The sequence below is a fragment of the Phaseolus vulgaris genome, chromosome 7 (assembly GCF_051622355.1).
Source record: "Phaseolus vulgaris cultivar YP4 chromosome 7, ASM5162235v1, whole genome shotgun sequence".
NCBI lineage: Eukaryota > Viridiplantae > Streptophyta > Magnoliopsida > Fabales > Fabaceae > Phaseolus > Phaseolus vulgaris.
In genome coordinates, this window is record NC_143504.1 from 53,979,447 (window position 1) to 54,048,256 (window position 68,810).

The 68,810-nt window shown below is 30.8% G+C and overlaps 5 protein-coding genes and 1 long non-coding RNA gene across 13 annotated transcripts; 3 read left to right on the top strand and 3 right to left on the bottom strand.

Moving 5' to 3' along the window:
- Positions 1-295: 295 nt before the first annotated feature.
- LOC137830266 (uncharacterized) lies at positions 296-8,226 on the top strand. 2 transcript variants are annotated; one of them, XR_016514468.1, is made up of 3 exons: positions 299-599; positions 1,118-1,148; positions 7,874-8,226. It is a non-coding gene; the product is annotated as an uncharacterized LOC137830266 (long non-coding RNA). The 2 variants fall into 2 exon arrangements; XR_011084172.2 differs by lacking the exon at positions 1,118-1,148 and having other exon boundaries at positions 296-599.
- A 6,923-nt stretch (positions 8,227-15,149) lies between these two features.
- On the bottom strand, positions 15,150-17,478 carry LOC137830263 (putative serine/threonine-protein kinase). The gene is made up of 6 exons (XM_068637464.2): positions 17,181-17,478; positions 16,970-17,097; positions 16,604-16,820; positions 16,248-16,485; positions 15,999-16,146; positions 15,150-15,820 (listed from the first exon to the last, which is right to left on the bottom strand). Exons 1-6 carry the CDS (start codon positions 17,236-17,238, stop codon positions 15,494-15,496), a joined length of 1,116 nt encoding a protein of 371 aa, XP_068493565.2. The 5' UTR covers positions 17,239-17,478; the 3' UTR covers positions 15,150-15,493.
- Positions 17,479-25,245: 7,767 nt separating this feature from the next.
- Positions 25,246-29,867, top strand: LOG2 (RING/U-box superfamily protein). Of its 2 annotated transcripts, none has more exons than XM_068637465.2 (3): positions 25,246-26,117; positions 28,447-28,948; positions 29,501-29,867. In XM_068637465.2, the coding sequence occupies exons 1-3, from the start codon at positions 25,684-25,686 to the stop codon at positions 29,615-29,617; spliced, it is 1,053 nt and encodes a 350-aa protein (XP_068493566.1). In that variant the 5' UTR covers positions 25,246-25,683; the 3' UTR covers positions 29,618-29,867. The 2 variants fall into 2 exon arrangements, with proteins under 2 accessions (XP_068493566.1, XP_090160775.1); XM_090304649.1 differs by lacking the exon at positions 25,246-26,117 and adding an exon at positions 26,508-26,594.
- A 2,568-nt stretch (positions 29,868-32,435) lies between these two features.
- Positions 32,436-41,333, bottom strand: LOC137830267 (ALG6, ALG8 glycosyltransferase family). Of its 5 annotated transcripts, none has more exons than XM_068637472.2 (6): positions 41,159-41,333; positions 37,420-38,325; positions 36,635-36,841; positions 35,460-35,697; positions 33,759-33,893; positions 32,436-32,955 (listed from the first exon to the last, which is right to left on the bottom strand). In XM_068637472.2, exons 2-5 carry the CDS (start codon positions 38,170-38,172, stop codon positions 33,775-33,777), a joined length of 1,317 nt encoding a protein of 438 aa, XP_068493573.1. In that variant the 5' UTR covers positions 38,173-38,325; positions 41,159-41,333; the 3' UTR covers positions 32,436-32,955; positions 33,759-33,774. The 5 variants fall into 5 exon arrangements, with proteins under 5 accessions (XP_068493573.1, XP_068493572.1, XP_068493570.1 ...); XM_068637471.2 differs by having other exon boundaries at positions 33,759-33,861; positions 41,159-41,326; XM_068637469.1 differs by lacking the exon at positions 33,759-33,893.
- A 3,493-nt stretch (positions 41,334-44,826) lies between these two features.
- LOC137830269 (uncharacterized) lies at positions 44,827-46,685 on the bottom strand. The gene has a single exon (XM_068637474.2). It carries the CDS (start codon positions 46,396-46,398, stop codon positions 44,950-44,952), a length of 1,449 nt encoding a protein of 482 aa, XP_068493575.2. The 5' UTR covers positions 46,399-46,685; the 3' UTR covers positions 44,827-44,949.
- A 9,904-nt stretch (positions 46,686-56,589) lies between these two features.
- On the top strand, positions 56,590-62,456 carry LOC137830270 (uncharacterized). Of its 2 annotated transcripts, none has more exons than XM_068637475.1 (8): positions 56,590-56,949; positions 58,048-58,527; positions 59,126-59,315; positions 60,050-60,332; positions 60,704-60,776; positions 60,847-60,937; positions 61,032-61,111; positions 61,717-62,456. In XM_068637475.1, exons 1-8 carry the CDS (start codon positions 56,860-56,862, stop codon positions 61,960-61,962), a joined length of 1,533 nt encoding a protein of 510 aa, XP_068493576.1. In that variant the 5' UTR covers positions 56,590-56,859; the 3' UTR covers positions 61,963-62,456. The 2 variants fall into 2 exon arrangements, with proteins under 2 accessions (XP_068493576.1, XP_068493577.1); XM_068637476.1 differs by having other exon boundaries at positions 60,918-60,937.
- The last annotated feature ends 6,354 nt before the right edge of the window (positions 62,457-68,810 follow it).

Consider the following 68,810-nt stretch of genomic DNA (forward strand, 5'->3'; position numbering starts at 1 on the left):
TAACAGAAAGTATAAATGGAAAAGGACAAGGATAGGGAAAGATCTGGTTCTTTGAAGATGTTCCATCTTAGGAGTGATAAGAATCTAAGGTGATCCAAACACTTGGTGACAAATCTGTTGCAGAAGATGAAAAAGAAATTGCAGTTTTTATGTGGAATGGAAAAAGAAATTGCATACCCTAGAGTCATCATAGGTTCCAGCAAACAGGAAAAGGGTGTGGTTGTTATCCACCTTCATCTCCCTCTTACCCTCTTTATTAAAGTCCTTATATGTACCCTAATCTCTTCAAACTCATATCCTAACCTTAAGAGAGTTTAAAAAGGTTGGAAAAAGACATGGTCTTCCACCTAAAGTATTTTCAAAGCTACCTACACTTGATGCCAAATTCCCAACTTTAAAGCTGCTTGGTTGTTTTGCAAGTAGAAAACAGTAGCCTATGCAACTAAGAGGGACCCTTTTTGTCCTTTTGGTTGTGAACTTTAGATTTTGGAGCACACTTTCTTTCCTTTTATTGTATATATGCTCCTCACTTAATTCCTCCACCTAGCTTGGATCGCTTTCAGATCACATCCTGCACAATCTTCACTCAAGATCAACGGGTACCTTCTGCTTAATTGCATCTTACATTTCTTAGCATATCTGTGCATATACATATCATCATCATCATCATCATCGTCATCTTCCATCTTCTGCATGTTGCTCAAGGAAGTAACCTTTGTTGTGTTGTGTGCCTGGCTCCCTGTATGCCATTTGTTGACCCCATCACAATGGTCATGGCCTTACCAAATGGCGTATGAGGAGTCATGCATGCTGTATTGCTCCTCCAATGAATCCAAGCTAAATGGTTGGATTTGAATTGGAATTTGTCTTCTGCAAAACCAAGGTCATGTTTACTTGAGATTTCAATCTTTTTTGGTATCTGTTATTTGTTTACTTCTCACTTCTGAGAAGGGATGGGAAGCTGGATTGGTTGCCCATAGGTCTCTGGCTCAGATCTTGTTCATCATTTGCTGTGCAAATCAACAATAATTATGTTCCATTGAATTAGTTTGTTCAATTTAGGTTCCTGGTCCAAGATGGCATTGACTTGGTTTTATTCTATTGGTTGGTTTCTTAGGTACACCAGGCAAAGAAATTTAGGATTGCTGGTAAGAAATTGTTAAAATGCTTTTTAATCTATATTTATTAGTTATTTTCAAATTATACTTCATTTTCTATTTTCAAAAACTATATAGCAAACTACCAAAATATCAATGCTCTTTTTACTATCTTAGATTTTTTTTTTATAGCATCTTCAAGTCTTTCAATTAGTGACGAGTTAGAAAAAGGTGATTTTTTTTTATATTTACTGATAAAACCATATCAAAGGAAAATGAAATAGATTCTTAAAAGAGCAGAAATAAATATTTTGATTTTTGTTTTGATATTCCTTCGTTTCTTATATGTTTAGTGACTAATTTGACTTGGGCATGTTATAGGAAGAGGTGAGAATAAAAGAGAGTGAACTCATATTTTATTGCCTTGAAAATGTCAAATACAATAAGGTATTTATAACTGTAAAAAAATCATTGAACTTCTTAGAAGTGAATTCTCCTTATGGATGGGATCCAAAGCTATAATTTTAAAGTTATTATTTTTTCAACTAAGCCTTAAAGTTCTCAACAAAAACTTTTAACTTTTGATTGAGAAAATATACCTATGTTTTTCTACTGAAATCATCAATGAAAAAGTAAGAAATGCATATTTTTGCTAAATCAATGTGGATTGATTGGATCACATATATTGTTATGTAAGTTAAAGTGGTTTGGTTACTCTTGATGCAACTACTTTCATAAAACTTCTTCTTGCATGCTTTCCAAGAAGACATGTTTCACACAATTGATTAGGATTGTTGATTGGAGGCATCCATTTACCATCTCTATTTCTCCCAATCTTTTAAGGGCTCCAAAGTTTAAGTGTCCAAACTCTTCTTCTCACCTTAAAACACTTTACTTCAATAGTTTTTAGATTCAAGATAATTATGTTTCTTGACATAAGCACCTTAGCAATCAAATTTTAATTTTGATCTTCAAGCCACAAATATTTATCTTTCATGAGAATCTCATATCCTTTTTCAACTTATGACTTTCATCTTTGGTGGAAAAGATTAGAATTGTACATATTCCTTCAATTTGAACCTTCAATGAGTCTTTGAAATACATATTTTCTTTCACATTCTCATTAAGTTCCAAAAAATTTCTCCTTGTATCCACACATATGATTGTTAAAATCATTGTCTAAGTACCACAAATAACTTTAAACCCTAAACCCTAAACAATTGACATCCTTATTTTCACCTTTTAGTTTTAATAACAAAGTTGACTCTTCTTTTCATTAACAAGATTAACTTTTTCTTCCATGTCATTAAGACGACATTTCGAAGAAAAATGATCAAGTTTGTGCAATTGTAGCAATCTACTTTAAATTTCTCATACCTTCTTTCATTTTAAAAACAATTATGACCTCTTCCTATTGCTCTTTCATGGGCTCTTGATGATAAATAACTTCTTTTCTCATTGTTTGAATAGTCGTTTCTATGTATTTTTCCTTCTTGTCCATGACTATGTCCTCTTCCTTGTCCACGTCCTTATTCACTCCTAAATCATCCATTATTCTTTAAAGAAGCTTGAACTTTGAAGGTTTGCTCCAATGACTGTTCTTGTCTCTTCATTCTTTCTTCATTAAAGAAGCTTTCTTCATTCTTCCATCACACATACCACATAATTGAACGTTGGAGTCAAGAAACGAACAATCTTCTCTGCCATACGAACATCTTCTATTTTATCTTCATATTTCTTTGATTGATTAACAATTATCTTTACTCTTGAGAAATAATTCGAAATTGATTCAGATTGCTTCATCTTCATAGCTTCAAAGTCATTCATTAGTGATTGAAGTCTTATCTTATTCACTTCGTCGACGTCTTGGAAGGATTTTTCTAAGAACTCCCAAGCGACCTTTGACATCATAGTGTAGGCAACCTTCTCGAACAACGGTCATCCAAACATTGGTGGATGAGAGTAAAAGTTTGTTGATCCCTTTTTCTTATTTTTAACAAAGTTTCCATCTCATATTGAGATAAGTTTTCTTCATCTTGTGACTCTCCATACCCTTTTTCTACAATCTCTAAAACACATTAAAAGCCTAGCAACATTTTCGTGGAAAGACACCATTTTTCATAATTTTCTTTTGGTAAGACGAGAAAATTGAAAGATAGTAAACACATCATTTCTCATCACTCAACTCTCTAAATCAAACCAAGTTCTTAATATCACTTTGTTAGAGGAAGAGTTGAGAATAAAATAGAGTGAACTCAAGTTTCCTTACCTTGAAAATGTCAAATACAATGAGATATTTATAAGTGTTAATTAATGAAAAAAATTTAAAATCTACTTTAGAAGCTTCTCTAATTAAAACTTCACTATAAATTTCCTACACCCTTCTCTATTTAAAAAGCTTCCAAATTTGACTGATAAAAACTCAAAAGTTACTTTAGATATTTCTTTATTTAAAATTATAAATAAGAATGCAGTCCTCCTCCATGAAAGTAAGGGTCATTATTAGGTTGAAGTGGACGTAGTTACCAATCGTTTTCGTTGTTGTGTTGTCATTTTTGTTGTAACTGAGTGGTTAACGTCTTGGCCTCACTCCCATTTATTTATATTCACCACAAATCAATTCAAAATCGCCACCAGGCCTTTTATTATACACTGTTTCATTCATTCAAAAATAGTAACCATCATATCTACACCGTAAGAATGTTACAAGCTTTAGCCAACAACTACTTCTTTTTATATTCTTTCTTTTCTGTTGCTGCTGAGATATGTTCCACACCAGTGATTGATTGTCTTTTCCATGCTTTTCTCACCCCTTTGGACTCCTACATTAAAATAGAAAATAGAAGTTAGTTAAACTTAAAAAATTATTAAATACAAATTAATTTTTTTTTTAAAAATAATTAAGTGTTATTATATATTCTTCTTAGCTTGTATTCTTTAAGTGCAGTGATCCAAAATCAGTAGAGACAAAATAGTGATATATTTTCTACCATTTTCATGGACTCATAAAGATCTTCTATTCTTCTAAGCTCATTCTTTAGAGGAATTTCATTGTTCTGAGATGAATAGTTTCATGTCTGTTATGAACAAGTTCTCCAAGCATTGGAAACAAAACACTTTCGTCATTTCTAGAGACATACATCGGAAGTTGTCTTTTTCAAAAGCATCATTTCCATTTATTGCAATATTCTCATTGGTAGGATTATAAAGCTTATAGTTGCTAGAAATTGATCTATAGCTAATGTACATACTTTTCAATTTTGTCATTTAAATGTGATTTCGTCTCTGCAAAACATGATTTGTCATTCTTCCAAATATCGCATATGAGAAACACTAGGCCTTTTGTTTCTCTTTGGTTATTATTGCCTTTTAGCATGTTCTTACCATGTTGAGCATGGATGTACTCTTGTGTCCCATATTTTGTTCTACAAAATAAGTAACAACAACAAATGTCATTAGTTTCAGAATTTAGAATATTGAACTCTATTGGAATATTATACTATCATCCTATGAGACTCTTCAAAGTATTGATGGAAAGTTCACTTTGTTGTTCAACTTGGCTTTGAGCTTTTAAAAACTTTCTTCAAAGTATTGATGAAAAGTTCACTTTGTTGTTCAACTTAGACTTTGAACTTTTAAAAAATTTCATATTAATGAATGTTGTGAACACAAGTTTTGATCAATAAAAATAATATTTTGATGAGTCTCACAAACATTTTTTTTAATTGAGAATAGTTATTTATTATACAAAGGATTTTTTTAGTGGCAAGAAATATTTGTGAAATCCATATTAAAATATTCACCATAAGAAAATCATTAAATAATAACAAAATTTAGAGACAAAAATAATTAGTCACTATATTGACTAAATTAGATATTATTTTAAAAACTAAAAAATTATTATATCTAAAGTGGTTTTTATTATTAATAAAAATTTATAAAATGGTTTCTAAATTGATATTCAACCATTAGTTACCACTAATATTTTAGATTATAAATTAGTCTTTAAAAGATTAATAGAGACTAATTTAGAATATAAAGTGAAAAAGTAACTAAAACCTTGGTAGTTGATGGTTAAATACCAATTTAAAAACTATTTTATAAATTTTTATTAATAATATACTACATTAATAATTTTTTTAGTTTATAAAATAATCTCTAATTTAGTCAAATAATAACTAATTATCTTAGTCTCTAAATTTATTTTTTATTTAATAACTTTATATGTAGTGATTGTTTTTATCAATAATAAACTTATATAAGATTATCTCTTTAGATATGTTATTATTGAAACCTTCTTTGTCAAATTATGTGTGTTGTCTTTACTTAGTGTAAATGATTATAGAAATATTGGACCATATTTTTATTCTCGTATTTTTCTTTCTTTTTTCAAGACTAAGAGGCCATAATTTTCATGTTTCTACACTTAATTTTGTAAATAATTCATGACTTACACTCAAAATCTAATTCAAATCAACTATCAAATCAACTATCACACTACAAGAAAATCATTAAATAATAATTAATTTTATAATTTAAAAAATAAAAAATAATTAACTACTATATTAATTAAATTAGATATTATTTTATAAATTAAAAAATTATTCATATCTAAAATATTTTTTATTATTAATAAAATTTTATAAAATAATTTATAAATTGTTATCTAACATTAATTAACAACTAATCTAAATTAGTTACAATAATTACTAACATCTCAAATTTGTTCCTCTCCATAAATAAACTTGACATTTTTTTGCATTTATTTTTCAAATCACCTAACTTGGGCTTTGACTTCGCCATAACAAGCGCCTCATCTACTTTCTACTTCTATGTCTTTGTAGAAGCCAAGTACTCATTTTGAATAAAGTCTTGTTGGAAGGGTACAATAGCCATTATATATGGAAAAAAAAAGAAAAATGTTGTAAACATGATAAAATGACAAAGAAAACAACTCATATTGTCCAAAATAATACAGAAATAAGTATAATAGGATCTCGTGGGTGCTGAGTTTCCGATTATCATGAATCACAATGGCCATTTATAAAAAAAATAAATTATGTATTGAAGCGTGTCCCTATACTCACGATTAGACTGGGCTATTTCGAGCTCAAATTCGAGAGATAACATCGGTGTGGTCAATCACCGCATTCGAAATATTGTCCGTTTTTTAGGTTGGTCAAGCTCTTGCTTACTCTAACCTAGAGAACACTAAACTCTAACTCAATTTGATCATGAGAGGGTCAAGCCCTAACTAGAGAAAAAAAACATTGGTTAAAGGCTTGTGAAGGCTTGGCCCTCGCTAAGCCCATGCAAAAAATAAATAAAAAGTTGTACGTCATACTTAGAATCTCATTACCACATTCAGGATAACCTTCCTAATCCTATTATATCATTCATTTCTAGCCACAATGCAACGAGAAACATTCACCAACGCTAATGGAAACCTTCAACAGAGAACCTACAACCCAAAAATGAGATCGAAAATGAAAATGGAATAGCTACTCACCACCATTGTCGCAAGAAGAAAAAGTACAACTACCAACACTAATGGATCCAGCCACGACACAATGAGGAACCTTCACCAATGCCTATGGAAACCTTCAACAAAGAATCCACAACCCAAGAATGATATCGAAAATGAAAATGGGCAAGCTACTCACCACCACCACCACGAGAAGAAAAAGTCCACCCACTAGCACTAATGGATCCAACCACTTTGCAATGGGGAACCTTCACCAACGTCAATGTTAACCTTCAATAAAGATACAACAATCCAAGAATGAGATCGAAATGAAAATGAAGACAACATAGAGATTTTGCATTTTCAAAACGAAAGTCAAGTTACAAACCTTATTCTCCTTAATGTCAACTCAGATCTACAAAATTAACCTCACTCATGGTGAACCAATACGATTAATAAAAACAAACAAAACGAAAAAAAATAAAATCTTGCACCTTGATTAGGCACCAAACCTTCCAAGCTCTCCTTTCCACCTTTATCAGATTAGAAAGATACTACCGGGAGTTGGAAGCTCTCCTCTCTACCAGTTTGAAGATCTCCTCCCTACTAGTTGGAAGCTACGCACAGTGAAAAACACTAAAGAACCTCCAAAGAACATAGACGCACATTGAAGAGGGAAAATGAAAATGAAGAGCACTTATTGAAATGAGAGAGAGTGAGAGAATGAAATTGACTGAAAATGCAAACTGATTAGTGAGAAAAGGTAAAGCTAGCGTGTATAGGAAAAAAATTAAAGATCACATAATGTTGTAGGTGACACTACTTAAGTCACCTAGCGAGGACCAAACCCTTACTCACACCTACCTTTGAGACAACCAAGCCCACGATGTACCCTAGCAAAGTCTTACACACAGATCAAACCCTAACTTTCCCTCCTTCGAGATAGCAACGACCTGGCCCTAGTTTATGGCTTCCACGTCTTGAATGTTGTGAGGGTCATGCTCCAACTTTTCCTCTATTTAAGCTAGCATCCTCTCGGCCCTAGCTTCTCTATTCAACACTTAGCAATTTGCGTCCTTGTATAGTGTGCTTAACCAACTCTACATGATATTAGTATTTAGTGTCTAGTTAGAGTGGTTATAACTAACTCTATCAATATATGTTTTCTAGCCAACGCTATTTTTTGGACTCTAATATAATATATTATTGTAGTGTACCTCGTAAGGTTATGAGTCAAATAATAGGAGAACTTAATTAGTTGGAACAAGTCAGGACGAGCATGGTATCTGATATGTGTGACATGTGTGTGCAGTGAAGTTGCAGAAAGGATGGAAGCATACACGGGTTCTATAAGGATTAGTTACCAATTACCACATTAATGGATAAGAAGTTTGTTTGGTGCAAATTATAGTGTTGCGAGAGGGTCTCGCATTCTAGTTGTGGTGTTACAAGGCAACAGGACCAGTTATTAGATGATACATTTTGTCTTGGAGAATTGATGGGTGTTTAAGGTTTTGTTTTCTTATATTTATGGTGAATTGTAAGTTTAGAAACTTCTTTTTTTAGTTGTCTTGGTTGGTGGTTTTAAATAAGTTTTGAGAGTTTTTAATCTATCTTTTTATATTTAGATTAAAATATTTCTTAAATATTTATTTTTATTTATTATTCTTTGTTAATTAAAAGTATGAGAATTTAATTTATTATCACCATAAATAAAATGATTGTCATTGAGGTTAACTAGTAAAAAAAACCTCATATGAAGTTCTTATGAGTAGTACAATGAAAAATATACTAGATTATCACACTAAAAAGGCAAACATAATCTATTCTTAGACCATATACATTTTATTTATATAATTTTATATTAACACATCTCATGTAATTTTTCATTTCTATATTAGAAAATTAATATAGCTTCAAGTAAATTTTTCTTCGTCTATTAATTTTTCTAAATTAGAAACATATGTCAATTGAAATATTACATGAAAATTATATTATTTTTTAAATTAATATTATATATATGATTAACTGATTATATTTTTTATAATAACTATTTGTAATCCTTACTTTTTTTCCGTCACGTGTTTCTTATTTGGGTACGATTTAAAATTCGTATTATTAAAAGCAAAAGCCGTGAAGGGTGGTGTATGATTAATAACTTTGTCTTAGAAAAAGTGTTTGAGAGGGAAAATATAGAAAAGACAAACAAAAGTTAGTATAAATAATTACAAAAAAATACAAAGTACAATTGGAGAAAGAACATTTGAGAGGAATAAAGTGTACACTAGCTATAATACACTTGGTAAACCATTGACTTTTTTAAATTCATTGTTAGGAGTTGATTACAAAATCTATTTTAATAGTATTTAGGCCTTAAAGAAAATTAGTTTTAACTATGGTTTGAACAAAAAAAAACCAAAAAAAAGTAGTTTATAATGTTTTTTTATTTTTTTCTGTAAATGTTCATTAAAAATATGTTTATGACAAAAATATTTTTAATAAGAAAATTATTCAAACTTTCAGCTTTAGAATGAGAGAATAGTATGGTTTATATTTATTGTTTCAATGATTGAATAAAAGGTTGAGCAACTTGCATAAAATCCATGTTTAAATTAAACTCTGATATAAATATACTTTATTTCATATTCTATGATGTATTTTTATTTATTTATATATTAATAAAGAAATTCTTCATTTATAAAAAAAAAAATGAAAGAGAAAAACACGTTGGTCAAATTTGGCAGTGTTGAATTTGGACTGAAGCAAGCAGTGAACCCTATATTTTGTCAAAAATCGCTGTGGATTCACAAAGCTTGATTTAAATACAAATGTTTTTATAAAGTTCAATATCTAAAACTTATTAAGACTTCCAAAATTATTCTTATAAAATAGCAAAATGTTCATTAAACTCAAAAGAAATTAGATCCGCAGATTTAAATTATATTTTGAATAGTGCTAACTTGGTCTACGATAATTTTTTTAAATTATAATTTTTAAATAAATATATATTAATAATAGAACTTATTTATTTAATAAATAACACTTTATCAAACATGATATTATATTTATATTATTATTTATCTTTAAAAAAAATATTATAAAATATTTTAATTGTAGCTGTATATATCTCTAATTCTCCACTTATAATGTTAAAATATATTAACAAATCAAGTTAATCCAATTTTGGCTGGATTTACCTAGTCTTAATTATATAAGGATTAAAATAACAAACTTGACTAAATTAAAATTTCAGATTAAATAAAACCAAGAACAAATTCATCTCCATCTCATCAAAACTTATTCTATAGTGTCCTCTCTCTATATAAATATATAATATCTTTTTGTTTTAAAATTTATTTATTTTGTAAATATTTTAATTTAAAATAATAAATTAAATAAAGTATTACGATCATCAATACGATTATTTTTTACATGATAACTAAGTTCTTCTCGCATATATCCGACGACTCACTTACTCTTGTCATTTTTAGACTAAAAATAAAATTACAATAATGATGAAAGTTTAATTTATATATATAATTATATAGTTATAATGTAATTAGAGGTATAATTAAAAAAATGAGTTAACTGGTCGTTTAAAAAACTCCATATTTAACATGTAATGTAAAGTTGGGTAGTTGAATATAACTTTCAAAATGTTGTGAATTTTTCTTTTCATTAAATGTTACAAGTTTGACCTTATATTTGTGTACAACGACGATCTAAGAAATAATTCATTTAAAATCGAGAGAAAGTGAAAATGTTATGAGTTTGAACTAGTATGTTGGGTTGTGCAAAAATATGTATGTTATAGTTGTTGTTTATTTTATATCTATTTTCCAATGTTATTTATTTTTTTATAAATAGGAATTGAATATATATAATATAAATTAGATTTTAAATTTTAATAAATAATTAAAAGATCTAATATTTTAATTAATTGTAATTTTAAATATATATGGAATATAGTGTAGAAATAAAAAGGTAGTAGATTCAAAAATATAGAAATTTGAAGAAGTTTGGGTGTTTGAATATAAAATAAATAAATGAATTTTAGGTTTTAAATGGTTGAGGGACATTCTTTTTTTTCTGATATGCATTCAATTGAAAGAATAAAATATTCAAAATGTCTATTTAGGAAAATAATGTACAAATAAATTTGTAGATTACAATATTTATTTAGATTCTTTTTTATTTTAAATTATGAAGTGAAATTACCTGTATATATTAAGAAAAAATAATTATATATATATATATTAAAAAAATAAAAATAAAAATTGGAGGAATAGTTTATTGATATAAATAATATTTATTTGGATATTGTTGGATATATAAATTATTATTTATGAGTTAATCTGTTTATTATGTTGTATTTCTAGACCTGAATTTAATAAAAGTTACAAATCATTGGGTGAGTATTGATTTTATTATACTAGTTTTTAAACTCGAAATTTAAATATTATCATTGTCCTTTAATGAGTATTAAATTTTAAAATAAATTTATAAATAAAATAAAAATATTTTAATAATATAAAAAGAGATGGATGAATATGACATATTCACTTTTGTATTCAATTTAAAATTTAAAATGTCAAAAGTATTACTTATATTTCTATTCAATGAATACAATATTCTCTGACAGTATTAAAATGAGTTTATATAATATATACAATATAAATTAATCTAATTTATAGAGTTTTCGAATTAAATTAATTAACCTCTATAAAATTACTAAATATTTATGAAATTTCAATTGAGAATAGTTCAACATTTTGACTTGCAAAAGTCGTATGGTGGAGATCATTTGATAATTGTTAATTTTGATTGTTTTCTATGTTTTTATATGTATTTTAGTTTTTCCATAATTTAAAATTATAATTTATAAAGTGTACTATTTGGGGTTGAAATTTTCTTATACACGGATAAAGCTCATTAACACAATAGTAAAATAAATTATAGGAAAAATTGTGCTAATACATGCTGTCAAAAGATTAACCGATAAAATCCTATTAAAAGAGGTTCATGAGTGTGAAGACCCAACTCATCCCTATAAATAGGTTGACCCCACCCCATCTCAAAGTACACATTTATTAAACATTAATTACATTGAACTATCCAAGACCAAAAACTAAATTGAACGTTGGAGGTTCCTTTAGAGACACTCCTAACTAAAGACTAAGACCTCATAATAGATGACAATCACACTCAATAGAAGAAGGATACTTTTCCAACCCAAACAAAAACACATAGGTTCATTATTTCATGCACTAGTGCAAAACAGTGTTTTAATGGTGGTTAAAAATACTATATAAAGACGGTTCGGAACCGTCGTTATTTTGGGTGTCGTTGTAAATCAGTTGTTTATAACAATGGTTCTAGAGTTGTGTTTATAACAATGGTTCTAGAGTTGTCGTTATAAAACCACATTAAAGACACGTGTAAAAAACTATCGTTATTCTGTCAAATAAACAATGAATTGTTTTAAAAAATGTATTTTTAAATACGGTTCCCCAATGAAAACTTCATTATAAATGTTTTTTTAAATGTTTTATTATTATTATTACTATATATATATATACTCTGTATAAAATATCAAATTTTCAGAACAATAATACATGCAATATCATAATCTAAATATGAAAGTATACATACAATAAATTAGTACATATAGCATTCTACAAAAGAATTTATAAATATATGAAATTTTTTTATGTCATTCTAATAATTCATACATGGCTACCTTAAGGTGCATCAAAGTAAGTTTATTTGAATTTTCACTTCCCCTCCCACTCAACATGTTATATCCAGAATAAGCACTAAATAATAAAATTTCATGTTAGAACACATAACATTATGTAATGTATGAGTAATAAATTTGTGAATGTAATATAATCATAATGGTTTGATAAACATCTAATTTATACTAGGAACCATCATGCAAAAATTCAGAAATTTCTAACAAGTGAAAGTATGGGAACTAAAAGCTTAAAATATATGAAAAATACCTAAATAATACTTAAAAATAAAAAATAATAGTAAATGATGGATTTTTTGAATTTTGGTTGACCTCAACCCCCTCCAAAAATGGCAACAGCCTTCGTTGTCTCGTTTCGACAACTTTCATCTTTTACGCGTCTTCATCCGACTTCTCTATCATACCGTTTGAAATTTTTTCATGCTAATTTTTGACAACTTCAAATTTATCACTATTCTTTTCAATGTCAGATATCCTCCATCAAATATCCACTAAAGAAAAAAAATATTCTCTTCTAACTTTTAATCACAGTTAGAAGGGATGCATAGTAATATTTTCAATAAGTTGCGATAGTTGACAATTGTTTACTATTAATTTCAATGGGCATTCAATGCACTTGGAATCCTAAATCAATTTATATTTAATAAAAAAAAAACAATCTTAAAGTCAATACATACTTTACAAAGTTGAATTTGAGGTTTGGGTAATTCAAATAATATATTTGTCAAAAAGGATTATATAAATGTAATTGTCACGCCATCCATCATTCTTGCAATAATCATTAGGTTGTTAGCAAGCTAAAATGGTTCAAACTAATGACATTGTTGACTTTTACTAAGATTTTAATAACATATATTTTGATCTAAAAGTATATATACAGTTAAATAAAGTTATTCTAAGAATAGTTTTTTATGAAATTATTCTGTTAATATTTTTTTTAATATAAAATTATGTTAGTCTAACCCATTTAACATGTTGGTAAAAAAAATATAAATTGAACCTTTACATATATGTAATTTTATAATCAATTATTTGTTTTATTTTATTTTGAAGTCAAAATAAAATTAATTAATGAAATATTAAATGATTTTTAAATTATATAAAAAAAATTGTATACTTAATCTACTGAACGAGGCCTTTCAAACTAATTGTTAAAAGTAATGAAATAAATTGTTCAGAAAGTATTAAAAACAATAATTAATTCTTTATATATGTAATAGTATATGAACTTAACTCTTGAAATAAAATTAATCAAAGAGAAAAGAGATTATAAAAGCAGATATTGCATCTCACCAAAATTAGTCTTGTAATAACAAATATGATAAAAAGAATCTCATACGAACAAAAAGTAAATGAAAGTAAAAATCAGAATAAACCAAATTTAGAATTGATTTACTCAATAATTAAGAATGGACAAATAATACAAAATTCGGGCTACATACTCAAAAACACCTTCTAAAAGAATAAAATATTTTCTCTCTAATAAATAAAAAAATTTAAATAAAATTTTCATTTGAATTATGTATTATTACATGCGATGGGACTATTAATTTATAATAAAATTATAGTTGAATTATTCTAATTAACGGTATATTTTGAAAATCATGCTATTTCCGAGTCAAAAGATGTCACCAATACGACAAAACCAGAAGTTGAACTTTAAAATGAATTTAAAAGTTAATTATCTATTCGTTCTTTTTAAATTCTCAATTTTTAATATTTTTTATTTTTAAATTTTTTTAAATAGTAGAATTTTTCCAATTATATCCTTAATTTAGTTAATATGAAGATAGGAAAATTAATTTTAATAAAAAGAAATACAGTGATAAATAAATATACATTAAAATTAAAATTAAAAAAGTATAATAGATAACTTGTTTAAAATTATATTATAAATAAAAAATCAATAAATTTTGTATTCAATAAAAGATCTTAAACTATTATTGTAAAAAACAAAGAGAATATATGATATACTAAACTAGAAAAATCAATAAAGAAGATGAAAATGACTGCAAAAACATTGTGATCGTAAAAACATTGGCGGCTCCTTTTTGAAGAAATGCTTAATAAAGCACGGCATAGACAAAAAGTTGGGGGAAATATTTTTATTATAATTATTTCATTAATATATTTTTTTTGTACTAAACTTATTTGTTTCACTATTAGATATTATTTAGGCTAAACTCACTTTTGTTTCTTATAATTTTTTGAATGCAGAATTTTGATTCCTACAAAATTTTAAGTGTAGAATTGATGTTTTAGATCAATAATTATATTTACAAATAAGTAAAGTACTTCAAAGGAAGTAAAACTACGTAAACTTAAAATATACATTTAATTTGCATTATAATTTTTTTAATTCAATGACCATGCATGTATTATTAACGTAATTTTTTTACATTATCATTCGATCGACAATTATCAAATAATAATATAAAACTATTTTGCGTTCCTCTCAGTATGATTGACGTGGAATCTATTTGTTATGTTGTCAACAGTGATTTGTCTCTTATGCATGTAATTGATTGCCTTACGGAACGGATAATTTTATTGTTAGACTATTATAAAGTCAACTTCCATAATTATAGTTATCTTAATGACTGCTCAACAATTTTTCTTCTTGTTACCTTATGATGTAATCACATTTCCTATTGATTTTCATTTTTCAATAATTAATAAAAAATTATTAATCAATTTGACAATTTTATTTTTTAATAGTTTTTTTTACAATTTTATTTCTTGTTGAAAATTCTGTGTTAATTGGAAATAAAATAAAATAATACAAATAAATACAACCTTCGCTTGATAAATAATCTATTATTGAGAAGTTGAATTTGAATGATAAGAAGATTTGACTCTGATTTTCTCTTATAACTCTTTTTCATCGTTACATAATAAATTAATTAACATCAGCCAAAAGTTGATGAAAAAATTGTTGAGGATCGACACTCGTACTAGCCCAAGGCAGTGAGCACGCCCTATGAGACCAGCTTAGTCAGAAAAGAATTCTGTGGGGAAGCATTCAACAAAATAAAAACTAAAAGATAAAACAAATCAAGCTATGCAAATGCATCCAAAGAAGAAAGAAAAACTATGAACACTGGATCAATCCTTGTGATGCTCTTCAGAGTGACCAATTAGTTCTGATCCTACCCTTACGCATGCTCAATAATCTAACTAACGAGCAAGATTGAATGAACTCCAAATGGAGCTTGTGAAGGTTGCTCCAGCTGAACTTCTTTCGTGGGAAGAGTTTTGTTTTTTGATTCTGATCTTCCCGAGATCAGCAACGAACCCTGGTTTCGAAATGTGAACATCTTTCATATCAACGTTGTTGGTTAATTTCTCCACAACCTCTGACATTCGTGGCCGAAGTTTCACGGTTTCTTGCACACATAGTAGCCCCACCTTGAGGAACTTTATGGCTTCTTCATCCGGAAAATTTTTGTTCAACATGGGATCCACCAGTTTTAATAAATCGTTAGATTGATACGCTATCCACACCTGCAATTGCAAACATGTTCAACTTCAAAGTTCAAACACACATACATACACTTCTTCCATTTGACTAATCATAACAAACAAAAAAGCTACTTTAATTCTATTCCACCAAGTATGGCTGAATCTACTAAGCTTGAAAGCTGCAAGCAATTATGAGTTTGACTTCAGTTTCATTTCATACCTTCTCCACTATGAAACGTTCAAAGTCTTGATAGGCATCCACCACTGCTAGGCCACTCACAATTTGCAGAAGCAGCACTCCAAAGCTGTAAACATCTGATTTTCGTGAAACCTGTCCAGAATTGGCATATTCTGGAGCTAGATAACCCCTGTTGATTTATTAAAACAAAAACCCCTTTAGTCATGGAATAAAAAGGATTCAAATTAATGAACCAAGGTAGTTCCTTTTTCTTCTTAATGTCCAACTTACAGTGTCCCTGCAACCCGAGTGCTGATGTAAGAAGCTTCGTCTCTTAGCAATTTTGCCAAACCGAAATCTGAAACCTTTGGAGTGAAATTCCGATCAAGAAGAATATTTTTGGCTTTGATGTCTCTGTGTACGATATGAGGCTTAAGATCTTCGTGGAGAAAGTCAAGTCCCCGAGCAACCCCTATGGATACTTCCTTCCTTGTTTGCCAACTGAATCTCATTCTTCTCTCCTCCGAACCTTTCAATCAAAAGCCACAAAAATCAGAATCATTAACTTCTGCCTCCAATTGCAACCACTAAATAGGAAATTCAAAAAGAAACACATAACAGAAATTAATCATCCAAAAACTAATTACCTAAAAAAGCTTTGTAAAGGCTATTGTTCTCCATATAATCATAGACCAAATATCTATGGAAACCTTCCACACAACACCCTTTCAAGCTTACAAGATTTTGGTGCTTGATGTTTGCAAGTGTAGCCAATTCCGCCACAAATTCCCTCTCTCCTCGCATGGATTCCACCTCAACCGAAAGCACCTTCACCGCCACAAAAGAACCATCCAGAAGCCTCCCCTTTACAAGTCAACACCCAAATCAGTCCCTCAGAACATAACCCCTTGGTTAATTCTCGTTACAGCATGAAATCGCATTGCATCTCAATGCCCCAATTAAGTTAAAAACAAAGTCATTAAAAGAATGAGAACAAAGAATGTATAACTAACCTTATAGACAGAGCCAAAGCCACCTTCTCCAACCTTCTCCGAGGAATGGAAATTACGCGTGGCCAATTTCAATTGGTTGTAAGTGAACAAACGGAAGCTCCCATCGTTGATCTCTCCCTCTGGGTTGTCTGCAATGGAAGAAAAGATATCAGAGATAATTAACAAAAACCAAAGTGTTCAAATTAAGTGGTGTGTTAGTTGTGGTGTGTACCGTTATTCTTGTGTTCTTTGGTGGCTGAAGAAAAACAAGTAAAAAAAGGAATTTTCATGCTTGTCCTGGGATAAGTGTAACACTGCCTTGGATATCGGGGTTTGGGGCTATATATGAAGGTTTTGGAGAAGAAGAGCGTGTGGAGAAAATGAGAAAGACCATGTTTGGGAAAATAGATAATACTCGGTTAAACTAGGAATGCATTCTCTCACGGCATTTGACACTTTCTTCTTTTCTTTGTTTCTACATTTTCCTTTTTTTTTTTTCTCAAAGGTCTCGAGTGACGACGACCCATTCCTCTTGCAACTTGGATCTTTCTGAGATTAATGAGTTACACAACAAATCATTGATTATAATATGAACAATGGAATTAGGGAAATGTGTTTTTCTTATCTCTATTATCAACTCACTTAGCTTTTCAATCCATTTCCATGTAAAAACAACCCAAAAACATGGTAAATATATTGTGTTTTAAACGTGGTTAAATTTAGATGGTTTATAAATATATCAACTCACAAATTTAAAATTATAGATAGGTAAGTAATTCAACTTAAACGTTTGATAGCAGAGATATTAAGAAAGATAAGTATCATTTTTCAAATGAGAATAAAATAGAGATTAAGTCATTTTCAACGTAATAACTCCAATTTAGTGGGTACGTATAGAGCAGTTTATATTCAGGAAAAAAAGAGAATTTTTGACGTGAAAGAAATACATTAAAATAAATTGGGAGTGTAAAAAAGTTAACGTGCTTTTTTTTTTTTTAATTGTCCTTAGTTTCAGAAATTTGATTAAAAGGTACTAAACTACTAAGTCACAAGTCTAAAAAAGAGAACTAGTATCTTTCAAACGTGCGATAACTAATATAATAAAAAAGTATCACACTCTTCAAAATAAAGACTCTTTCGTTATTCTAATTTGAATTGAGGTTTTAGGTTTTCTTAATTTATCACAATTTGTAATATTAATTTTTAGATTAAACCTATAATTTAAGTTTTGGATATGCATTTTTTCATTTGGTTCCTACTACTATAAAATTTCTTAAACTGGTTATGGTTTTATCGTTTCTGTCATCGTTATCTCCGTCCGCGTTCTTAATTTGATTAATATGCATGACACAATTTTTAATGTGGTTTTCAAAGTGATACAAGAAAAGCTTTTGAAACTCTTCACTGAGAATATCTTATTTAAAGTTTTGTAGGGTTAGGGTTCAATAATATTTTTTTTTTTGTTGGATTCATACTTCTCTACTAGTGTGAATGATAGCATATTTGGATTTCTTTTCCTTGCAAAAGGACTTAAACAAGGTGATCATCTTTTTCCTTTTCTTTTTTGTTTTGCAAAAGAAAAATTGAGAAGAGGTATTTTAAAAATGGTTCACAATGGTAAAATTACTCCTATGACGATTAAAGGTAAATTATGCATACTCATATACTTTACGTAGATGTGATATTTTTTTCGAAGAGAATTAAATCTCCCTAAAAAGTATTTGTGATTTGTTCAAGTTATAAGGTGATGTTTTAGAAAAATGGTATTATGATTACTTAAGTTTTGGTTTGGTCCTTCATCCTTCTTTATATCCTTGCTTATTTTAAATTTTTTATTCCTTAATAAAATTATCATCAGGGAATATATGATTGTTAATGTATGAAGTGCTAACATAGTTGAGATGTGATGATCATAATTTTACTCACTTAAAAGCTTTAGGCATAGACTAAAATTATGAATAAATTTGATGTTTTAAATAAAATTCAACTAATTTGATTTATTTGTACCTTAATTATTTTTACTCATGATCTTGTATTTTTAGTCATAGTAGACGGTCGGACTAAACGACCTAGTGATTACATGAAGTAGACATGACTCGTTTGTCAAAACTCAACTAAAGAAATCCCCTCAATAATATCAAGTGTAATGAAGAAGAATGTATACAAAGAGTCTAGTATGAATATCTTAGACTTGACAGTTTGATATAAGCATTTGATAGAATGTCCGAAAGAAATGTCTATTGCAACGAGTCATCCATTTTAATTTTTTTAAAATTTTGAGTATAATTTTTTATTTTAAAGCAAGTAAAGTCACAATCCCTCACTAAAATATTTGTACTTAAAAGATATTTGTACTCCTATATGAAGAGAGTAAATATTGTTGTGATTTTCAAATTCAGAAACAATTTGATAATTTTACTAACGAATCCAAAGAAGACAATGTTGATGATGGCGTGGTGTGGATTGATTGAAGAAAAGTAAAAATTCTCTATGAAAGTGGATTGTGAATTGATGATGATACGTGTGGTTGTTAACTTCATTACACTTCTCTAATATTGAAAAAAAATATAAGAAGATTATTCATAATTTCACATCAATTTCACCACATACATAAAAACAAACACAATATATTAGTAGGATGTGATAATAGTTTTGTAACATATATTTTTTTACATAAAGTATTATTCTTAATTGTTATTAGTTGAAATTGTTTTCACCTAATGTTAATTAAAATGTAGGTGGGACCAGTTTTTTAACCAATATTAATTAATATTTTTAAAATTGATAAAATTATTTTCTAATATTAGTCAAGATTTTTTATCAACATTAGATTATTTTTTATCGATGTAAGTTGAGATTATTTTGTCTCTGTTAGGAATTATTTTCTTATTATTTATATTATTGAAATGACTTATCCTACAATGTAGGTTTAAACTATTTTTTAGGGAGAGGATATTTTTTTGTGTTTGTTTTAAGGGTTTTGAGGGTGGGAGAGTGGATGACGGAGAGTGTGGATGTATTTTTTTTATTCTTCACAAAATGAAGAGATTTGTGAGGATTATGTAGAATTATTGTATTTTACCAAAATATCGTTGTGCATGTATTTTATTACAATATACAAAATTAAATATTATATAAATTTATTTATTATTTATAATTTAAAAAATATTTAATTATACCATTAATAACAATATATAATTATAAATAATGAAAATAAAAAAATAAAATTATAATATCAACAAATATATATAGTAACAAACGAATATAATAATGAATATTATTTTCATAAATTTTAATGTATTTAATAAATTTATTTTAATGTATTTAATAAATTTATTTCAATTTAACACAAAAATATTTTCTATTATATTTTTTATTTTTTTTATTAAAAAATATAAATAATTATGGATATTACATATTAAAAACATTTAATTAATTCAAACCCAAAAAAAAATCATAATTCATTATTGAAAAAAATTTAATAACAAGGATAAATTTGTAAACTTACAATAAATCATTCTCTCAAATCCACTTTATCATGCATCAATCCAAACAACCTCACATATCCTCACACATCCTCTCTAATCCTCACAAATTCACTCTCTTCCCTCCTCACAAATCTTCTCCTCGATCCAGACAGAGTCTTAATGTTTTTAAAGGTTATTTCAGTTCAGCCGAGATGAGTGAAATTATATTTTGTGAATGTTTGCAAGATTTATTTTTTTAAAATTTGTAATGATTTTCTTTTCTTTCGACATTGTAACATAACCCATTTAATACAACAAACTATAGTCGATAGATATAATAATATATTCATAAATAAATAAAATAAAATAAGTCCATATGTTAAAAACATTTTAAACAGTACTAGCACAATAAGTAATAAACTAAAAATTAATTCATTTAATTTAATTAAAACAAATTGGATCAAACTGTCTTTAAATTAAAAATAATAATTTATTCTTACATTAAAATCAGGTAACTTTTTTTAATGTGTTGTAGTTAGAACTGAGAATGAAAGTTGGGTTGAGTTTAAGCCATCCTTTGTGGACATGATGGGAAAAATAACATAAAAAGAAGGTTAGAAGATGGTAAAAATTAGAACACGGTCGTTTAGACATGTGATATTAAAATATGTACGTTGAACTCCTTGTTCAAAGTGTGTACGAGGAAAAGAACTTGACACATTCTAATTAAGATTCTAACATCTATAATTAATGTGCGAAAATATTAATATCTTTCAAATTCCACTTAATTAAATTGTAATGTGTGTCTTTCCACATATTTTTCGTTTATATCAAATTTATATGCTATTTCCAATAATATTATCACTTAACATATTTAGTTTTGAGAACAAATTAAACATGTTGTGCTTCTTCTCTATAAATATTTAACATATTTCATAAAAATTTATTTAACTTATTTTACACCACCCAAAATAACATTTACTTAATTTAAACCATTATATTATTTTTTAATGCAAAAGTCAAAAATTAAAATTATATATTTTATTTTCAAAAAACTAAAATAAAAAAATTAATTCCAAATTATACACTAAAATTATTATTAAATAACAATTAATTTTAAAAACAATAAATAATTAATTATTATATTAATTAAGTTAAATATTAATAATTTTTTAGTTTATAAGATAATATTTAACTTAGTTAATATAATAATTAATTATTTTTTATTTTTAAATTATTTGTTGTTTAATAACTTTCTTGTAGTGGATTATAAAATTAAAATTTGTTCACTCTTCAATTTTTTTTTATTCTTTCTCTTAAATCAATAAAAAACTAATATTAATATTTTAAATTATTTATTTTAAATTTTTATTCTCAGATATAAATTTTATTTTCTTGTATTTTTATTTTTTATTCTTTTCCTTTTTCTGAATGAAAATAGAAAATCACCACCGATCGAATTCCAATAAATTTCCGATATTACGAAATTAGGGTAAAAAAATCAGTTAATATTGAAAAAAATTAATCTTAACATTTTTAATATTCCAAATAGTTAATATTGAAAATCAGTTAAAGAATAGAAAATCATTGTCGTTTGAATTCTAATGAATTTTCTACTTTGGGATGAAAAAACCAGTTAAAAATTCTGCTTTTCAGAAAATCGAATTCCCAACTGCTATAATAAATGAGTTCATTTAAAAAAATAACATTGCGATGAGTTCATTTTGGATTTAAAAAGAAAAATATTAATCAGGAGAAAAAAAGAGATTACATGAAGAAATGATTTGGTGGTTATGTGTATGGAGCACAACTACTTGTCTCTTATATTATTTAACTTATGCATCTTCTTCTTTCTACTGGAAGACACGTGTAGCCCACTCCCTCCAATCTTCTCCTCCCCACATTTTCACAATAAACAAACAAAAAGTAATGCAAAATTCAACAATGAAGGACATTACATTCTGATTTACACAATCTTTTACCATTAACTTAAACCACTTTAAAATATATTGTTCTTGTGTGTAGAAAGTGTTCTTCTCGTCCTTATAAGTAACTAATGATGTTGTTTGAGATTTCATTTTTGTTTTGTTTTGGTTGGTGTACATTATAGTTGTATTTGTATAAATAAAATGTGTGTAAGTAGTATATGAGATTAGTTGTAATAATTATTGTGTTGTTTGTCGCTAGGTCGCATTCTTGTTCTTCTATTCTTTAAGTCTTCAAGACTCATTTTTTTTAATTCTTCAGTATTTGGTCGGGAGTTAGTCTGCAAAAGGTACTCTGACAATCAAATAAGTACTTTGTGTTAAGAGTGTATAGTGAAACTGATAAAAAAAGTACCTTACTCCACTGTAAATAGCGTATTTATAACATTCAGTTATGGGTCATATGTCTGATGGGTCGAAATCTAACATGTATCAGTGTTAGCTGATTTCTAGGAAGTTACCCCGATTTCTCGGGACATTACCTAGATTTGATGGGATGTGACCTTGATTCGTAAGGAGTTTCTACAAGTGCCTTAATTGTTATTTATTACAACTGCACTTTAAATATACTTTCAATCGGTCGGTCATTGAAACCGAATTACGTGGCTCGTTCAACACCAAAGCCGAGTGATGTGGCTCGTTTGACACCAAAGTCGAGTGACGTGGCTCATTCGACACCGACCAGTACAATAGTGAACCTCCAATATTGAATTTAGATTAGGGTAAATTATTGGATTAGTCTCGGAATTAGGATAACATTTCATATTATAATCATATTAATCATACTATGTAAAGGGACATTCATTGAGTCTTTGAGAGTCATGTTGATCACATGACTTGAGAAATATCCAGTCAATTATCTTCACCAAGGGGTAATGTAGGTACAAATATAATTGAAATGATAAAGCAATGTAGTGTTGTTTTGTGTGTGCTGGTAAAATTAAAATAACTATAAATTTTTATGGATCTCAAATTTATAGGTACCTATATAACTATCGTACTGATCCGTTACCTACATTAAGAGCACAACTATACTAAATGACAAGTAAGTAAACATCCTATAAATAAGGATCACACCCCATCAAATCTGGGTAACACTCTGAGAAATGCTGATTCATTGAAGATATCCTCCAAACTTAACTCCCTATAAATCAGGGTCACACTCCAAGAAATCAACTAACACTGATTTTATACATATATATCACATATAGTCCATCAATTAGTTGACTCATTATTAAATGCTATAAATAAACCATCTACAATGGAGTAATGTACGCTTTTATCAATTTTATAATACACTTTTTTTATCCATAGTACTTACTTAATCGTCTAAAAATCTTTTATAAATTTATTCTCGATTAAACGTTAAAGAACTAAAAAAAGTAGAGTGAATATTAAAATATAAAAAAAGAATTGAAACCAATAATAATTATTTACGTAATCTCATATATAATTTAAAGTCACTTTTCCTATAGAATTACAAATATAAATCATGTATGTAAAAAACATCTAATAATTTATGAAAACATTCTATCAAAATTTGATTCTCATGCTACGATCTTAATTATAATAAATTTTTTTCATGGTAGAGACGCAGGATGTATGAGTTTTTGAGCTATCTACATCAAGTGAATCAAATAAAGGAGTTTGGTACTATATTCCAAATTATCATCAATATACTTATAACATTTTAAATAAAAACAAGTTCAACTTGCACCGACCCGTTTATATTTTTGTGCAAGTTTTAGAATTAAACATTAATATTTTTTTATCTGCTATATTATTAGTTTAAGTATTTTTATTGTTAATCAATTGAAAACTAAGTTAAACCAAGAGATTAACAAAAGCCCATACATACCTTTTTATTGTTAAAAAGAGTGTTAGAACAAATATAAATAACACATTCACACTACACTTTTTACAAGCACCAAATCTTGATGCTATCTCTGAGTTGAAAGAAGAGTTTTTGAAAGACTAAACTCTGAAATAAAGACACAGTTATTCTCTTTAGGCACTTTGTCTCTTCTGTGATAACAAAAATAGGCAATTTAACATTAAAAAAAACATAAAGCAAGTGAAACAAACACCTAATAATACAAACACATGTATTCTCTTCTTTCTTACGTAACTTAATGTAATGTTTCTGTTAGGTTTGTTGATTGGATCCAGTGGGATATCAAATGGTTCTACACCATTCAAACTTCCCTTTACTTATTTCCACTTTCTCGTGAACCCATTTCAAAACTTATTAAACCATTACTCACCAAGGCTTTGTTTTGAAATGAGAAAATGAGTAGTTTCAGAGATGAAAAATAATAGATTTGAGATTGTATTAAGAGAAAGAGAATGAATAAAATGTTTATGAAAGTAATTGACTATTTTTTATTAATTTTGTAAGATTATAATTTTATTTTTTATTAAAATTAATTTAAAATAAAATATGATTAATTATTTGTACGTGATTAAAATATTTTTCATCCTATACTTATAAATATTATTATAATTTTATAATTTTAATTATTATTATCATATAAATATTATTATTTTTATTGTTATTATTATTATATTATAGAATTATAATTGGTTATTTAATAATATAATCCATTATTTTAGGCCATAGAAGTACTGATAGATTAATGTGATATAAAAAAGAATATTTTTGTTATTATATAAAAAATTATATTTTTCTTATTTCATAAAAAAAATATAATTTTAGATAAAGAAAAAAATTAAATATTAGAACAAGGTTGTCCATATATATTTTTTGTTCTAAGTATGATTTCTATTAAAGCCAAAATAATGAATTCGTAAATCTATAAAAAGAATCAGAAAACTCTCACACCATAGCCTTCCATTATATTATTATATTAGAAAAATGAGAAAGCAAACAAAAGCAGAAAAAAAAAGTGGGTCACTTTAGCAACAAAACCTTCACATCCCATCCCTTCATCAATGGTGTTCCTCTTGCTCGGTGGAGCTTTACGCAATCCCATTACTCTCTCTTTCTTTTCATTTTCTTTTATTCTCTTTTTTTCCATTTCTTTCCTATTCTTTTTCATTGCATTCTCTAATCACTTTCCATTCATCACCGGTTTTCTCTGTCACTGTCTCCTACTACTCTTTGAACCACCGCAACTAAAATAACAACCCCACTTTTCTTCTCACCAAAGCTTCCAAGTTTTCATTTTTCTCGCCTTCTCAGAAAAATATCAGCACCCCAGATGATATAATACAAAAATTTCAAGAAATCTTTGCTGGGTGAATTTCGTAACTTTTTTTTTTCATGGGCAACATAGGAAGCAGCGGCTCCAACAGCCGTCGGAGACACGGCGGCAGCGGCAGCGGGAGGCGGATTCACCCGCCGCCTCCTCCTCATCCGCCGGTGATGCCTCTGCCGGAAGTCACGGCGAACCGGTTCGTGTACCCTCCTGCCGCCACGCCGTATCACAACTACCCTGGATACTACCCGCCGCCGACTACCATGCCGGCGCCTTTGCCGGCTCCTTACGACCACCACCACCGTCCGTCGGTGGACCCGATGTGGGGGAGGTGCCCGGCGGCTCCGGCAGCGCCGGCGCCGTATGTGGAGCACCAAAAGGCCGTTACTATAAAAAACGATGTCAACATCAAGAAGGAGACGCTAAGGATTGAGCCTGATGAAGAGAATCCTGGCCGTTTCCTCGTGACGTTTACGTTTGATGCCACCGTTTCTGGGAGGTAACACCGCTTTTCCTTGTATTTAATGTTTGTGCTGTAATGAGGTGATCGTGTCTGTGGTTATTTAATTGGTGTGTGGTGTCGTGTGAATGGTCATAATGTGTCAGATGCAAGGTTTTTGAGGTTGTTGCTGTGATTCTGTGCTTGTTTTTTTTTTCTTGATGGGGTGTTAATAAGCTTGTTGCTGTATGCTTGGTTTAATTGTTTTGCTCAATTTGCTTATTTGGATTCTGATAAGTAAAAGGAGCAAAACATGCTACCCTAGCTAGCTTGGAAAGGTGACAAAGGGGTGCATGATTTTAGGGGGTGACAAAGGGGTGCATGACTTTAGGGGGTGACAAAGGGGTGCATGACTATAGGGAGTGCAAAGCTGCAGATAAGTAATGTTGTGCAGATGAGAAGTATAGGTACAAGCAGATGTATATGCGATATAAGTCGATATTTTGGAGTTTATATGGCTCATTGGCTTTACCGTAGGTAGAATAGCTATATTTATTGTTCTGTGTCTATTTTGTGAATCACTGACAAGCATCTCTGTGTGTTTATATGGTTAAATTTCTTTAACAATCTGGTGAACCTGATTGAAAGAAAAGTCAATTGCTGCTAAAGACTTCCAGCTTGTCAGAGTGTCTTCATTTATCATTTCATAATCAACATGATTTTTCCCCCATTTGATATATTCTGGCTGTTGATCTGGTCACACACTAGATACTTGCCACCAAGTTTGCATTATTTGGGAATGTCTATTGAGATTTTCAAGAGTGCCTTTTTTATCCTATTCCTTTTTTAGAGGGGTAAATGACTTATTCTATTTTGTGTGGGGTGTTGTTATGTTTTAGCAATCGACAGTGAAGTTTCTCTGTACATATTAATGGTAAATGAGGTAGTTAGCTCAGTACACATCAGTCAGTTTGAAAGCTGATGTTATTTGTTACTGAACAGCGGCTTGTAGATCATTTTTAGTTTCCTGATGTGCTTGTGCTAATGGTTCTTATTACTTTCAAATCACCATTCCGGGAGTGCCTTTTACTTGTGTCAGTTTAACTGTAGTTTTATTTACAATAACTGATTGCTAAGAATGGAAGGAAACCATATTAGAGAAGAAAGTGGTAACTCTAATAGTTTGACTGTTTGAGGTTTTCTGTTGGTTTTATGCGGTGTGAAAGGACAAACTGAGGTTGCTATTTCAATTAAATTATTGGATGTTATGGTGCATTTTCATTTTTTTTATTTTGTTTTGTGGGGGATTGGTTACATTCCTAGTGAAATGACATTTAATTTTGTAGAATTAAATGTTAAGTAATTTTCTGTATCATCACTAGTTATTCTCCTTGAGTGCATGGCCCCCTCATATGAGAAAGTCAAGGTCTTTTTTAAGTAGAATTAATCTATTTTATCTACTTGGATTTAGATAACTAACCTTATATTTTTGGAAATAGAATATTTGAAATTGGACTCTGGTGCTATTTCCGTCTACTTCATGGTCAATGTTAGTAGCAATTAAAAAAAGGACAAATATTTCTACGGCAAGATACATGGATATAATGCCTACTTTTTTATTACCTAGATGGTTGGTTTCAATGCTTGTTTTACTTGTGCAATTTCAATTTTGGCAAAGCTGCATAACTAAATTAAATTTTTAGCACTTTTGAAGGCAATAAATTACTCAGTATTGTAAGTACTTGTTGCTTCCCCATTTTATGTATCATTTTGTAAGCAATACCAATACATGAAATGCGATTGACTCAGTGTCGTCAAGGTGGACCTAAGGCGGTGCAAGGCATTAGAAAGGGTTAATGCTTCCTTTGCACTTTAGGAGTGCCGTTTTAAATGTCATTAAAATAGTCTTTGAAATACTTATATGATGCTAAGCAGGGCAATATAGTCATAATGTTAAAAGGATAACTGGTTGTTAGACTTTTGGACCCTTAGCAGCAAACAGCTTAAGGTTTTGCATATCTGACAAGGTAATCTTTTACTTTTACTGAAATGTTAGGCTTAAGTAGCTTATTCATATGGATAAACAATGCAAAATGGTCAAATATTTTACTATTTTCTTTTTCAGATATTCATGTCTTTGTTTAGTAAGATGTGTGTTTTTTGGTGTTTCTTGCCTCTAAGGCATTAAAACCTAAGATGTCTCTCACCTTCAACTACCTTGGGTTGACTTAATGCACATCCAGTTTAATTATGCATACAATAGTTAGTGCTGTTTAAGATTAAAATTGTCATTTTGTGTGCCGGTTAAAGCTATGAATATGAATATTTGTGGGATAGTTCTTTTATTTGTTTGAACTAAATGTTTTGTTTCCTTTTACCTCCATAACAGCATCACAATACTTTTCTTTGCAAAAGAAGGCGAAGGTTGCATCCTAATCCCAATGAAGGAAGACGTTTTTCCATCCCTGACTGTAAATTTCCAGCAAGGTCTTGGGCAGAAGTTTAAACAGCCACCTGGAACTGGTATTGATTTTTCAATATTTGAGGAGTCCGAGTTATTGAATGTGGGGGACAATGATGTCTATCCCGTTGCAATTAAAGCAGATGCATCCTCTGTCAACCCTGATGAATCAAAATCAAATGAAACTCCATCATCTGGTAACACAAACTCTCAGATAACTCAAGCAGTGTTTGAGAAGGAGAAAGGAGAGTTTCAGGTGAAGGTTGTTAAGCAGATCTTATGGGTAAATGAAGTGAGGTATGAACTGCAGGAAATATATGGTATTGGAAATTCAGTGGAGAGTGACTTGGATGGGAATGACCCAGGAAAAGAGTGTGTTATATGTTTGTCAGAGCCTCGTGACACAACTGTCCTTCCATGTCGCCACATGGTATTTATCGTTTTACTTTTTTCTTAAAATTTATGTTTAATTGGTTGACTGAATGATCCTCTGATGATAACCATTGCCACTGTGAGTAGAAAGTGATAGAATATATATGCTGCTGGCTTTCATTGATGAGCAGATTCTTTTGTCATTATTTTTCATTTCTTGTGTATTCTGGTTCAACTTATTTTTGAACAACAATCGCTTAGTTTCTTCAGCTTCATGAAACAACTACTATAAAATAAATTATTAAAAACTTATGTACCTTGGTGTCCAAAGACTTCTTGCTATGCAAAGGTATGGAGAAGGGTATTGTAAGCAGTCTTATCCTTGCATATGCAAAGAGGTTGTTTCCAAATTCTTATCCATGCCCAATTGGTCACCAACATGCACCTTTACAGTTGCACCAAGGCACACCCTCATAAATGATTATTTCCTCAAAATAATTTATATTAACATGTTACTCTGTCACTAATAAGTTATCATTCTTAGCTAACACTGATTATTATCTTTGCTCCATTTTAAGTGTTGATTGGTTTTGGATTTGTTTCCTTGTAGTGTATGTGTAGCGGATGTGCAAAGGTTTTGAGGTTCCAAACAAATAGATGTCCAATCTGCAGACAACCAGTTGAGAGGCTTTTGGAGATCAAAGTGGGGCCTGAACCTGAGGAATGAAGATACAATGTTAGTGACACCAGCTTCCTGTACAGTCCAAATGTTATAGTTAATACTTTCACTTATTTTATCAGGTTTCCCTAATAATCCCAAAAGTATAGAAATTGGTATTTATGCATATGACATTATGTTTGACATCTGCAACAGGCTGGCATTGCACCTGACTTGTATTATTGTATAAGACAATGCCTCCACCATGTTGGTTTGGTTTTACTCCTAATTTTTAAGTGCTTTTATCTTCTAAACTTAATTAGATTCTCCTCTTCTCTTTGGATTACATCTTTCTTATTTTGGTCAAAATTGCTCATAACTTCATCCAACGTTAGGCCAGTTGCAAAACATTTCTTGTAGTTAACAATAACTCAGCAACTTGACACCCTAGCTTTATCAATTAGTGTGAATCTAATCTTTGTGCACGTAAAAAAAGCCCTTCTAAGGATAAGGGACCAATATGTATGAATGATGTGATGAGATGAAGCAGTTTGAGTTGCTACATTTTGAATACTGCTTTTATGCAATTGACCATTTGGCCAGTAGTTGAAGTTCATTACGGTTTCCACAAGAACACGAGGAAATATAGGTTTATGTTGCATTGCCCATGTATCAGGCCATGTTTTCAGGTTGGCACAATAATGGTATTTAACTTTCTCAACCACTTTTTTCTTTTCTGGTAGGATTTTTCTTGTTTCGGCCAAAGGTCTTATGAGCCACTTTTTAATCCATACCTTTGTCAGGGAAATGATTATTGAATAGCTCATATCCTCAAACCCATCATTCACCTCAATTACTTTTATTCTAAGTATTGGATAACACGTTGGACACTAATTTTTTAATGTCTCTAAGGATTTTTGAGGGTAAGTCTGCACATGTTTTCCTTAACAATTGGTTGAGCACTCGTTAAATTACTTCGCATGCGTTGCATGACCCAACAATAAGCATATGCACATCGTTTGTCAGATGAATAGTTTTAAATGTTTCTGTAACGTTTTTCTTACTGACCTTATTTGTTTAAAATAGAAAATGATACTCCTGTGTAATGTTTTCTTTATAGAAATATATCAAAGCAAATCAGCAAGAGAATATAACATTACTTTGTCACATGACATTACTGATTAGCTAAACACCAAAAGCCAAAACAGACACACAATTACAGATTACGAGGATGTTTACCACCTCAGATGAATCAAGTATGCAACGGTTCAATTAAAGTTCCATCGTTGAATCGGTTCCTTCATCTTGAAATTCGTAGTTATAAGTTTGATCCAGACAAATTTAACTTGTCATCAATACTTAAAACTTGTAAAAAGAAAAGAAAAACCAAGCAGCACACACTTTATTTGCAGAGGAGAATGATAAAGTAAGGTCATTTATAAAGCATTTTGGAACTTTAAACACTGTACATATGACTTCTGAGGCCATTTATGCGATTTGGTATCCACCATTGATGAACATAAACACCATTGCTTCTAAGACCCTTGTAAATAATAATATCCATGCACTGTTTCCTGCTGCTCATAATTTCATCTTTACCATCTTCACTCTCTGAACATCATTTTTTGCTATCTTTTCTTGATATTATTATTAGCAATAACAATAATTATAAATAACTTCAATTGATAATAAGACATAATTTAAGTATACAAATGTAGATAATTTCAATTGATTCCATATAAAAAATTGTTATATTGTTTAAAATATTTTTATTTTGATTTTTTCGAGACATGATTGTTACTTTCGTCCACAAACTTATCAATCAACTAATGTTTTCCTTCTATAATTTTATTTTTATCACAAACTTACCAATGAACTCATGTTTTTCTCCTATAATTCTTTCTAACTCTTAGTCAACTCATTTTTTCTCTCTTTAGAAAACCTATCGATCAACTCATTTTTTCTCTTATAATTCCTTCAACTCATTAGTCAACTCGTACTTTCTCTCTTCAAAACTTCTCCAGAAACGAGTTGATCAAAGAATTGCATTTATTTTTATTTTGTTGTCAACAGAATGACATGATTGTTACTTTTTTTTTTATCACAAATGTATCATTCAATTCATGTTTTTCTCTTATAATTTTGTTTTTATCACAAACTTATCAATCAACTCATGTTTTTCTCCTATAATTTCAACTCTTTCTTTCTCTTTTTAGAAAATTTATCAATCAACACTCATGTTTTTTCTCCTATAATTCCTTCTAACTCATTAGTCAACTTGTTCTTTCTCTCTTCAAAACTCCTAAAAAACAAATTGATCAGAGAATTGTATCTCTCTTCAAAAACTCCTAAAAACAAATTGATCAAAGAATTGTATCTCTCTTAAAAAATTCCTCCAGAAAAGAGTTGATCAAAGAATTATAGGAGATTAATAAAGAACATTATGCGATCTTATTAATATAAAAAATCAAACAGTAAAAATATTTAAATAAAATTAAAAAATATTGAGCATTCAACAAAACAAAAATATTTCAATAGAAATTCAATAAAAAAAAGGCACAAATTTATAATATACTTAAAACTTACTTAAATTTAATAAAAATAAAATTATTATTATTATTATAATTATTATTTTTTTAATGTTTATTTCGAGTTGTTACTTTTTGAATATTCGAAAAGAAGCAATTTCACACTCCTCAGACATGTCTCAATATTTATTCTTCGATCTTTCTCCGATTGTCTTTCTTTTTTAAATAAATACAATATATGAATAAGTTACTCTAAGACTGTAGAATACACATTCTACTAATTGGATCACTCTTCATGTGCCTATTGAGACGGCAGAGGCAAGATCAAATAGTAATTGTTTAACTATAGTGTAAAATACTGATGTCAAACAGTGCTTTTCATTAAAAAATTAAACCAAATGTTGACTCTTAAAATTCAGCGAATAAAATTCATAACAAAATTCAGTATCCACTGCAGACAGTCCTAAATTTAAAGAGATTTAACTATGGATATCAACTGCCAAATCCAAGAGTACATGATCCCAAAAGCACAGTATATGGAAATCAACATGAGTGGTGCAAATGCAAACTTATCACCCAAAATTAGAGGGTGTAAAATTTGGCCCCATATCTCCACAACTACAAGACCTATCAGATATATCCTCTCACTCCACCCAATAACAAAACCTTTCTTCACAGTTTCACCCGAACTACCTTCAGATCCAAATTCATCAGCCTTTTTCTTTGAATTAGTACTTGGCGTCCTCGCTGTTTCAGCCCCGGCATTAAATTGTGCTGAAAAGCCTAACCACATCAAAATGGAGTGTAGAAGCAGCAACAAAACTTTGATCGGATACTCTTGTGCCTCAAATAGTAGCGGAAAAATTGAATAGCAAGATACTGCACGTACAAGTAATGTGTGAAATTTCAAAGAAATTAAACACGAAAAGAACAACACTGATACAAAGAGATGCCACTTGCAAATTTTATTTCGTTGGAAAGCATTCAGTCATTGCAAGCAATGATTTTGGCAAACATATATTGCCACGTTAAAGAAGGAACTAGACAGTATAACTGTTTATATAAATTTGCTTTTATCTTTTATTCTGCTTGGTTCATGTTGTGCAAGATTGGAATGGTTGCATGTTTATACTTCATCTTAGATGTAGTTGGGTCACGAAAATACATATCTCAGCAGTATAAACAAATATTTAGCACAAGTAGAGAAAGAAACAGATAGAAAACGATTCTGAACTAATCTATATATTTGCAAACAAAGAACCCTGGGTTCTTATATAAGCAGATGAGAATGAGGGTTAACACAGCCTTGTAACACTAGAAACATCAAAACTATCATTACTAAACCAACCAAACTGACAGCAGTAACTAGCTAACCAATCGAGGCTGCTCAAATAATAGAAGGACAAGAATTACCAAATAAGAATATACAGAAACAAGGCCATGAGTTACCATATTTCATAGGATGTACAAAGATTTTTGTGACAGTTTGAAATTGAACATAACAAAGAATAGTTGCTATAGGCAACTTCATGGTGCATTACTAGCCCGACATGTCCACAAATGTGCATGTCTAGAAGTAGAGTAGAACTTAAGCAGACAAAAGTTCAAGTGGAGTCTCACTATCCAATGGTTCACAGAAAGTCAGGGTTCTGGTTCTGATCCAGTGTAAGAACTGAACCTACCCTAGTGGCTTGGCCTTTACGCACCCACTGTTGAATAAAGCTTGGGTGGGTCTCTGTAACAGTAGTAAGCTATCTGTCCAAGAGATGCAATGATAGTATGCACCTGATTGGGTAAGTAAGCTGCTTCCATAAGCACTTGAAAGAAGAGAAAATAAGAAAAAATAAAATAAAGTAAACTTTCTCCATAAGCTAAAATTAACTTATACATGAATTAAAAATTTGATTTTGAAGAAATTAATGAGACAGGTTTTACAAATTAGCTTTTTGAAGAAGTTATTTATTTCTCCCTATTTTCTTTTCTTAGAAGTATTATTGATAAGTTATCCAAATAGACCCTATAGTCTTCCGAGCTAAATAGAGAAACACTCTTTTGACTATTTCAATTTGAGATCTAGGATCAGTTGGAAGAGAATTAAACTGATTTAAAATGAAATTTTCCTATTATTTTCAACCTTCAAGTTTATACTGAAAGTTAAGTTAAGAAATTCCTGAAATCCTCCAAAGGTTTATATTCAACACTACCACCACTTTGTTAGGATAAGGATTGAGATTAGAAGGAAGGAAATAGAAGGGAATTTTAAGAGGAAATTTGCGTTATTTGGATTGATGAAATTAATGAAGGAATGACATAAGATTTAGGTTCAGTTGTTTGGCTAAATGGAAAAATTAAAACAAGAAATAAGTGGTAATAGTAAAAGACTTTTTATTTTATCATTTACTTTAACATGTCCTGTAACAATTTACGAATCTTATGACACAATCTCTGTTCACAGGCAAGAACCTCTTGACGAAGCATGCAGCCCCAGTGTGTTCCAGCAAGACCACCAGGCCAGTGGTCATTGCCAACTGTTGTGCAGTCTCTCCTATTTGGGTTTTTGTTTCTCCCTCGGCTGGTGCTTCAGCTTTGCACAATTTCATCCCATTATCAATTCACACCAACATGGAGAGGAAAGATGCTGCAGTGGGGGCCCAAAACATTTTGCATTCACCCCTCATGTTTCCCCATCCAAACACATCAAAGTTTGCATATCTCTCCGAACTCACTCCCATTCTCTCCCAATCAAACAATCCTATCCAGACCCTATACAGGTTTACAACCTGCAACAAATAACTGTTTCATACAAACATAGCTGTCTTCAGCAGGCAGATACCCGAGTTTTGGATGGTAATTTGTAGAGGTTTAGTGGTGATAGAGGTAGTAATAGAATCAATTCTCTAGCAACGAGTTAATATGACTATGTGATCTTATTCATTTGAATTTTAAAGGTTCTCAGTTTCATTTTTCTGATTTTAAAAATGTTTTTCTTTTTCTTTCTCCTTTGATTAATTGGAAGGGGGAACAAGATATTTGAATCTAGAATCTGACAAATCTATACATGCCTAGGGCACAGATAACAATAGATGGAGCATTATTCACAGAAACCTATGCCAATAGAATAGCAAACAGCAAGATTATTAGCAATTGGCCAACTAGTACGAAAAAAAATTAGTAAATATTGTCTTCAAGGGGGTACATGCATCACTTATGCTTTCCACTAGTTATATAAAACTTACATGTAATTCACACCACGCACACATTTTTCACAAAAAAAATTTCATTGTACTTATATTTCATTTCCAGTTTCTCCTATCATTTAAAAAAAGAAGAAAAATAAAAGCATTAGATGCAGGTGAACAAACAAATGAACATTAAAAGTATACCTATTGACAGCAAAAAGTAATGCCTTGCATCCTCCGGAGCCTGAGCTGCAACAACAGCGAGTGGTATTACAAAATGGAGAGATGCCTTCTCATGCACATGCCATCCAAAAAGAAAACCACAGGTATAAGCATAGGCTATCCATCTTATAATCATCTGTGGTTTTGGATTCTTCCAAGCCTTGAAAAGGCAAGGAGATAAGGCAAGAAGAACCATTATAAAGGTCACAGAAGGTGTGATCTGCATATTAATAAATAGAAATAATGAATGCTTTGATGGAATTTTTTTAATAAAGATGAAGCAAAGCAGTATAACTAAAAGTTGTTATATCATAGTCATAAATTTCAAATGACCAATAGCACCTGCAAAATTGTTACCAGGCTCAGATGCAGATTCAATTGAACAATAGCACCTGTGAAATTGAATTAACTAGACTAGAAGGTGTGAAATGTAAAGCTAATATTATCATTATATCATCAGTTATAAATTTTCACAAATATCACTTCCTGATGCCAAACAGGTGCTGATATTAGCTTATCAACTTGCGGTAACCAATTTTTTCCACTTGAACAATGTATTTAGATTCTATATTTTCATTCCTAAATAATGGATAAGGATCAACCAGTGAATCTATTATATATTTTCAACAAGATTCTTAGAAAGTGGATTTAGGTCTAACATAACCCTGAACATCTCGAGCATGGGAATAAAAATTTGTGAATCATTTGATAATGGGTGACACGATAAGCCCAACACACTTCATTAGGATAGGCTTTGATGACACCATCTTAGAAAGTGGATTTAGACCTAATCAATCAACCCTACAAAACTGGTTTACAAGATAAGGTTTGCAGTCACTCATATTATAATTTGTTATATCTCTAATAGATGTGAGATGTCCAACAAAGGTTCAAAAGTGAATTCTAATCTTTCAATGGCTAGGTCACAGTGCAAGATTACAGGTTTGAAGAAATGATAAGACATCATCCTCCCTCTCTTTGTACTAATGAAATGAACACAGCAAATAAGGCATTTCAATCATCTGTTTTGGTATAACCATATAAGCATGTGATTAGCTTAACCAGGGTCATAAAATCCCTATATGTTCTTTGTTGTTTGTCTTTTGGTTTAATAGCAAACAAGCTTATTGAGAGAATTAAAAACTCACAAGTCTTACCTTAGGTAGTACAGAAAATGGAGAGGAATCCCCAACTAGACCAGCAGTGAATGAAGCTGCTGGCATCTGGATATTAAACCCAAGTTTTCTTAATATGAAAGCAAGCCCTTTATCTGCCATAATATAGAATACCCAAAAATTTGGGGCCCAGTATGCATGGCAAAGCCCCCTGCCAAATGGAAACAATCGTCGAATGACTTGTTGTATCTACAATTTATAATTTGAAAAATCAATAAGAATACCAAAATGCAAAGGGTGCAAATGAAATATCTTCACTTTTAGACAGGAAAATGAAGTAATACAAGAATTTAACAAAAGGCAACTAAACTTGTTGCCACTCACTTGGGCATGCAAAGATGGACATTCGTAATTGGTTACATTATTCTATTCACGTAGTAATCTCATAATAGGTAGCATGAGTATATTATAAAAATGAAAAAAAAAGTTGTCTATACAACCTGATCAAAAGTCAGTAAACCTGAGTTAGAAGCTATGCAGCACACCACAACCTAAACATAAAAATCTCTCCTTCAAATATAATTTTCATTGCTATACCAAGCATCCAATTTTTGCTCCACTTATTAAGTTTAAAACAAAAAATAACAATTTATCATTCCACATTTCTGAAAATCAACAAACATAAAATTCCTAAACTTATTGAACAAATAGTAATCAATTTGAAATTAGTTAAACACAATGATTTATCAGAAGCAAGGGGAAAACAGCATGACATATGGTCCACATAATGACCATATATGAGTTCAATATATAAAAGTTATATTTACCTGGCCAAGGTGGAAAAATGGTCCAAAAGCAGATGCAAACACTGCTGTAACCACGCCTCCCATAATCAAAAGTCGACTGAAGCCTCTTATCATTCCACCCCAAACATAGTGTCTCAACAAATAAATAAAATAGACTGGTGCTGCCACTGCAAATAAATGTTTAAAGCACAGGAGAACAGCAAAAATACACCCACCTAACAAATCCCTTCCTTCCTCCAAATATGAAAGTGAGATCAACAAAATCCCAATGAGAAATCCATTGTACTGAAAATGCACATGGTCCACTATAAAAAGCATTGGTGACCAAATAATCAATGACCAGATCAACTTCTGCTTTTTTGAATCCAGATTTCGAGTAAGTCTGTAAACCCCATAAAGAAGAGACAAATCAGAAAGTATTACAGTAACTCTTTGGAAATAAACCACCTTGTTTGAGCTATAATTCAGGCCCTCTTGAAGGTGCACAATTTGGGGATCGATGAGGTGAGCAAAAATAGATAGAAAACGTTCATAATAGGCAAAGAATGGTGGGTAATCAAGAGTCCACGGACTTGTCTCATCAAAGTACCACTGGGAAAGAGGGAGGGAGTGGGTCAAAGCCAGCCAGTTGCGATGCACCTCAAAATCTGTACTACGGTAGGCTGGGAAAAGAAGAACTTTAATGCAGGTAGCTACAAGAAAGAACCACCAGAGAGTTGTTTTGGGGCTGTGAGAATGATGAACTTCTTTGAAGCTTATTTTCTCTTTTCCCATGCCAGAAATTGGGAGTGCTAAATGGTAAGAGGAATATAGACGTTGTATTTAATGCAGAAACCGAACAAGCCTTTTTTGACTACTCAAATAGAACTTGCTCAGTTTTTAACCCAACATGGAGACTGTTAATGGAAATTGTGCCCTTTAGAATTCCTGCACGAAAGTAAGCATAGTCACTGAGAAAGCTTATGGGAGTACCCCTGACACCAATATGATTGAAAGATGAACAAAGAGTATTTGCATAAAACTATTAGGAATCTTCAGTCAACTTTGTCATGGACATATCTATTAGTAACAGGTACAGACTGATTATTAGATTTTGAAGCATTTATAGAAGGTAAAACAATTGAAGCAGGCATGGAAACAAATATACAATCCATGACAAGTGTTTATTCTTTCACAAAATAAGAACTATTATTAGAGAGAATAAAAACAAAGAATTGGTAGGAAGCATAAGAAATCCTCCATACCAGAAAAACTAATTTAGAAACTGAAAGAACAACAAAACTCAAGACTCTAGAGTAACAAGGCTGTTACTTATAGTCATCTGCATATTGGAGATGAAGATGCCTCTATTAAAATCCATGAGCATACCACCAATAGGCACAAATAAAATAATCCTGTCAAAAGAATAGATGAAATGGGCAAATAGGTTTCCTAGGAAACCTCAAACCATATTCACCATAGAAGTGTAAAACTTTCAGTCGATGATTTTAGCTTCCTTATCCTTAACAAAATCATAAATTAAAGTTCATAGGAACAGTTAGAAAGTGGTACAACCCGCCCAAAGTTCCACAAAGACAAATAAACAAACTATTACATACATAAGTAACTGAATGAAAATGTAAAAGTAAATGGGTCATTATTTCTAAACTAGGTCTATGCATAAGACTACCCGTGGAAGATGTAGCATCAAACATTCGGACTCCAACTCTTTCAAAAGATTTTTAAGCTTCCTACCTATTGCTACTCAATAGAACAAACAACCAAGAAGTAGTGTCTCCATCCTTAAATCATATGAACTTTGGATAATTGTCTTCGACTAAATCCCTACATTTATTGTAACTCCAATTTTTCAATTCTTACTGATAGTAACTTTCTCTGGGACTCAAAAAAAAATCCCAACCCCCAATCTAGTACTTTCTGAATATTCTTATATTACAAAAAAAAGAAGCTTAATTCACATATTCTAATAACACACCTTTCTAGGATTTTTATAGAGGTGTCTTCATCTCCAATATGCAAGGTTGGGCTTTTGAAGAAAAATGTGGAAGGAACTGTCCACTAATGTTAGCAAACAGAATCGAAGTGGGTTCACTAATGTATCAAGTTATTAACTTCTCCCTTTGACTTATACTTAGTAACAATCAAATTCAACTGCCAGAAAAAAAGAATCAAATAGTGTATGACAGAAAACTCTAAACTAACTTAAATATATGTCCTCTGTATACATGAAAAGCAACGCCCTCAGAAACCAGTATGCTTTGTGTATACAGTGCCACGTATGTCTGCTTTTGCTTTCTGGTAAATGGGAAATGAATAGTTAAGTAGCCCCAACGCTTTGCTAAATTCCATTTATTTTATTAAGGCTTCCTGAGTGGACAGCTTCAATAATATAAATTCATTTAAAAAAAGAAAAAATCTGTGAAAAATAAATTCTTAGGACAAGTCTGCTATCTGATATATCAAATCAATAAAAATACAAGGAAGGCATGGACCTTCAGTAGAAAAACAACGGTTCAAAATCCCAACCACACCCGAAGTCCTTGGCTTTCATCTCATCACTGTGGCCTCTTGGTAGTTGCAGAGTGTGTTACTGATTGCTAGGCCTCTTGACCGTCTAGAAACCTTTATCTTTATTACCTACATTACATGTGGCATCATAGCCCTTTTGATATCCATCCTTTGTTTGATAAATTTTCAGTTCTTCATAGAAGTCAGTAACATTGACCAACCACATTACATTCCACAAACCATTTTACATAAATATCAAAGCTAGAAAAATAATTCACTCTCACCCATACACTCAATTGATAACTCTAAGCTAGCAGTAGAACCTCAAATTCTGGCTATTAATGTTTCATTCACTATTACCTATTGCCAATTTTCCAAGTGACAACAAATACTAATTTTACTCAATATGTTACTGGATTATCCCACCCAAAACTAATTGACCAACTTAGAATTACTAACTTATGTGCCTTCTATTAATATCCTATCTCCACTAATGTAATTACATAACAAACTAACTACCTATAACAACTTCTCGAACCATTTTAACTAACAAGGTCTATATGAAGCTGACTCACTGGGTCATTTTCAACAAACAGTGGGAAATGGATTCCACATTTGACTTCTATTTATGAATAAACTTATCCAATGCTGGTGCCATATACATGTATAGTTTCTTTGAAGTCAAATTCAATATTGACTTGAATGTCGCCCTCGTTGTTCCCTTCTCAAAATGCATGAATTGCCATCACTTTTTTCCAATTTATGTGTGCATATACACATACAACAAATCCCTTTTTGCCATATAGCTTCCTAGCCAGTGTTAGTTGGTCTGTAGTTACTTTTCAATCAATGAAGAAACAACAAATGACGCTCCCAACATCATCAAGAACTTTTTCATCTGATTTTGAAATTGCTTACAGTTTTACTGTTCATAATGAGAAAGAGGAGGTTTTAATAACTCAAAGGAAAGAGATATCAGCTCCAAACGAAAGTGACAAGGAGTCCCATTGATGTACTGGATGATGGGTACCAATTGAGAAAATATGGGAAAAAATAGTGAGAAACAAAACTATAATTGCAAATCCAACATAGTTTGGTGAAAATCCAACACACAGCCTCTAGATTATAGAGATGAAATGAAAATCAATGATATTAAAAATAAAATCAACGAAAACAAAAAGGAAACACACACTGAATCAACAAACCCTAGAATAGAAATAGAAACATCAAACCCTAGATTAGGGAGACAAACCCAAATGAACCACCGAGAGAGAAAATGAGCTTGATCCGAGAGAGAGAGCTTCTGAATTTTAGCGAGAGTGAGAACGAGTGCGATTTGAAGTGGTGAGGGAGCGAGAGTGTCCGTGAGAGAGGAACCGTACGCGCGTTTAAGAGTGTTTCAAATTCTTAATTTTTAATTGAATTTCAGATTTCACTAATTCAGTTCATTAAAATGTCTCAGAAAAATATGAAAATGTGAATTATTTTCTAAATTCTTATTTGTTAAATTACTTTCTAATTTTTCAATTTTATAATGTATCATTTTAATTTGTTTACAAGAATAATTATCCTTTTAAATTAAACTGTCATTAAAATGTTGAAAGAGCAACTCCTTGTTGGACTTTGGAGTCTTAGCAGCACATAGCTTTTAAGTTTTACAGAAATGTTATATTAAATAAGCTTATTCATATGGAGAAACAATACAAAATAGTCAATTATATCAATGCCTTTGTTTATTAGACGTGTGGTTTTTGGTGTTTCTTTCCTCTCACTTTCAAGTGCCTAGGGTTGACAAGTGTTATTATGCATTTAATTGTGTTAGGCTATTTAAGAGTTAGATTATAGAGTTGTACACAAAATAGTAAATGAGATTGAGAGACACTTGAGATTGTGATGATATTACATGAAAAAAAAACAGTCAAAATAAGGAATGGTGGAATTATGTGTTAAGAATTTAAAAATAAAACTTTTTTTAAAGCTTCATTTAATGAGCACGAACAAACAAAGTTTATACTTTTTTGACAAATTATCTATCAAGTATTTTTTACATTGTTACATTTGATGATGTAAAATCATACACAAGTTCAAATTTGACATATGAACTGACTAAAGACACTTTCTAAACAATTTTGTTTTCGTAAAACTCACATTCTTTAATTAGTTGCAAATAAATAACATATAATATAAAAAATAAGGAAAAAAGAGATTTAACAAAGTATTTTTATACTGGTTTATTTGATAATACAAACTACATTATGTTCTTGATAAACACAGGTATATTTTGGATCTCGGGTACTCTTGGCTAAAATAATTTGAGTATTCTTTGGACACCCAATCATTATTGATTAACAACCCTGAGTATTGTTACTAACACAACCGTTCTTGACTATGACTGAGTATTAGTTAAAATACAAACATTATTGACTAAAACTCAAATATTGTTTGAAATCCATTCATTTATTGCAACCCATTGAGTATTATTTGGAATACAATCACTCTTGAGTAACACGAATATTATTTGGACAACAACCACTCCTAATTAAGATTGAAAGGTTTACAAAGAAAATGATCTAAAAAATCACAAGGTTGTTCCCTAGACCAATACAAGAGTCATACAATCTTCTACTTTGCAAAAGAGCACAAATAATTTACTTCCTCACAATAAGGCTAAGGTTTGCTTAATAAATGCAAGAGCTTGTTTTTGTTCTTGTTGCAAGACTTTCTTTAATTTTCCTTCTTCACAAAGATCTTCTTTATATATATTTAAGATAAAAAGAAATTGTTGCAATTCATTATGACGGTCTTCTTTTGCTATTGCTTCTTCTTGCGGTCTTACCACACTTGAAGCTTTAAGACGCATTAAATATTATTTACTTTAGCATTAAATGTGTGTCTTCTCTGGAAACGACAAAACTTCACGAGTTTAGGCAGGTTGCTTCCTTTCTCCATTTGAGCAGAGTGAGAAAAGTGCAGGGCGTTGATTGTCTCTACAACAATGACATCCCGTCTTTCTTAACAAAATTATTTGCATGAAGCAGCTTTTAGGATTTTTTTTAAGAGATCTTAATGTTGATAAAATGTTGCACAATCATCTTAAAAACATGAAGAAGCGAGTATTTTTTACAAGCATAAAATAAATATTGATAAGTCTTTGATGTTTATCAAGAAATATTCAAAGTTTGGTTTGTCAAACGAATATAAATGTAAAATATTTTAACAACTCCTTTTATTTTTTTTCTCACAATTAATTACCATTATCTAACATGTTGTTGTACTTTATTTGTAATATTCATTTTTAAAATTATTATTATTTATCAATAAAAAATTATTAAAGTAATTTTAATAATATCAATTTATATACTAAATCTAACCACACAAACCAAATTAATATTTATTTATTTTAAATATTTTATTCTATTATTTATATTAATTTTGATTTACTATATTATTCAAAAACCCTACAAAATCATATTAAGAAATTATTAATAATTATCATTTATAACACTTTTAATAATACTAAAAACATTACATTAAATATTAATAAAAAAATAATCATAAAAGTTGATATTTTATTTTATTTATTAATTTATATTTTTAATTATTTATAAATTACTTATTTTTATTTTATATATTTTTTAATATTATTCATAAATCTAAAATATTTTAAATATTTTGAATATTTTAAAACTTTATACATGTTGTTAAAATTATAAAAATATATTAAATATAATGCGTAATACTAATATAATATATTAAGTAAATAAATATAGTTTCTTTTTATAATTTTTATTTATGTGTCATTCTATTAAATTAAATAAATATATTAGAAAACCTCTCGGAAATCAACGGGTTTTCTTTCTGACAAATGGTGTAATTTGATTTTATATTTCCTAAAATTGAGAAAAAAAAATTATAAAATTAGGCAAGCAATACTTATTATATATGTACAATTTTAATTTTGATATTAAAGTGAAAACGTATTTAACACGTATGACTTCAATTATATAAAATTGTATGACTTTGGTTTGATATAAAAGTTGAAATTGTAAGTATGACGTGGTTAATACAAATTTTTTTTCTAAACAATGAAGTGGTGTATTTGGTAAATAAACTTACGACCATGGGATTTGAGAAAGGGTGGTGATGGTCGATTTGGGTTGTTTCCACGAGGAACAAGAAAAATAGGTTTAGGTTGCCTTGCGTGTGCATCTCTACCCTTGTTTCAGCTTGGCTTATTAATGGCAAGTTTTCGTAACTTTCTCAACCACTTTCTTGTTTTCTGGTTTGGGCCAAAGGTTTCATGTTATATCAATACCTTGGTTAGGAAAATGATTATTCAATACCTTTTATCCACAAACCCATCATTCACCTCAATTACTTTTGTGCAAAGCATAGAGATTGACACCAATACTTTAAGGTTTAAGGATTTTGCAAGGCTAAGTACGCACATGCTTCCTTAAACTACTTCGCATGCGTTGCTTTTGTCCTCAACCCCAATAATTGATCTTCAAATACACAGAGCAATGAGAGGATCCACTGTTCTCAATTGGAAATTACTCTACCATGTACGACCCGACAACAAGCATATGCACACATTACATGTTAGATGAATAGTTTAAATCTTTATGGAACTTTTTTTCTTACTGATCTTATTTATTTCAAATAGAAAATGATACTTTTTTATAAAAATGTACTAAAGCAATGAAAGAGAATATAACATTACTTTGTTACATTACCGATCAGCTAAAGATCAAAAGCCTAACAGAAACACAATTACAAATTACGAGGATGTTTGCAACATGAATCACAAAATCATGTTTCGTGGTTGAAGTTGATTCCTTCATCTTGAAATTGGTAGTTGTAGTTTTGATACAGAAAAAAAATAACTTGTCATCAATCCTTACAACTTATAAAAGAAAATAAAGGAAAAGAAAAACCGAACACACTTACTTTATTTGAAGAGGAAAATGATGAAGTAAGGTCATTTATAAAGCATTTTGGAACTTTAAACACACAAAGCAGATACAATTTCTCACGACACAATCACTGTACATATGACTTCTGAGGCCCTTTACGCGATCTGGTATCCCACCATTGATGAACATAAACACCATTGCTTCTAAGACCCTTGTAAATATCCATGCACTGTTCCCTGCTGCTCATAATTTCATCTTTACCATCTTCACTTTCTGAGCATCCAAGAAACAACTCATCAACAAAGCATAAAGTTCCACTCTCAAATATGTCCGCAAGGAACTTCATTTCAACATCCCCGACATTCATCTTCAGAACCACAAAATCAGCATTCTGAACTGTTTCTTTAAACCACATAAGGAAATCAAACTCTTCCTCTCCCAAAAGCGGATCCATATCAACATTGTCTGCAACCCTCCCAGCCAACCCCGGATGATACACAAAGGTGACACGAGGCCGTTTCACATAGGACAACACAGAAACATTGTAATGAACAAAATACACACTGAAAGCCTTAAGATGAATGGGATAAGAAGGTGGGAACCAATCACTGACATCCACATCTGCATTAACCAACTCCCTCACCCCAATATCAATGTACACCATCCTCTTCCTACCAGAAACGTCCACCAAGTTTGGCAAATAGGAGACACTTCTCTCATACTTGACATCTTGTCTCGCTCTTTCCTCCACAAGAGGCTCCATCAACTCCACCAAAGGCTTGGTGAATGCAACGCTAGCACAATCTTCTGGAAGTACTCGATTATAAAAAAGGGAGGTGGAGTTTGTGTTCGTGTTCGAGTTTTCAGATGTTTTCTTGAAAATCACAAGGCTGAGTTCATTGACATAACCCACATGGACCACAGTGGAACATGTGATCAGTGAAAACACCGAGGATGAAGAAGAGGAATCAATAAGCAAGACCCCGATTCCACCAGGCTTAAGAATGCGCTCAACCTCAAGAACCAGCAATGCAGGGACAGAAACCTTGTCCACATCCTTGGAGAAGACGAAGTCAAAGGACGAGTCTTTGTACTCAAAGTGGGACACAAAATTCTTATTGTTGGGGGAGAAAAAAGCGTGGTTGTTGAGAGCGGCGACAGTGGAGAATCCGAACCGTTGCATTGTAGAGACGACAATGTTAGAGCCTTGTCCAATGCAGAGGGTTTTAGCGCCATAGTTCAAGAGTCGTTTAGCCTTTAGAATGGCAATGACAGTGGATGTTAAAGCGGTGTGGTTCTGGCATTTGATGGAGTCAAAGGAACCCCAGAAGGTGTTGAGGATGCGGCTCTGGAACAAGTAGGAACCAGCGTTCAAACTGGTGTTTTGGTTAACCGAATCCGAGTCATGGACGCAGTCAACGTAGGTCTTGGGAGTCAAAGATCCCAACTCGAGGGTGGGCAGGAAGCGAACGAGGGAAACAAGGGAAACAGCAGAAGCGAGAAACAGCGCGCGGAAGAAGACGTGGCGGGCTAAGGAGCCGGTGAGAGCGTGGAATTTTGAGGACTTTGAATCCATGGAATGTTGTTACAGATGAGAGTGAGAAGAGAGAGAGTTTGTGAAAGTGACAGTGACAACTATGGAAAACATGAAGACCCTCTTGTCTGGTTTTTGGCATGAGATAATTTCAGGACCCAGTTAAGTGTTAAGGAAGTTTTTGGTTGTTCTGAAGAAGATGTTGAAGGAAGGGTCAAAGGGACATATAGAATAGAATAACGTAGGACACAACACAGTGGCACTCACTTTGCGATGTGGGACCCTTGTATCTAGAGTTACGTGTCACCATATGGAACTAACTGCCTTATTCTCATGCCGAACATCATAAATAAAAATATCAATATAAAATGTAATCATGCAGCTTTTTTGTCCTTTAACTTGTGCTTTAAGACCACTGATAGCTTTTCTTTTAATGAAGGATTAACAGCTTGAAGATTCTAAGAGAGATTCAATGAAGGATTTGCTAATCTACTTAAAAAGAAATTAAAACATAAAGTATTGCAAATTTTATCGAAAACTTTATTATTGGATTAGAGAAGGATAAAAGAGGGTGCAATGTGGTTTTCAAACATATTTTTTCCAAACTCACAGATCTGACAGTGAACATTGAACTAATTTAATACATGGTTAAATATATATTTTTTTAAAAATTTTACATGAAATTTGTTTTCGTGTATTTAGTTTAAATTTTATAAAAAATTTACAATATGTATTGTTTATAAAAAATTATTTATAGAGATATACAAAATCTCAAATCTCTGAACCCATTTTCAACATGTTACATTGATAATGAGTCAAATAAAGGTTGAAAAATGGATCATCTACACACATGCTTCTCACCACCTCTTTGAATAAACCATGGAACACATGCTCTAGAAAGATTAGGAAATTTAACACTGAATTATAAGCATTCTAATGTGTTGAGATTAAGGGTAAATATATGAAATTGTAACCATTCCAATGGCCAGGACAAAATCCCAGAGTTAACCCAAATAATAATATAAATCTTCATGTTGATATATTATATTCCTTTGATCAAGTTGGGCCCTTCGTCAAGTACAAATATTATGACACTTTTTAATTGTTTTCTATGTTTAAGAAAAATATGAGTATGAATGTTTAAGTCAAATCTCAATAACTTAAACCAAATCTTAGGTTCCTTGTATTATTGTCTAATGTTTGTATATTTATTGATAAAATGAATTTAGCAAGCAAACCCTGTTTTTTTTTTTCTGTTTGTTTTATTTTTTGATTGTAACAAATGAACCCATTCTTCAATATGTATATAAGAATGATTTAGATACTTGTAAAGATGTTTCACTTATAGATGACTAAATTTTTAACACTTTATAACTTCGGATTTAATGATAATTTATTACTTTGATTTCGACTTTTTATTTTGTTGTAAATATATGGATGGGTAACTATTCGACCATTTGAAAGATTATATATATGAGAGAGAGATCAATTTATACTAATGTAAGTTTATTAAAAGTGGTAGTGTCAATAATTTTATATAAAGAATGAATTTTATCGATTTAATAATTAAATTCTAATTTTATATTACTATAATTATTTATATCAACTTAAAATTGAACAACAATAACAAAGTGATCAAATTATTTATATTTTAGTGTATTTTATAAAAAATATACCCTGTTAATTGATCTATATAAATTAAAGATAAAATAATTTTAGATTAGTATAAAATTTTGTATGTATAATTTTTGTGAAAATAAATTTAAATCTAATGATTAATTAAAAAAAATACTCAATTAAAAGATATTAAATTTAGTAAAAAGTATATATAAGATTTATTAACTTATGTCTATATTTTTTTTTTGGAAAGGGTAAGTAACAATATATAATGTATTTAAAACAATAAAAAAATTAAATATATCTTAATTACTTATTCCTTTTAAAAAAATTAATAGAAGTTAGCAACCAATGCATTTATTAACCGTATAATTAAGTTTTAAATGTTTTGTAAATTTGATTATTTGATTATTTTCAATTGTCTTTCTTTTACAAATTTTTTTTTATTAAGTGTTCAACTTTTTATTTATTTTTTGTCTAAGTATCTTATAATTTGATTTCTGTCGTCATCATTGTTACTTGCATTTTTTTTTGTCTCCAACTCAAAAATCAACTTGTTCATTTTTCTCTAATATCGTCCAACTTACCAGTCAACTGACTCCTCCTCTTTTTAAAACAAGCTAACCGAAGAGTTAGAGAAAATTGGAGAAGAAAAAATTGATCAATAAGTTAGAGACTAGAAGATAGAAATAACAACTACATCATTCCATTCACAACAAAATTAAATAATGGAATACTTAAAAAAAATTAATACTCGATAAAATATTTATTTTAATAAGATTTTATTAATTTATACTCATTTATATTAGTACAAATAACACATATTACACCGATTCTACCACCGATGTAAATCTCAACGATGTAATATGTCAATCACATATTACATTGGTTGTAAAAACCGATGTAAAATATCAAAATTTGAGTAAAATAATTAAAAAATATAGCATCTAAAAGGGGTATATTACACCAGTTGTAAGGTCCAACCGGTGTAATATGTGCAATGGTCTTCTATTCTGTCTTTCATGGCCCTGATCTTCTATTCCTTTAGGTTTGTGAAAGCTAACTAATGGTGGAGTCAAGATCTGCATAAGCAACACCTCCTCTGCCACCACCACCACCACCACCACCAATCTCACTCTCCCAGCGACATAATGAGGTTGGCGTTCAGGATCGAGGAGGAACCCTTGTGGACTATGTACTGCAACAAGAAGAAGAATGGGTACAACGTGCGGAGGGAGGTTTGTACGTGATGGAGCTTTTGAAGGAGGTGTCGATGGGCATCAACATTCTTCCATTGACATTTAAGGTGGAGGAGGATGGTGGTGGTGGCGAGGGAGGAGTGGTGGCAACAAAGGTGAGCAACAGTGTAAAATGGTGGTTGTTGATTTTGGCTTAATCTCAAGTCCCACATCGGTGGGTTCATTGTTTGGGAAGGAGGTTTGAGAGTTATAAATTAAACTCTCCTCCTTCTGTTATATATCCCAATTTGTAATATCTTCTCCCATAATAATAAAAGCGGGCTATTTCAGCTGTGCTCGGAGATTAGGCTAAATTGGCCGAACTTCGTTAACAATTTTCTGGTGTGTTTTTCCTCTTTATCTCTTTTATTATTCCGCTCTGTTTATTCAATATTATTTGTCGGGTAGCTCTGTTAGGGTTTTGTTTTAGTGGGAAAATTACCCGTTTTTCCCAACAAGTGGTATCAAGAGCTGAAGGTTCGCCCTTGGGTTGTTTGAAATTGTTTGTAATATTGAATACAATATTTTTGAGTTTGTGATGGCAAGAGGTCGTCAGCAAAGTCAGACAAAGGAGAGAAGAGGGAGGTCTAAGTCTAAAGGTCGAGCCGTTGCCAAAGATGAGTGTGCTTTCTGTCATGAGAAAGGACACTGGAAGAAAGACTGTCCAAAACTGCAGAAGAAAGGAAAGGCTCCACAAGATGCAAATGTTGTAGAATGCAAAAGTGATGTGGAATCAGATATCTCTTTAATTGTCTCGCTTTCAGCATCATCGTATCCAGATGAGTGGATATTGGATTCAGGTTGTACCTATCATATGTGTCTCATTCGGGATTGATTCTTTGAATTTCAAGAACTTGATGGCGGGGTTGTTTACATGGGTAATGATAATCCATGTAAGACAACTGGATAGGTTCAATCAAGCTGCGGAATCATGATGGATCCACCAGAATTTTGCGGGATGTACGGTATGTGCCAAAGTTGAAGAAGAATCTCATCTCTTTGGGGGCTTTAGAATCTAAAGGCCTAGTTGTGACGATGCGAGATGGAATTCTTAAAGCAACTTCAGGAGCACTGGTGATGTTGAAAGGCGTGAGGAAGAACAATTTGTATTACTACCAAGGTAATACAGTGGTGGGGAAGTAGCGGAAGCAACTTCTAGTTCTAAGAAGAATGCTGAGGCAACGAAGTTGTGGCATATGAGGTTGGGACATGCTGGAGAGAAATCCTTGCAAATTCTTACCAAGCAGGGATTGTTGAAAGGTACGAAGGCTTGCAAATTTGAATTTGTGAGCATTGTGTTCTGGGAAAACAACGAAGAGTGAAGTTTGACACTACAATTCACAATACCAAGGGTATTCTGGATTATGTGCATTCAGATGTGTGGGGACCTGCCAAGACTCCGTCAATCGGAGGTAGGCATTATTTTGTCACTTTTGTGGATGATTTTTCCAGGAGAGTTTGGGTGTTTACTATGAAGAACAAAAATGATGTGCTTGAAATTTTCCTTAAGTGGAAAGCTCAAGTTGAAAACCAGATAGGAAGGAAGATTAAGGTTCTCCGAACAGACAATGGAGGAGAATACAAGAGTGATCCGTTCCTGAAGGTATGTCAAGATTGTGGCATAGTTTGACACTTCACTGTTAGAAAAACACCACAACAGAATGAGGTGTCGGAGCGTATGAACAAGACACTTGTGGAGAAAGTTCGTTGTATGTTGTCTAATGCTGAGTTAGGCAGAGAGTTTTGGGTTGATGCTGTGACATACGCTCAACATCTCGTCAATCGTTTGCCATCATCTGCTATAGATGGCAAAACCTCGTTAGAGGTATGGTCTGGAAAACCTGCAACTGATTATGATTCTTTGCATGTTTTTGGTTCTATTGCATATTATCATGTGATTGAATCAAAGTTGGATCCATGGGAAAAGAAGGCTCTTTTCATGGGCTTTAGTCCTGGAGTGAAGGGATACCGTTTGTGGTGTCTAGAAGCAAAGAAGACGATTATCAGCAGGGATGTTACCTTTGATGAATCTTCCATGTTAAAGAAGGTAAATCCAGAAGGAGCTGATAGTACTCCACAACAGGTGGAGTGTGTCCGGAAGCAGGTGGAGTTTGAGCCGACAGTGGTGATCCTAACACGAAATACCACAAGTGACTCTCCTATGGCAGAAGAAGAGTCAGATGAGGAAGAGGTTCCTACCCAAGAATCTCAACAACAATCAGCGTCAATTGCAGTTAGAAGACAGAGACGAGATATTCAGAAGCCTGCTCGTTTCATGGATATGGTTGCCTATGCACTTCCAGTTGTTGATGACATTCCATCCACTTACCCAGAAGCCATTCTGAGTTCAGAGAGTGGTAATTGGGCAGGTGCGATGGAAGAGGAGATGCAGTCTTTGAAGAAGAACAAGACGTGGAAGCTGACACAATTACCAAAAGGTAAGAAGGCAATTGGGTGCAAATTGGTATTTGCAAAGAAAGAAGGATTTCTTAATAAAGAAGATGTTCGCTACAAGGCAAGGTTGGTTGCTAAAGGCTTTGCTCAGAGGGAGGGAATTGATTATAATGAGGTATTTTCTCCAGTTGCTAAACATTCCTCCATTCGAATTTTGTTGGCCTTGGTAGCACAGTTGAATTTGGAGCTTGCTCAACTGGATGTAAAGACCGCGTTCCTACACGGTGATTTGAAGGAGGAAATTTATATGACTCAACCAGAAGGATACAAGGTTGATGGTAAAGAAGATTGGGTTTGTAAACTTAGCAAATCGTTGTACGGACTGAAACAATCTCCGAGATAGTGGTAAAAAACGATTTGATAAGTTCATGAAGGATCAGAAGTACAAGAGAAGCAAATATGATCACTGTGTGTATTTGCGCAGACTTGAAGATGGTTCCTACATTTACTTACTCTTATATGTTGATGATATGCTGATTGCAGCAAAGAGCCAAGTTGAGATTGTCAGGTTAAAGGCTCAGTTGAGTAAAGAGTTCGAGATGAAGGATTTGGGGGAAGGCAAGAAGATTCTTGGCATGGGGATAAATAGGGACAGAGAAAGGGGAAAACTTTGGTTGTCATAGAAGCAGTATTTGCATAAGGTACTACAACGTTTTGGTATACACGAAGATACAAAATCTGTAAGTACCCCACTTGCTCCTCATTTGAAATTGAGTAGTCGTTTATCTCTGACGACTGATGAAGAACGAGAATACATGGCGAAAGTCCCATATGCAAATGCAGTTGGAAGCTTGATGTATGCAATGGTGTGTACAAGACCAGATATTTCACAGGTTGTGAGTGTTGTTAGCAGGTACATGCATGATCCGGGCAAGGTTCATTAGCAAGTTGTGAGATGGATTCTACGATACCTCCAAAATACCTTAGATGTTGGATTGGCATTTGAGCAAGATGAATCACTTGGTCAATGCATAGTTGGATATTGTGATTCTGATTATGCAGGTGATTTGGATAAGCGACGGTCTACAACTGGCTATTTGTTCACTTTAGCAAAAGCGCCAGTTAGTTGGAAGTCTACCTTGCAGTCTACGGTGGCTTTGTCTACGACAGAGGCAGAGTATATGGCGATTACAGAGGCTGCGAAGGAAGCAATTTGGCTTCATGGGTTGCTTAAAGACTTGGGAGTTGGTCAGAAACAACTTGAGTTATATTCTGACAGTCAGAGTGTTATTCATTTAGTAAAGAATCAAGTCTTTCATGTACGGACGAAGTACATTGATGTTCGCTATCACTTTGTGCGTGAGATTCTCGAAGAAGAGGAGATTGTTCTCCAAAAGATTCACACTACGGAGAATCCTGCAGATATGCTCACCAAGGTGGTTACAAGGACCAAGTTTGAACACTGTTTAGACTTGGTTAATATCTTGCACATTTGAAGTTGGCGCCCGGAGGCGCAAATTTGAAACACTGCAAAGTTTGTTTTTGTTATGTTTTGAGAAGATTTGTTTTAGGTGGGGCTTGAAATTAAGCCAATGTGGAGATTTGTTGATTTTGGCTTAATCCCAAGTCCCACATCGGTGGGTTCATTGTTTGGGAAGGAGGTTTGAGGGTTATAAATTAAACTCTCCTCCTTCACTGTTATATATCCCAATTTGTAATATCTTCTCTCATAATAATAAAAGCGGGCTATTTCAGCTGTGCTCGGAGATTAGGCTAAATTGGCCGAACTCCGTTAACAATTTTCTGGTGTGTTTTTCCTCTTTATCTCTTTTATTATTCCGCTCTGTTTATTCAATATTATTTGTCGGGTAGCTCTGTTAGGGTTCTGTTTTAGTGGAAAAATTACCCGTTTTTCCCAACAGTGTAAAATGGTGGCAACAACGACAGTGGAGGCAACAAGGCAAAAAGATATTTGTTTAAGTGTGATGTGAGTTGATTTTAAGATTTCACATTTTATGAGTTGCACTTTGATTATGGTTTTTTAATTTCTAAGCAGAATATGGTGAGAAACCCAAAGAATATTCCCACTGAACATGAACTTAACCAAGTGGTTAAGTAAGTGTGAAGGTTCACTTTTAGAAGGCAAAGAAAAAACACAATTATATGGTGATGATGATGAAGATGTGCATAATTAAAACATATAATGGAAAGCAACAAGATGGAAAAACCAAAAAGGAAAAGAAGAACACAAGAATATAAAAGGAATGGAAATGGTGGAAGGAAGGAAGAGAGGAATAGATAGAGAAAGCTTATGGATGATGATGATGGTCACGTCACTTGGAGTGGTGGGAGACTCCAAGATCAGTGGTGAAGAGCCGTCACGTGAAGTGCACAAACACCCAAGATAAGACCCACAAAAAGAAAGCACTCAAGACTCACTCAACACTCTCACAAAGTTTCTTTTCTATTCAAAATTCAATGTGTAAAATACATAAGACAATACACTCTATTTATAGGAGAGAGTGTATTGGAGAACAAGATAGAGAGGTATGGGTGTCATTTGTGAGAAGTCTTTTAGAAGGTAGGTCAAAGAAACCCTAAACCTAGAAGCACTTGTCATGAAAGGTAGGCTTGGTACAAGTCCAAATTACTAAGCACACCCTATTCAAATTACTAAGCACACCCTACTCAAATTACTAAGCACATCCTACTGTAGTTTATTCTTCTATTTGGACCCCCAAAGTGAACCCAAATTATTTACATAACTCCTTTATTGTGCAAAAACAAGAAGAAAAAACTTATGATATTCTGGTTTATATCCGGTTCTTCTTCTCCTGATGCTCTCTCGAGGTTTGGTGGGGCTTGACTTTGTATATTGAAATGACTGATCTTTTTGTGAAGTGTTTGATATGTCCTTAGTCATTCTGGTTGTTGTGGTTTGTATCAAAGTGCGAAGTGAGTAGTAAGAGCACGAGTGAAGAAAATAGGGTAAATAAACATATTACATCGGTTATGAGTAACAGTTGGTGTAATTATTTTGTTAAAACTTTTTTTTTTTATTTTGAAAAATCGGTGTAATATGTCTAGTGCCAAACTTAACTAATTTTAATTTTTTTACTCTCAAATACATATTACACGGGTTGGTCATCCAACCTATGTAATATGTCTAGCGCTATAATTAATAAATTTTATTTTTTTACTCTCAAAGACATATTACACCAATTGGTTTGATCAACTAATGTAATATGTCTAGCGTCAAAATTAAATTTTTTTGATTTTTTGTACTCTCAAATACATATTACACCGGTTGAATGGACCAACCAGTGTAATATGTCTAGTACCAAAATTAATATTTTTTTTTACTCTCAAAAGCATATTACAGCGACTGGTCCATCTAACCGATGTAATATGTCTAGTCAAAATTAAGTTTTTTTAAAACTTTGTTTTAACTTTGAAAAGAATATATTACATTAATTTTTCTTACAATCAATGTAATATATGTCAAAGGTTTTATTTTAAAATGACACCGTGTTTTATTTACACTGATTTAATTAACTAACTTAATATATCATTATAGAATACGTTAATTCTCAATTAACCGACTTAATATATCATTATAAAATACATTATTTACCTAGTGTTATCAAATTTTAAATGCCTTTACTAACTTATAGCCACTTGTTACTCACAGTAAGCAAGTTAGTATGTTATTTCTTAAGTATACTTTTAAAAAAAATGTAATTATAAACGTAAGTATATTTTAAAAAATTTGTTATATTTCTTTCAAAGTAAAGCAAGTCCAAGTTAACAAATTCATATATACGATACTTATTATATTATTTATATAAGACGCTTTGTGTGTGTATATATATACAAAAAAATTCCAAAGTTTAAAACAAACAAATTCTTCAAGTACAAAATTTACTTAATATATTTAGTAGTTTTTTTTATTAATTTTTAGAATATTTTAGAATGTCGAAGCACATTTGATCAAATTTTAAAATATTTTGTAAAGTCAATATTAATTAAAAGAAAATATATTTAATCTTTAAAAATTATAATATGAGATAGAAGTAGCAGAAGATTTTAAAAGTATTGTAATGATGTTGTTATTGCGGTAAGTCTACTTGCACTAATTAAAATGTCTCCACTTGAGTGAATATATGTGGTCGTTTTGTCTTCGACCACATAACACAATCACCACATTGACTTTTTTATATTTCCACTTTGCACACATATAATTTTAAAACTACATTCATATTTTATTATTATTCTTATTATTATTAGAATTTAATTTGGCTCCCCGTAACGGTTAAAGAAAACAAAAACACACTTTTAAAAAACTAAATAAACCTTATAGAATGTAATTAATAATAGTCTTAAATTATTAGGTAAATTATACAAATATGGAAAATATCATTTAAAAATTTGCATATTACTCACTTAGTAATAAAAAATATCTTAAAAAAGGGAATCGAAAAATTAACTTTTCAAAATATACAAAACTATGTTCTTCTCTCCTCTGAAAACAAGTTTGGAAGGTTAGAGTGTTGTTGGAACTTAGCTGGACATAATATTAAAATAAAATAAAATAAAATAAAAGACAGTGACCAATACATTAAAAAAAATGTTGAGGTAGGTTTGTCTGTTAATTTTAATGTATATATTCAATGTTAATTACCTAATAAGCGAAGTACTTTATTAATCTATTTTCTATTTGTTCCAACAACAACAAAATTATTTATTATTTGATTTCGAACTTCAAACAATTTAAATAAAATAAAAAAATAATAAAATCAATAAGAGTAATGTTTTAGCCGGCCATTGATATATTATTGATAATGAGTGATGATTGCTGTGCACCTTAAGATGAAAGATAAAAATAATAAAGTGTAAAAATAGAAAATAATTAATGTGATATAACATGATAAATAAGTAATAAATAAATAAGTATGATAAAATGATTGTTTTTTTGTATTATAATGTGTATGACATGTATTATGTATTAAATTTGGGAAAATATGAAACATGTCTGCTTCAAGCTTACACCACAACCTGTCTCCATGGTGCCTCCCTTCTCCACTCTTTACTATATTCTCTCTCAGCTTTTCTTCAGGCAATTTTCATCTTCCATGATCCAGGGAAGGTTTCATCTCTCTTTCCTGCAAAACCAACATTTGTTTGAATTTCAACTCTTCAGCTCAAACCTGTATTGTTTTTTTCTCTCTTTGGTTTGGTGGGTTCCCCACTGAACATGGCAACTGAAGCTGCAGACTCTTCCAACCACAACAATAACCAAGGCCATGGCACCACTGGAAATAGAGTTGATATCCCAATTCAAAAGGTCCTTCCTTCTTTTGTTGTCATGTCTCTATTCTTTTCTTGCTTTGTACTAACTTTTTATGTTTGTTTTCTTGAATTGAATTGAAGGTTGTGGTTGTGGGTTTTCTGTTTCTGTCTTAATTTACTTTCTTGCCTTTTGTTTATCTATCATTGGTCATAGGTAAAGGCTGTTCATGCATGGGTAATTGGTTTTGCAGTCTTTACATCTTCAGTTCTTGTTAGTAAGCCAACATACTTATGTGTTGTACATGTAAAGCTGAAATATGAATTTATAGAAGAGAGGGGCATTTGGGTTCTAGTAAAGGTTGAAAATTTCCCAAGCAGAAAATTTAGATTTTAGAGGTTTAAATAAGCTTTGAATTTGAATTTTTGAATACAGCAGACAAAGATACTGCAAGCTATGTTGCCCTTCGAAATTTTTGTTGACATGCTCAGATGTTCAAAGCTCTCCAATTTGTATTTTCCTGCTAAAAAATGAATTATTTCCTACAAATTGGGGGAAGATCTTAGACACTGAAAGTTGTATGATCCTCGAATTATCTTTCTATAAGACGTTTCTCTCCGAATTTATGTATAGTTTAGAAAAAGTGGTGATTTTCACCGCAGTATACTATTTGTCTAGAGTCAAGAGCTTCTATTGCTCATCCGCAGAGCATACCCAACACCTTCTAAATATTTTCAAATAGTATAGTGCTTATATGACAACTATGATTTGCTCATATTTTTAGATTTGTGAAAGCTGCTACATTTTTTCATGAATGCCAATTGTTTGATGAATTGTTTGGTTCCGTCTTACAAAGCCCTCTTGTGAAGTTAATCAAGTATTAAGAGTATTAGAATTCAGTTTACTTTGATTTCATTCTACTCTGTATCTCCCCTGTGCTGACAAATAATGCACCATATGCTTAAGCACTTCCTTCTAAGCAGGGGAAAATTTTGAACAATGTGATATTTTCTTTTAACTCAAGTGTCCTCCGACTAAAACTACATGTTTCTGATATATTTGTGTATCACTAAGGTTTATTACATTGCATCACAATGAGTAAATTTTTTCCTTTTCTACTCTTAAGAAACTTTTCTTCTGCTTCTTTATACATAGGGTCCAGCATCATCTGAAATAATTGAGGAATTCCCAAGAGATCAACATGGGACAAGGCAAAACTTTATCGTGGATATACCTGCAATATCTCAGGAGGAACTGAAAGAAGATTATGTGAGGATAAACATGCCTCTAACTCCACCTCCAAGAAGAGTGGTTTTTTCCCCTTGTCCAAGTCCTGTTTACCCAAGAAGCAAAGAATCCCCAGGTCCCTCCTCATCAAAAAATAGATCAAATATTAAAACCTTTCTTCCCAAACTCAGTTTTAAATTTCGCAACACAAGTTTGGAGATTGAAAAGGCTGCTTTCCTAGCACTTGGAGGATCAGCAACAGTGGCCCCAAAAAAGCCTTTTCTTTCAAGGACATTATCTCTTGTCACACCCAGAGGGAATAAAACATCATCCTTACCTGTAACCCCGATTGCTCATTCAAATCCCGGGTCTGTACATGGCGGGAACATGGCTTATGCAGAAACAGTTGTAGTACCTTGCAATTAACGCAACATGTTACATTGTTATTATTATATATAGTTAATTATCATATTGAAAATATAAATTAAATGGTTAAAATAATTGTGAAAATAACCGGTTCTTCCTTGGATATTTGTAGTGATGCTTTGTATTCATGAAACCAGGTTTTCTCAGTAACACGTACTTCTCTTTTAATTAACATTTTGAATGACGGTTTCGTTTTATTTTGCTTGTGCTAGAGTTGACTGAGCTGATTTGTTTTGATTCCTATCGTCATCTAGAAAAGAAGTCATGATTGACTAAGTATGGCATAAAAAATTTCAATATTAATATCGGTGTCACTTACATCAAATTAACATAAATCATATAATCCAATTGACTACGTGGCTTTCTTCAAAAGATGTATCTTTTAATTGCTGATTCATCAGTGCTACATATCCCCTTCTTCAAGTTACTCTGAAGTCTGCAACACTACAGCTTGATATGTTAAAGCTACAAAATAAAAATTCTGCACTATGTTCCAAATCATCATTAGACATTTTTTTATCTCTATGATGATTTAGTCCTCACTTACATGATTATATCTGATTTTTACCTCATTTTACAGGAGAATGAAATGAAATTACCAATTCATCGTTCCCGTTCAGTACCTATGCTTAACAAAGAAGGTAACTCACCAATGGTTAACAAAGAAGGTAACTCACCCGTACCTGGCATGTTTCGTATAGTTCTGACCACATTGCGATTGGATGATAAAATTGCCACAACACCTATGACATCTCCGATTCATGATACTGGTAATATTTCTTTTTTAAAGTTGCTTTATGAAAGATATGTTAACCTTAGAATCTTCAACAATTTGTTATATATCTTGATTAAACTAAACTATTCTAGACCCAGATGGAGACATTTTTGTTTGTTATATTCATTATGACTATCAACTGACAACTGCAAATGGCTGTAATGCTCAATTCCAAGTATTTCAAAGACGAGAAAGGCTAACAACATATTACTTACAAACTACTATATTATTGGTTAAATTTCATGTGGATCTCACCAGAAAGGGAGCAGGGCTATGTGTTCAGTGGGACTCACGAAATTCCCCCAGTGATACTGTATTGCTAGCATTGCTCTTTTATGATTTAGTATGTTTGTATCACTGATTAAAATGCAAAATATAATTTGCTTTCTGTATATGACACTGATAATATTTTGAGGTTGGTTATTCTACGAAATAGATTTACAAACTGAAATTATTTTGCTGACTCAACTGTTACGTGTTTCCTTTCTCATCCTACTCAATCTCCTGCTTCAGCTGTCTTAACCTTTCGAGTTACATGTATATATGTATATATTTATCCAATACATAGATACATACATATATATATATATATATATATATATATATATATTAACTGGTGGCTTTGACAATGTTGCTAATTTCCAAATGCAAAGATATCCGTTATTGGCTTGGACCTCTAGATTAAGTTCCTTCTGTGACAATTTTATTTATAAGAGTATTTTGTTTCAGTTCAAAATGAGGATGGTGGTGAAGATATTCCTGAAGAAGAAGCTGTTTGTAGAATTTGTATGGTTGAACTTGGAGAAGGTGCTGATACTTTTAAATTGGAGTGTAGCTGCAAAGGTGAGCTTTCATTGGCACACAAAGAATGTGCACTCAAATGGTTTACCATTAAAGGTAATAGAACATGTGAAGTGTGCAAACAAGAAGTTCAGAATCTACCCGTCACTCTTTTACGAGTTCAAAACGGTCAGGCCCATAACATACTGGGGGCAGAGGCTTCTCATTACAGGTAAGTTCAAACCACATTCCTGTGCTTGAATAGTTTTTTTTTAAGGGGAGGTAGAACTATTTAGATCATTTGATATAATTTTATGGCTCAGCACTCTTGGCCATGTTTCATTGATAAGCTTCAATGGTAGACTACTATAAAGAAAGGTGATTGTTACTTACACAAATAGACTATACATAAATTTGATCTAAGGAAAGCTTTCTAGTTTGCCTTGACTTCCATGAGACGCGTATAACTTGATATCAATTTTAATGGTATCATTATTCTTTTGGGATTTACAGGAAACTAACTTTTTTTAGCCCTTTCTCTGACTTCCTTTCAGTATGGTTTCCAACATGGTACAACAGAACCTAACGCAATTTTTTTTATAGGGTTTGGCAGGATGCTCCCGTTCTTGTTGTTATCAACATGCTGGCTTACTTTTGTTTTCTTGAGCAGCTTCTTGTAAGTTGAACTACCGTTATATAATATATTCCCTGTAGCCAATGTAAATCCTGTTGTTATCAATGAACAGGTGTCTAATATGGGATCCGGTTCTATTGCCATGTCTCTCCCATTTTCTTGTATATTGGGTCTTCTTGCAAGCATGACAGCTACAACAATGGGTAAAGCTTTTTCTACTTTTAGACAACTCTGTGTACTTGAACTCCTCCTTTGTTATTATATAATGTAGAACTAATTTCTTCAAAAAATTTGTAGTGAGGAGAAATCATGTTTGGGTTTATGCAACTGTTCAATTTTGTCTGGTGGTTCTTGCTGGGCATCTTTTCTTTTCATTGGTAAGAAATTCCTTCTGTAACCATAGTTACAGGACATTTTTGTGTTTTGTCATTTTTGGGAAATAACTGTTCACTTTGAGACCAAGTATTATAAGTCCTATTTTGAGTAGAATAAAGAGTTCGATATAGTTATTAAGCCCTAAGGCCGTCTCACCAAATAAAGTAGTCTTTCAGTTGAGTTTTCCTCAATCATGATGACAACCTGTGCTTTCATTAAGAGAAAAATTGAAAAAATAGTTGCCTATACGCTAAACTTTGAATTAGTGTATAATGTACAATATAGTTAAGTCATAAGTCTTTCTCAGTGCAGCTAAGTACTCTATTTAACCCCATTTTCAACTCCTCTTGCCTTGGACGTTCTCAAGGCCTATTTGCATTCAAATAAAAATCAGGTTATAAAAATGAATTGTAGTCAGCAAAATTTGTTAGAGGCATGTAGAGCCATGATCAGTGAGCTAAATGCTGATTAGTCAATTGAATTTAAAATTAGCATGGTTGAGGATTTCAACATGTTAGCCTTCAACTGTAATGATAGAGCACTAATTAAAATTTGCGCATTCAAAATATTTCTAATATCATGTATTTTCATACATTTGAGATGGCAGGTTCATATGCAAGCTGTTCTTGCTATCCTACTAGCTACACTAACTGGGTTTGGAGTTGTAATGTGTGGAACTTCTGTTCTAATGGAGATTTTAAAGTGGAGGAGGAGATCCCTTGCTCAATCAGATCAACAGCAAGTTTCCCAAGAGACAGTGCCACCGGATCAATCATCTAGAGTTGCTCATCAAACTCAAATTGGTTCTGAACAATCTGAAAGCAATTTGGGAGAGTCTCCTGAACAGAGTTGACAGAATATTGGCTTAAATATATTTTGGTCTCTAAAATATGACCTTTTTCTATTTTAGTCTCCATTTAAATTTTAATTATTTTTGGTCCCTACATTATTTACATTTAATACAAGCAATACGTTTTAGTCCCTTACAAGTTGCATCAAACATAAAAAGCACATGTTTTTTAAAATAAAAAATGAAAGTGTTTAAGTTTGGAACAAAAGAGGTTGTATTTTCAGGACCAAAAATATGTTTAAGCTATTCTCTGAAAGCTGACCGGGCATCATAAAGGTATCTGATTGTATATATGTGCATATTGTACAGACAAGTTTGGGCACACTTGACTCTTGTTTTCCTTTCTGATGCCATGATCATGTACCATGTATGGCATGATTGGCATCCATTGCTCCCTCTCATAAAAACACAACGATACTTGTACGAGAATTGCTTGATGCCAAGTTGAAGAAAGGTTGATTTTATGCTACAATAATGGTTGAAGTTTTACATTTCAACTTTTGGCCATATATACAGTATATGATTTACACTTTCCAGAGAACCAGAAAGTGGCAAAAATACTCTCATCTTTTACTGAATTCGAAGCCATTCTTTGCTGCAATGTGGTTGTAAATTTTACATTGACGACAACAACAAAAAGGCAAACCAAATGTAGGTAAATTTTCATTTTGGTTCTTAAAAGTGAGAAAACCAATTGTTGGTGTTGAGGGAATAAAACAGAGCAAGATATTTGTGAATAGAGAATATAAATTTTATTTAATTGCTATTTTTCAAATAAAAATACAATCTCTCTAAATAGTCTTACAATAGACTTCTCAAATTCTACTTTCTTTGTCATAAAACCTATACTATAATTTACATTTAAATCATAGTATAAATGACATTCAAAACTATAATTAAAAATAATAATTATTGGCTATTCAAATACTAAAATAAAACTGATGACGGCTTTGAGTTTAATGCTAATAGCAATGATATATCTTATTATATGAGATTATACCATGTTGTTACTAATACAATGTTAAGAACCAATTTGACACTAATTTGTGTTTGAACAAATTTAACATTGTCAAACTATGAAGTTTATAGACAAATTTGTGGTTAAGTTATAAAGTAAGACATATTTAGATATTTGAGAACTAAATCAAAACTTTTGTTTTTTCAAAAACTAAATTACACAGTATTTTCAGGAACTAACATGTTGATTTACCAAACCAGATTAGCAGATTCGTCATATTTAACATCTGTAGATTGTAAGGGATAGTGTCCTTTTCATGAACTGATAATACATTATTTTAATATGAGTTGATGATAGGCAATGTGTGAAATGGTTGAAAAGTAGGTGAGAATTAGGTGGCACATTATGAGGGAGTGCGCATGTTTTGTGGAAGTGGCACTTCTATTTCTTCCATCATTGGCTGCGTCCCCAAAGGCTTTATGGCTAAAATGGGATACACGACAATGGTTTTTTTTTTGTCAATGTAACCAATCATCTTTCAGAACACTCAAGAGTCAAATCAATGCTCAATTAGGGCCACCATATACACTCCACAACACCATTTTGGTTAATTGCTACTGTAGGACTTGTATCAATTCCTGTAACTAAAGAAATAACAAGTAGATATCTAAATATTCCCACCTTTTTTATTTTACTCTTTAAACATAGGTTAATATTATTATTTTTTTGAATTTTAAATTAAAGTGATGAATATCGTTTAACTCTTTCATGGACTATCAGTATGTTTTACCCTGAATTTAAAATATAATTATTGAAGGGCATGTAAGATAATCTTATTAATTAAAATAAGTTACTAAAAAAATACAACTTTTCTTATTATTTCTCAATTTTGAACTTTAACATGTGTAGAATACACATCTCTTAACAATCTCTTCCTTACTAAACTTAGTATAGAAGTAACGAATTTCTCCATATTTACATCTAGAATAAAAGTAGAAGAGAATTAAAAAAAAATGTACACATTCTTGAACAAAATTATATATCTTTACTTGCTAATCATTATTTTTCAATTTAATCAATACATTTTTTTCACAAATATAGTCAAATGTATGACTCTTCTTAGTACCATTCTTAACAAGTGAGCAATTCATTCTTAAGTCTATTTTGACGTAAAAACTTGTTAACAAATGTGATTTGACAATTATTTAATATATTTTCAAAATAAAAAGTTAAAATTTTTAGAATAATTAAAATTTAATGAATTAAAAAAATCAGGAATCCAAATTATGGATAATTAAAAAATTTAAAAACTAAAACTAAGAGAAATTAAGAACCAAAATTATAGATTTTATAAAATATAAGATTCAAAACTATAATTAAGCTTTATTATTATTACAATGACAAAAAGTACATTACTTATTTTTTTCAAAATATCAAGAGATGCTAAAGGGATCTCTTGATAAAAACATATCAACACAAATCCACAGGAATTGACGAGGGATCATAACTGAGTTTTCTATCAACAAAAATTAACATATGAATACCTAATATTTTTGGATAAAAAAAATTCAACAAAAATTAACATATGAATACCTAATATTTTTGGATAAAAAAATTCAACAATAATATATCAAACACACTAACTCAAAGTTAACGAAATAAGAATCCTGAAATTACAAACCCAAAATCAGAAAAATATAGAATACTCATTCTCTTATGAAGATCAATAGATGAGAGCATGACCTACTAAATGCGTTTGTTGAAGTTCGTGGTTGGTTAATATTTGGATTACAATTGAACCAAGCCCACTCAAGGAATAGATTTGGGAACACCTGATATAATTGGCCCAATGGAAAACAAGGTTATGACAATTGCTTTTTGTACCCTCATGATTTCTTCTTGTACTTTCATGGGAACTTGAAAAGGTCTAAAGTGTCTGTGCCTTACATTTCTGGACTTCTGGAATTTGGAAACATAATTTTCTGATCTGAAAATACATTAATACATTATGAATTAAAAAATTTAAAATATATTATGGATTATTGAATTGCATAATTCAACAATATATTTTATATTACATAATTTGGAGTGTATTTCCAGATTTTTGTACTGCATAATTTAAAATATATTTCAAGATTATGTAATACAAAATATTTTTTCATATCTAATCTAAAATACATTTTTAATTTTTAGATTTCATAATAGAAAATTGTATTATAATAATCTACTATAAACATATTTTAGATTTATATTATATAATTAAAAATATATTTTTAAATTTATAAATATATTCTAGATTATATAATCTATTTATATTTTCATTATAAAAGTTAATTTTTGAGTTTTGGATTCATAGTCCATATTATAAATTTTTAGATTATACAATCCTAAATATTTGCAACCCATAAAAAAATAGACTTTTCTCACACCCATAGAGGTTTAGGAATTGAGATATGAATGTGGTAAAAGAAATAGCCATAAGTTTTGTTTGTGAGAAAGTCCTCTTGAATAAAATGAGAGCATAAAGGCAATTGGGTCTGTTTTGATCTTAAACTTTTAGTTAGAGTATAGTTTGTATTTTGAAAAGCAAAGCATAGAGAGAATACAAAATGGTATGGTGTAGGTTGTAGAATATAAAGTGAATACACCTTAGACTCTATAAAACAAAGAAAAAAGAGGGCATGAAAGCATAAATGTTAGGAAAGAAAGTTGCTAAAAAGTTGAAAAAGAAAGAGATTGGTAGGGCCGAGGGAGGTCTAAAAAAGCTGGTAATGACAAATACCAATAAAAAGGGGAAATCTTGTTAGGGAACTGCCTTTTATTTAAGGTCATATTATCTCTCTTTTTTGTGTATTTTCAAGAATCCTTTTGCTGTGCCCTACCTACCTAAGGCCTACACTCACTATATATTAACACAACCAATTCTTCATTGGACAATCTTTCCCACTTCTTTTTAACTCAACTTAACCCTTTTTAATAAAATTAGCTCCAACAATTTTAAACTATATATCTCTAAAGTTATCTTTACTCTCCACTTTTATCAAGAACTGAATTCTGAATGGACTTTTGATAACACCGTTCACAATTAAAAATTTGACTTAAAAAAAAACAAATTTTAACTATTTTTTTTATGAGTTAAATATATTTTTCATCTTTATAATATAATAAAATTAATTTTTTTCTAATTCAAATTTTAGTTCGTTCATATATATACATAAAAATGATTTACAGTACCAAAATGATTGGAATGAATTATTTTACATATAGAATGATGGTTATTTTTTTTAAAATATTGTTAGTTTTTTTTTAAAATTTGTTATTATTTTATTTACAGAATGATTTTAGTATAAGTATTTTCAATGGATTGAAAACTCAAACTGAATCAATTCAACCTATAAAATACAAAATGACACATATGCTAATCATTTCTTTATATTACAAACATTTGAAAAATCTAAAATTTAAACATAAACAAAAAATATTTTCATTTTATAATACAATAACAAAAAATATATTTAAACTTTTTTACTTTGATATTTGTGTCAGATATTTACTAGAACTAGAATATGTCTATTCTAGTAAATAATGTTAACATAGGTTCTTTATAAAAAAAGATTGAAATGAATTTATTGTGAAAGAAAACAATTATTAAAGGAAAAACAAGAAAAAGTTTCACTAAATATAATCAATTAAATACCTTCATCAATTACTTTTAGAAAAACTAAGTTACATCAATCATGCATGCAATCTCTTACCAAAAAAAATCTGAGGACCAATATCCCTAAAGAAATTGTCTCAAAAAATAGAACCGAAAACATTTGTTTCCGAGGTTTTCTTTTTCTCTGTGGCTTCGTTGTGAGTGGAAATATCGTTCAGATGGCTATGATTTTGTGGTTCTTACGATCCACGTTGGCGTCCCAAACATCTTATCCTGTTTGGTTAGAGTTTCAAAGATTAAGGTAAAATTTAAAAAAGAAAAAAAACTATTTACTGTTACTTTTACGAAACGTGGACATAGCTACAGGAAAACACGAGTCCAAACCCAGAAAAACAATGGCTAGTCATAGACTATGTACGCTGCGTTTAAATGCAACTTGAGTTTTGGAAGGTTTGAGGTGTGCTTGAAAATTTTGAGGTTCATAAATGAATGTAAATACCAATAAATATGTCTTTAGAATTTGGGTTTTCTTTCTGTGGTAACTTGTAACTAGGGTGAAACTGGTCACAATCAAACTTGGGTGAATCTGTCTTTTTAATTATTAACTTTTAAAATAAAGTACAATTAAAAAATATTTAAAAATTAAAAATATTTATTGAACATCTTTGATGGAAAATAGTATCCCAATAATAATGTTTCTAAGAATATGAATCACATGTAATTTAATCCACGACATAAACGTTCCCTAAAAATTCATCTCACTTTCTTTTTTTTTTTCTGTCTTTCTTTCTTTCTTTTTCTTTGTTCCTTTTATTTATGCATACCTACCATAAATTCCTCCATGTCCCTTCCTTTGTGATAAAATCATAATATACTTCCACAGACAAAGTAAAAATGCACCCAACACACTACAACACATGCATTCTTAAACTTTATTAAAAAAGATTACATTTTATAAGTCTCTTATCTTATTCAATATTTTTTAATCGATAATAAAGGTGTGTATAGAATGTATTGCTAGCACTTTTCTTAATGAAAATAAGTTATCATTTAATTGTTTGAATATTTTTATAATGAAAAAACAAACCAATTGCGTACATCCAAATCAAAAGAAAATATAATAATTTAGCAAAATAAAACGCATCTCATTATATTCTATTTGGTTTCATCTTTTCTTTTCTCAATTATAAGGAATAATAAACTCTTCTTTTAGTATTGATTACTATTTTTTATTTAAATTTATGAAAAAAGACTTTATTAATGTGACAATCACTTATTCATTAATGTATTGATAATATATCTCATATGTATAATATCTTATTGATATAAATAAAATTCTCTTAAATTATAATAGCGTAACTAATATAACTAAGGTTAAATACGTTTTTATTTTTTTAATATATATTAAACACGAAATTAAAAATCGGTTTTTGTTATTGGTCTAAATTTTAGATTATCAAAGTGTTTATAATATGAAAGTGATTGGAATATGTTCTTCTAATTTAAATTCTAAAATTGGTAACTAAAATTTTGGTATCGAATTAGATACCAATTTAAAAACTATTTATTAATAATAATTTTTTTTAATTTCTTAAATAATATCTAATTTAGTTAATATAATAATTAATTATTTTTTATTTAATGAGTTTTGCTAGTAATGTAGGATGTAAAGTTTAAATTACAATAAAAACTAATTTCGTATTACAGTGTAAAAAAATATATTTAAATTATGGAAGAATTACTTGTTGAATTTTTAAATATTTTTAGAGGAGAAATGAAAGTTACAATAGAATTAATTAAAATAAAGTAGATTATTTTGTTTGTAATAAATGATTAGTTGTGTTGTAGAGCAGCAATTAAGAATGGAGTGAAGAGAGTGTGTTTGGGGACAGAGACAAGAAAATTTATTACTCCGTTAGTGATGCCGGGGAGTGTAATACTAGAGAAGACATTAGGGTTGAGTAAAGCATGAAAAATTCTTGGTTTTGCACAAACCAAGATTGCATCGTTTTGGGACACAGATCCAAATTGGAAGCAGTCAAGGACCTACTTTACAGTTACTGTACAGCAACCACGATCTGTCAAGCAATGAAATGTCAATCCATATTCCATATACATTGCTAGTCAAACAACTTTGACCATTCACCTTTCATTCTAATCACCACCACCACACACTCTACTACTTATATTTTTACCCTTGCCAACCAACTTCCACTGCACAAATCCTAACACCAC

Coding starts and splice junctions, on each gene's coding strand:
- LOC137830263 (XM_068637464.2), bottom strand. CDS start 17,238: ATGAAAATTCCTTTTTTTACTTGTTTTTCTTCAGCCACCAAAGAACAC. Junction 16,821..16,969: donor GCTTTGGCTCTGTCTATAAG/GTTAGTTATACA, acceptor TGACTTGTAAAG/GGGAGGCTTCTGGATGGTTC. Junction 16,147..16,247: donor ACTCGGGTTGCAGGGACACT/GTAAGTTGGACA, acceptor ATAAATCAACAG/GGGTTATCTAGCTCCAGAAT.
- LOG2 (XM_068637465.2), top strand. CDS start 25,684: ATGGGCAACATAGGAAGCAGCGGCTCCAACAGCCGTCGGAGACACGGC. Junction 26,118..28,446: donor GATGCCACCGTTTCTGGGAG/GTAACACCGCTT, acceptor CCTCCATAACAG/CATCACAATACTTTTCTTTG. Junction 28,949..29,500: donor TCCTTCCATGTCGCCACATG/GTATTTATCGTT, acceptor GTTTCCTTGTAG/TGTATGTGTAGCGGATGTGC.
- LOC137830267 (XM_068637469.1), bottom strand. CDS start 38,172: ATGGGAAAAGAGAAAATAAGCTTCAAAGAAGTTCATCATTCTCACAGC. Junction 36,842..37,419: donor CATTTTTCCACCTTGGCCAG/GTAAATATAACT, acceptor TATAAATTGTAG/ATACAACAAGTCATTCGACG. Junction 32,956..35,459: donor TTACTTTTTGCTGTCAATAG/GTATACTTTTAA, acceptor TTGTACGTGCAG/TATCTTGCTATTCAATTTTT.
- LOC137830269 (XM_068637474.2), bottom strand. CDS start 46,398: ATGGATTCAAAGTCCTCAAAATTCCACGCTCTCACCGGCTCCTTAGCC.
- LOC137830270 (XM_068637475.1), top strand. CDS start 56,860: ATGGCAACTGAAGCTGCAGACTCTTCCAACCACAACAATAACCAAGGC. Junction 56,950..58,047: donor TTGATATCCCAATTCAAAAG/GTCCTTCCTTCT, acceptor CTTTATACATAG/GGTCCAGCATCATCTGAAAT. Junction 60,333..60,703: donor GCAGAGGCTTCTCATTACAG/GTAAGTTCAAAC, acceptor TTTTTTTTATAG/GGTTTGGCAGGATGCTCCCG.